Source organism: Plectrocnemia conspersa, unplaced genomic scaffold, assembly GCF_051122295.1.
Source record: "Plectrocnemia conspersa isolate PC_06_02 unplaced genomic scaffold, ASM5112229v1 ptg000002l, whole genome shotgun sequence".
NCBI lineage: Eukaryota > Metazoa > Arthropoda > Insecta > Trichoptera > Polycentropodidae > Plectrocnemia > Plectrocnemia conspersa.
In genome coordinates this window covers 13,577,469-13,644,934 of record NW_028277166.1, presented here as the reverse complement: position 1 = coordinate 13,644,934, position 67,466 = coordinate 13,577,469, and the positions used below count along the sequence as shown (strand labels likewise).

The 67,466-nt window shown below is 32.1% G+C and overlaps 17 protein-coding genes across 18 annotated transcripts in view; 6 read left to right on the top strand and 11 right to left on the bottom strand.

The window, feature by feature from the left end:
• Positions 1-535, bottom strand: part of Pfdn4 (prefoldin subunit 4) — a 1,953-nt gene extending 1,418 nt beyond the window's left edge. The window contains exons 1-2 of the mRNA XM_088205410.1: positions 404-535; positions 10-237 (exon numbers count right to left, since the gene is read on the bottom strand). Of these exons, the coding sequence (XP_088061536.1) occupies positions 10-237; positions 404-430 (255 nt within the window). The 5' untranslated portion in view covers positions 431-535. The remainder of the gene's footprint in view (positions 1-9; positions 238-403) is intronic.
• A 1,718-nt stretch (positions 536-2,253) lies between these two features.
• On the top strand, positions 2,254-5,553 carry LOC148237752 (regulator of telomere elongation helicase 1 homolog). Its single transcript, XM_088181316.1, has 2 exons — positions 2,254-2,579; positions 5,442-5,553. The coding sequence occupies exons 1-2, from the start codon at positions 2,348-2,350 to the stop codon at positions 5,459-5,461; spliced, it is 252 nt and encodes an 83-aa protein (XP_088037442.1). The 5' UTR covers positions 2,254-2,347; the 3' UTR covers positions 5,462-5,553.
• A 3,201-nt stretch (positions 5,554-8,754) lies between these two features.
• Aps (diphosphoinositol polyphosphate phosphohydrolase 1 Aps) lies at positions 8,755-10,825 on the top strand. Its single transcript, XM_088205568.1, has 3 exons — positions 8,755-9,087; positions 9,163-9,318; positions 10,363-10,825. Exons 1-3 carry the CDS (start codon positions 8,989-8,991, stop codon positions 10,570-10,572), a joined length of 465 nt encoding a protein of 154 aa, XP_088061694.1. The 5' UTR covers positions 8,755-8,988; the 3' UTR covers positions 10,573-10,825.
• A 1,954-nt stretch (positions 10,826-12,779) lies between these two features.
• On the bottom strand, positions 12,780-14,653 carry LOC148237750 (coiled-coil and C2 domain-containing protein 2A-like). Its single transcript, XM_088205567.1, has 5 exons — positions 14,118-14,653; positions 13,733-14,056; positions 13,407-13,669; positions 13,222-13,339; positions 12,780-13,134 (listed from the first exon to the last, which is right to left on the bottom strand). The coding sequence occupies exons 1-5, from the start codon at positions 14,424-14,426 to the stop codon at positions 12,949-12,951; spliced, it is 1,200 nt and encodes a 399-aa protein (XP_088061693.1). The 5' UTR covers positions 14,427-14,653; the 3' UTR covers positions 12,780-12,948.
• A 167-nt stretch (positions 14,654-14,820) lies between these two features.
• On the bottom strand, positions 14,821-18,022 carry LOC148237749 (coiled-coil and C2 domain-containing protein 2A-like). The gene is made up of 4 exons (XM_088181366.1): positions 17,465-18,022; positions 15,560-17,395; positions 15,311-15,495; positions 14,821-14,825 (listed from the first exon to the last, which is right to left on the bottom strand). Exons 1-4 carry the CDS (start codon positions 17,899-17,901, stop codon positions 14,821-14,823), a joined length of 2,463 nt encoding a protein of 820 aa, XP_088037492.1. The 5' UTR covers positions 17,902-18,022.
• Positions 18,023-21,549: 3,527 nt separating this feature from the next.
• On the top strand, positions 21,550-23,069 carry Fdh (alcohol dehydrogenase class-3 Fdh). Its single transcript, XM_088205041.1, has 2 exons — positions 21,550-21,674; positions 21,753-23,069. The coding sequence occupies exon 2, from the start codon at positions 21,841-21,843 to the stop codon at positions 22,960-22,962; it is 1,122 nt and encodes a 373-aa protein (XP_088061167.1). The 5' UTR covers positions 21,550-21,674; positions 21,753-21,840; the 3' UTR covers positions 22,963-23,069.
• Bulli (regulator of MON1-CCZ1 complex protein bulli) lies at positions 22,998-30,046 on the bottom strand. Its single transcript, XM_088205039.1, has 10 exons — positions 29,845-30,046; positions 29,426-29,784; positions 29,240-29,361; positions 28,952-29,169; positions 28,418-28,550; positions 27,549-27,795; positions 27,322-27,487; positions 24,199-24,441; positions 23,888-24,134; positions 22,998-23,819 (listed from the first exon to the last, which is right to left on the bottom strand). Exons 1-10 carry the CDS (start codon positions 29,941-29,943, stop codon positions 23,755-23,757), a joined length of 1,899 nt encoding a protein of 632 aa, XP_088061165.1. The 5' UTR covers positions 29,944-30,046; the 3' UTR covers positions 22,998-23,754.
• Positions 30,047-31,066: 1,020 nt separating this feature from the next.
• On the top strand, positions 31,067-33,682 carry Alg1 (ALG1, chitobiosyldiphosphodolichol beta-mannosyltransferase). Its single transcript, XM_088205040.1, has 4 exons — positions 31,067-31,637; positions 31,703-32,052; positions 32,117-32,402; positions 32,606-33,682. The coding sequence occupies exons 1-4, from the start codon at positions 31,108-31,110 to the stop codon at positions 32,814-32,816; spliced, it is 1,377 nt and encodes a 458-aa protein (XP_088061166.1). The 5' UTR covers positions 31,067-31,107; the 3' UTR covers positions 32,817-33,682.
• Positions 33,683-34,845: 1,163 nt separating this feature from the next.
• Positions 34,846-35,690, bottom strand: hoip (NHP2-like protein 1 hoip). The gene is made up of 2 exons (XM_088205459.1): positions 35,578-35,690; positions 34,846-35,499 (listed from the first exon to the last, which is right to left on the bottom strand). The coding sequence occupies exons 1-2, from the start codon at positions 35,578-35,580 to the stop codon at positions 35,119-35,121; spliced, it is 384 nt and encodes a 127-aa protein (XP_088061585.1). The 5' UTR covers positions 35,581-35,690; the 3' UTR covers positions 34,846-35,118.
• A 292-nt stretch (positions 35,691-35,982) lies between these two features.
• LOC148237744 (nucleolar protein 11) lies at positions 35,983-38,064 on the top strand. The gene is made up of 4 exons (XM_088205457.1): positions 35,983-36,174; positions 36,243-36,407; positions 36,477-36,852; positions 36,925-38,064. Exons 1-4 carry the CDS (start codon positions 36,043-36,045, stop codon positions 38,028-38,030), a joined length of 1,779 nt encoding a protein of 592 aa, XP_088061583.1. The 5' UTR covers positions 35,983-36,042; the 3' UTR covers positions 38,031-38,064.
• On the bottom strand, positions 38,051-39,480 carry LOC148237743 (RNA-binding region-containing protein 3-like). Its single transcript, XM_088205458.1, has one exon. It carries the CDS (start codon positions 39,373-39,375, stop codon positions 38,074-38,076), a length of 1,302 nt encoding a protein of 433 aa, XP_088061584.1. The 5' UTR covers positions 39,376-39,480; the 3' UTR covers positions 38,051-38,073.
• Positions 39,481-40,419: 939 nt separating this feature from the next.
• Positions 40,420-41,696, top strand: LOC148237742 (uncharacterized). The gene has a single exon (XM_088205539.1). It carries the CDS (start codon positions 40,678-40,680, stop codon positions 41,320-41,322), a length of 645 nt encoding a protein of 214 aa, XP_088061665.1. The 5' UTR covers positions 40,420-40,677; the 3' UTR covers positions 41,323-41,696.
• LOC148237741 (lipase 3-like) lies at positions 40,465-44,627 on the bottom strand. Its single transcript, XM_088205538.1, has 5 exons — positions 44,439-44,627; positions 44,169-44,364; positions 43,012-43,373; positions 42,785-42,943; positions 40,465-42,195 (listed from the first exon to the last, which is right to left on the bottom strand). The coding sequence occupies exons 1-5, from the start codon at positions 44,580-44,582 to the stop codon at positions 41,818-41,820; spliced, it is 1,239 nt and encodes a 412-aa protein (XP_088061664.1). The 5' UTR covers positions 44,583-44,627; the 3' UTR covers positions 40,465-41,817.
• A 406-nt stretch (positions 44,628-45,033) lies between these two features.
• On the bottom strand, positions 45,034-49,415 carry LOC148237740 (lipase 3-like). The gene is made up of 5 exons (XM_088205537.1): positions 49,227-49,415; positions 48,957-49,152; positions 47,589-47,950; positions 47,362-47,520; positions 45,034-46,726 (listed from the first exon to the last, which is right to left on the bottom strand). The coding sequence occupies exons 1-5, from the start codon at positions 49,368-49,370 to the stop codon at positions 46,349-46,351; spliced, it is 1,239 nt and encodes a 412-aa protein (XP_088061663.1). The 5' UTR covers positions 49,371-49,415; the 3' UTR covers positions 45,034-46,348.
• Positions 49,416-51,016: 1,601 nt separating this feature from the next.
• On the bottom strand, positions 51,017-54,085 carry LOC148237739 (lipase 3-like). The gene is made up of 4 exons (XM_088205600.1): positions 52,706-54,085; positions 52,437-52,635; positions 51,841-52,358; positions 51,017-51,775 (listed from the first exon to the last, which is right to left on the bottom strand). The coding sequence occupies exons 1-4, from the start codon at positions 52,898-52,900 to the stop codon at positions 51,389-51,391; spliced, it is 1,299 nt and encodes a 432-aa protein (XP_088061726.1). The 5' UTR covers positions 52,901-54,085; the 3' UTR covers positions 51,017-51,388.
• Positions 54,086-55,760: 1,675 nt separating this feature from the next.
• Positions 55,761-58,290, bottom strand: LOC148237738 (lipase 3-like). Its single transcript, XM_088205601.1, has 5 exons — positions 57,975-58,290; positions 57,362-57,560; positions 56,929-57,290; positions 56,583-56,741; positions 55,761-56,509 (listed from the first exon to the last, which is right to left on the bottom strand). The coding sequence occupies exons 1-5, from the start codon at positions 58,140-58,142 to the stop codon at positions 56,129-56,131; spliced, it is 1,269 nt and encodes a 422-aa protein (XP_088061727.1). The 5' UTR covers positions 58,143-58,290; the 3' UTR covers positions 55,761-56,128.
• Positions 58,291-58,316: 26 nt separating this feature from the next.
• Nhe1 (Na[+]/H[+] hydrogen exchanger 1) lies at positions 58,317-66,316 on the bottom strand. Of its 2 annotated transcripts, XM_088205598.1 has the most exons (7): positions 65,032-66,316; positions 64,819-64,975; positions 64,602-64,756; positions 59,630-59,781; positions 59,424-59,552; positions 59,262-59,354; positions 58,317-59,194 (listed from the first exon to the last, which is right to left on the bottom strand). In XM_088205598.1, the coding sequence occupies exons 1-7, from the start codon at positions 66,248-66,250 to the stop codon at positions 59,045-59,047; spliced, it is 2,055 nt and encodes a 684-aa protein (XP_088061724.1). In that variant the 5' UTR covers positions 66,251-66,316; the 3' UTR covers positions 58,317-59,044. The 2 variants fall into 2 exon arrangements, with proteins under 2 accessions (XP_088061724.1, XP_088061725.1); XM_088205599.1 differs by lacking the exons at positions 58,317-59,194; positions 59,262-59,354; positions 59,424-59,552; positions 59,630-59,781 and adding an exon at positions 62,869-64,540.
• Between the last annotated feature and the right edge of the window lie 1,150 nt (positions 66,317-67,466).

Below are 67,466 nucleotides of genomic sequence, written 5' to 3'. Positions count from 1 at the left end.
AATACGTACCATTGTTTCGGTAACCGATTGGTCGATGAATAAATCGCCAATAAGGTACGGTATCTTGCCATCATCGTCATCCATTAAGCTTAATTCGTCACAAGCTTCCTCCAAGCTTTTCATTTCGTTTTGTTTTACTTTTAATTCATCTTTAATATCCTCCAGCTTCGCATTGAGGTTAGCAAATTTGTTTATATTTTTCTGATCCTCGAATGTAATGGCTACATCGTCACCACCCTAAAACACGTTAAGTAACAATTTTTATTAATTATTTGTTTAAAAAATACTTTTAATACATCATAGACTTTTAAACACGAAACGTCAAAAACCGATAATATAGCTAATTTTAGATAACCCAGACAATATACAATTGTTACAAAATGTGCCAATATTCACTAAAAACCTTAATTATATCTTTTCCACTTGACATCTTTGCTATTTACTTTCGGCAACTCGAAGAATAAGGATGGGCAAAGCTTTAGGTTATAACGAGGCTAAATTGGCCATAAGACATAATATTTGAGGCAAAATCTGTAAATGGATAAATATTTAATTACTATTGAATACATTTTTATTAATGAATAAAGTGATCTTGTAATATTTCTAAAATTATTTATAAATGTTACGTTAGTTTAACCTTTCCTTCCCTGTGATGTGTAACTAGTACACATTGCTTTAAATAATTTAAATATCTATATAAATATAATAAATTCAACTTGCACGTGGTCAACAATTCTAATAAAACAAAAAATATGTTTTGGTTTGTGATGTTAAATGCGAGGCATCAATAATATAGTTATTTTTCGAATTGTATACTTAGCTATCGATACTAAGTATATTTTTATTTTTAAGAAAATTGCAATTTTCTTATCTTTACTTTAGGAACAATTAAATATTACTAGTTTAACTTTTTTACGTGGTACTGAGTGGAATCGCGCATTTTTCGTCTACACTTTTTAACCTGTTTATCGCCATGCCTTCGCCCGTGAGCTTTTAGTTTCTACGGTCTAAATAAAACAAAAGTAATTTCGGTTTCCATACAGTGACATCTTTGGATATTTTTTCAACTAAAGATGTCAACATTTCTCGATAATTTTGAATGAACTTGAAAGATGACATCTGGATTAGCACTCGTCAAAAATAGTCAAAATATCAAATTTATTTGAAAATAATCATAAATTTATTTATTTATAAATAATTATAAAAAAATAAATAGCCTGAAACTGTAAGTAGTTTTGCCTAGTTTCTTATCTTTCGAAAACAAAGTAAATATCACCTGATTCAGATTCTCATGGACCATCAGATTTGCCACTTATATAGAAGGAAACACACACATATGTGTTAGCATGGCCGCCAAGAGAAAAATCGAGCCCCGGGGCTTATTGTTGTTACGGGTCCCCCGAAACATTTAAGTTACATCTCAAATATAATATTTAAGGACTTACAGTTTGTACAATTTTGTGTTTTCTTGTATAAAGGAAAAATAAAAATCAAAAAATATAAATGAAGCCCGATTTATATTTTTTCACTATGACCCATTGAGAATTATAAAAATTCATAAACTAATAGATAAAAGAACGGTTATCTGGTACTGGAATACTCAGACTTATTTATTCTATTTATATAAAAATTAAAAACATATCGTTAGATCGCCCAAATTTCGAATGAAATTTTCGTATTTTTTTCATTTTATAAAAAATAATCTAGGCTCCAGTTATTTACATCTGGCTGGCTCCCCCCTCCCTCTCGTCGAAAATAAAATTCTTAGAAAATAAAACAGATCTATTGTGTGGCAACCCTGGTGAAAGTAAAGTGGTTTTTTTTTTCGTAAAAATTACGGTTTATTCGATTGTGCTTCACCAATATGTAAGTAAAAAATAATAAAATAATTTAATTATTAGTAATTATACTTATTTTTAAATTGAAAATACGCGGCGTGTCGAAGAATGTCTATAAAATGTGCGGCGTTTAACTGGCTAAACTCTAGTTTTGTCATCAATCAATAACTCCAGTTTTGTGAAAATATAATTTTAAATTCGAGCATTCCCACCGGTCATCGATTTTTAATTTATTGTATTTTTATGAATTTAATATTATTGCGATATGTGTATGTATTCTTATTTTTTTTCTGTATATATTTTTTAGTTTTAAGCTTATACAATTCTTAAAACATAATTTATTTTTGTGTAAATTATTAATCAATGGTCAAAAAATTGACACTTATGGTTACTAACTGATAAAAAGTATCTTTGACATTTGGCGGTCTTTCGATCTGTCATCCGTCATAGTAAAGAAAATTAAGTAATATTAAAATTTAATCCAAATTAACTACGCTGCGATCTTCAAAATGGCTGATATTTCAATAAGCGGAATTCCTATATCATTTCCGTTCGAACCGTACGAAGTTCAACGTGCTTATATGGAAAAAGTTATTGAGTGCCTCAAAAATGGACACAACGGAGTGCTAGAATCTCCAACGGGAACCGGTAAAACTTTAAGTTTGCTTTGCTCGTCGCTAGGATGGTTGCTGGTGAAGAAAGCGCAGATTCAAGCTGGAATACAAACCGCCGGCATATCCGGTAATTATGCTAACTTTCTTGAAAATTCTTTGAAAAGTGCTGCTGGTAAAAACTCCAAAGCTGAAGCGCAAGCCGCATGGGGCCTACCGAAAATAATCTACGCCTCTAGAACGCATTCTCAGTTGTCTCAAGCTATGCAAGAATTAAAAACAACTAGCTATAGACACGTGAAAGCGGCCGTGTTGGGTTCTCGCGATCAAATGTGTATACATCCCGAAGTCTCAAAGGAAACTAACAATGCCAACAAGATTCATATGTGTCAAGCAAAAGTTAAAACGAGAACATGCTATTTTCACAACAACATTGACTCTAAAAAAGAAGACGTTAGCATACGAGACAATACTATAATGGACATTGAAGATTTGGTGAAAGTAGGGAAGAAGATATCGTGTTGCCCGTATTATTTAGCTAAGGAACTCAAGCAAACGGCTGATATAATTTTCATGCCATACAATTATTTATTAGATCATAAAGCCCGTAAAGCTAACGGAGTTGAATTAGCCAATAATGTTGTTATATTGGATGAGGCTCATAATATAGAACGAATGTGCGAGGAATCAGCTTCTTTACAAATTAAATCGACAGATATCGCATTATGTATCGACGAAGTCACTCATGTTATGAAAAGTGTATCGGAAAATAGCGAAGAAGGAACAGATTTTGGAATCAATTCTGACTCTCAGCCTAAAGATTTTACACCGGACGATCTTTGCGTTTTAAAAACTATTCTATTAGCTTTAGAAAAGGCTATCGATGAAATAAACGTAACTCCCGGAGACGGCGTAACATTTGATGGAAGCTATATATTTAGCCTTCTATCAAAAGCTGAAATATCTGATAATAATTCTACTGTCGTATTGACGCTAGTAGAGAATCTCGTTCAATATTTATCACTAAATAGCGCTTCTCCATTTCAACGAAAAGGCGCGGGTCTTCAAAAATTTGCCGATCTACTCAATATAATATTTAACACGAGTCATCAGCTGCTTAAAAGAAGAATTGCCGAATGCTACAAAGTTCATGTGCATATTGAAGATAAGAAAAACAAGAAGAGCGATTCTTGGTCCGTCATTAAAGGACCTTCAGGAAAGTCATCAGAAAAAGTTATCAGTTATTGGTGTTTCAGTCCTGGGTTTGGTATGAGACAATTATTAGATCAGCAAGTAAGATGCGTTATTCTCACTAGCGGTACTTTAGCGCCTCTCAAACCGTTAATATCCGAACTGGGCATCAGTATTCAAGTCACGCTTGAAAATCCTCACATAGTGAAAAGTGATCAAATATGTGTAAAAATTATTGGACAAGGTCCGGATGGACAAATTCTAAATTCAAATTATGAAAACCGAGAAAATCCAAAGTATATAGCATCACTCGGTAGAACGATATTAAGCTTTTCGAGAGTCGTTCCTGATGGTTTACTCGTATTCTTTCCATCGTATCCGATATTATCTAAATGTCAACAAGTTTGGCAAGTAAGCGGCATATGGTCTAACATTTGTGATATAAAACCAATTTTCGTTGAGCCCCAACGCAAAGATACATTCAACGCTACTATGTCAGACTTCTATAGTAAAATCAACGATGTTACAACGCGTGGAGCTTGTTTTATGGCAGTGTGCAGAGGAAAAGTATCCGAAGGATTAGATTTCGCCGATATGAACGGCCGAGCCGTAATCATCACGGGGCTACCTTTTCCGCCGTTTAAAGACCCTAGAATTGTATTGAAAAAGAAATATTTAGATGAGCTGAAGAAGAAAGATAAAGACTATCTGTCCGGAGATGAATGGTATTCTTTGGAGGCATCTAGAGCAGTAAATCAAGCAATTGGTAGAGTTATTCGACACAAAAACGACTACGGAGCTATTCTTCTTTGCGATACTAGATTTAATAATCCTCGTTTGAAAGGCCAACTATCTACCTGGCTAAAATCTTACTGCACGACGAGTGTTAAATTCGGCGAGACCGTGAGCGATCTATGTAAATTTTTCAAGAACGCTGAAAAGCATTTACCATCACCGAAACTAAAATCGCATAAAGAATATAATTATGTCAGTAACGATTATCAAAATATGGATGTCACAAAACCGACAACAACTACACGCTCGATACCTAAAAAAGCACCGTTAACCATTGCAAAAAATGTTCCAAAATCAAATGAAATATTAAGTGAAATGTACTATTACAAAAATAGTTCCGAATATGCAGCAGGATCTGCTATGCCGAATAAAGCCTCAGATTTATTTAGCATTCTAGATATGAACATTGCAACTAATGCTGATATAAAACCATTGAATAACACTAAAAGGGATAGATCTGAAAATGTCGTGGAATTGAAATCTAGAAAGAAAAAATATAAAATTGTATCCCATAATTTCAAATTAACCGAAGAAGAACAAGTAAACATAACAAAACAAGCACCAGAAAACTTGGCCGACTTCGTGAAATGTGTTAAATCGTCTTTAGAAAAAGATGCATACAAAACATTTCAATTAGCTATATCATCTTACAAAAATAAAAATGAATATATGGAATTAATTTCTACCTTAGACAAAATATTCTTTCCTGATAAAAAATTACATTATCTAATTAAAGGTATGGAAAGATTTTTCAAAGATACTGATAAAAATGCTTTTAGAAAATATTGTGAAAAGCTAAATTTGTGATAACTTCCTTATTATTTTATTGAATTTTATTAAATAAATTATTTGCATGACTAATGTCGTTTTATTCTGGCTTTATTGTTTTTTAGTATCTTTACTCTCATCAATGTGTAGCTCTAAATGCATCACATTTCCGAGAAGCTCAATATTCGTACTTATATGTAGCCTTGAGCTTGGTTTGATTTATTGTTTCCTATTACAGACAACAATAGAAGTCAATAAGGCGGTCACACGCGCACGTATAGCCCATCCAAGATGTTAGCGCTCATCATCGTTGTGTTGTAAATAAGGGTGCATGTATGCATGCATACATAGTTTTCCGCGAATTTGTATACACCGATAGGAGAACTATACAAATACTAAATCAGGGCTGTTTTAAGGGTAGGGTGACCATACGTTGAAAATTGAATTAAAAATTATAATGTGTTATATTTTTATTATAAATTATTGTCATATTGTGGTATTTTGTAATCAATAAAACAAACTATTGGTATTTAAAAAAATATTATATTGAACAGATATTCAACCTGGAGAGTGATACCAAAACTGCTCTCATGTTTTTGAGTTAAATATGTATATAAATAAACAAAAAAAGTAAGAAAGTGATATTTTACACTTTCCTCAACAAATTAAATTAAAAAAGTAAAAATTAATTGCACTTATAATTTCACATGATCACCCTATTATATTCTCTCACCAATACTATGACAATGAACGTTCATATCTTGGACGGACTATACATACGTATTTCTAAGAAAGCACTGGTTTCTGCTTCATTCGGTGACGAAATATTTTTAGTTCGCAAAACGACGGTTGAAAATCGTTGATTTAAATCAGACATTCGTTGCTAGAGTTAGTGGAAATTTTTTCAAAGTTGTTTATTTTCTATTATAATAATTGTTGAAACCAACAAGTTGACTACTAAAAATTAATTCACATAGCAACAACGAATAAATTTTTAGACAGTTGTTACAAATTGATTAAATTTTTTGTAATTAATTATTTTCGCGTGTTTCTCATCAAAACACGTATCGTATTAATTATTTAGTATAAATATGGAGCAATTAAAATAAATAAAGGTCATTAACCAGTCGTCACAACGATACACTGCGTATTATATTGCTGTAGAATCCGCTTCAAGTATTCCTGCTTTCTACTACCATAGCGTGTCGTCCCCCCTGGAGGGTGGACACTAAAATAATATTTATGTAAATTTAAATATTAATCAAAAATCTATACATACGTATTTTTCTTAAATAAATATCGATAAACGTGTAGAAAATAAATGTTTGTAAGAGAAAGGGAAGATATTGAAGAACAACCGGCAGAATGCGAACAAATAGAAGAAATTTAAAAGTAACAAATAGAGGAGAAAATAGGCAATAGCAATGAAATAGGACTGAATCTTTTTTCAAGATATCGTTTTATGGCCAGAGGTTGTATTTGATAAAATGATTATTTGTAAGTTAATATACCGTGCAATATTAGAGATATAACGTCACTGAAAGTAAAATATAAAGACAGAAATAAGACGTACTTTAGAAATATTTCAATATATATTTTTTTATTGTTTTAAATTTTTTTTGCTAGTAGTTAATTTTTCAGAAACTAGTAAATCTATTTCTATTTATTGCTATGTGTGCAAAATTTTTTCGCGTAATAATACCAATTAGGTGCGATTTAAAGTACTGATTATAATAAATATAGACGCTCCTCTATTCGTGTAATGTTCGTAAGCCACTAATCAACATAATTGTAAATATTTTCAAAAATAAAATTCTAATAATAATACCTGCTTTAATGCTGATTTAAAAAAATTCGAGGGGATGGAGGAGATAATGGAGAGTTACAGTGGAGGAGGGTCAATGTTAACGTCATCAAATTCTTCTTCTCAACGCAAGTAGGTAATACCAGAATAAAATTTGATGTTGCGAACAGAGGAATGGAGCCAAACGAACAAAATATTTATTTACAGTTGTTTTCGTTCGTATCTCTGAAAGTTCATTAGTAGAGGAGCGTCTTTTTTGTAAAATGTAAATTATAAAATTCTCTTCAAAAATGATATTTTTGACCAAATTAGATGGAAATTAAATAAAACCGCCAACGATTCTTCCAAGCTGCTGGCCATCAAACATATTTAAAGACTTATCGCGAAAAGGCATAGTGCTTCGACTCAGCCGGTGCTTCGGGCTTTATCACTCCACTCGGCTATCTGCTTCTTACCTGAATTCGAAGCACTCACTTGGAAATTTGTTACCCATTCGATACCTATATTTTGTCGAGATGTTAGCATTTGAGACAGATTCATTATGCGTGTCATTGGATGAAAAGTCACGTCACCCGAAAAAATATTATTCTGGTTTAATATCAAATTTAGCGCCAAATGTAGAAAATTTAAAAACTAAGTCGTATTAATTTAAAATTAAAAAATCCTACTAAATTTGTAAGCTAATTTCACAATTATTTAAAATAAACATGGCTAATTTTATTAACGACCTTTTTTTAGCTCTTACATAAATTAATTCTCCTCAAATAAAAACTCCGAGGTAGTTTTTAAACAAATATTTTCACTGGGATATTTTTTTAGCTTTCGCGGCAAACTGTTTTCCGTTAACCTGTTCGGAGAAAAATTTAATAAATGGATTTTAAGCAAGTATTTCTGTTATTACTTTTTTTAGCTCTCTCGGGGAAAAAGTCCCAAATGACATTTATTATTTTAAAGCCCGGAGTGCTGAACATTCTCGGGCTGGCCATGTGTTCATTTTTGACTGTGTGTAATTGTCTCTGTGTTAAACTGTCATGTATTCAGATGTCATGTAGCCCTGCAGAGTATATATTAAAAATTTCTAAGAACTTTGAAAGTTTTGGAACGCTCTTATTACCATAATTATATATACTTACAGATAAAAATGTAATGGTTTAAGATTTTTCATATAAAATAGAATATTATTTATTATTAGATTGGTAAAAAAATCATTGTGTTTTTTGTTTTTGCGTTTCAATTTTGATTTTTATCAATTAAAAATAATCGTATTCAACCTTCCATTACAAATTTGCTTGCTCCGGTGATTTACACTAATTGTACATGTAAAAGTTTGTATAAAATAGCGATTAAAACAATAATAATATAACAAAAGATTTATATAATAATAGTAAACATCGAAATAACTCAATAAATAGTAACAATTATTGTAACACAAATGCTAAAAATGAGTAAATGCGTCGAACATCGCAATTATTTTGTATAAATGCAAAAGTTGAACGTATCGAATATGTATTTAGCAAAATAATAGTAAAAATAAAGTTAAAAGTATTGTGTGCAACACATACGTTTGACTGTTTGTGAATTGGTACTCGATTTTGTTGAAACTGCCATGCCTGATAATTAGTTAAAATATGAACATTTTACTCAACACATTTTTAGTGATGTACTTTAATAAGTTGTAATTTAGCTTGAAATTTGGGTAATGAATTATTGAATATGCAAATGAAGCAAATAAGGAAAAATAAAGCTTACACAAAAGTTAGATTGTCGGGCAATGGCCGCTAAACGAGGCGCTTCGACCTCGAAATTCGCCGGGACCGGGCTGCCAATCGCCGTAGGCCGCAGATAAAACGGATTCGCGAACGCGGCGCTTCGATTGCGGCGTCGCGGTCGGGGGTCGCCGTCGCGGCATGAGGACGCCGAAGTGGGCGCGGGGCTCCCGGCCGACCTGCTGACCCGGCCGGCTGCTGACCCGCCGAACGCCATGGTCAAGGAGAAGCCCAACTCGACGAGGATGTACGACGCCGAGGGCTTCCGGCGCCGCGCCGCTTGCATCTGCGTGCGCTCGGCGTCGGAATCGGAGGTGAGCCGCGTTCGTCTCTCGATTCCACCTTCGCATCCGACGCCCTCCGTTAACACCGTTCTTCTTCCGTCGCAGGTGCTGCTGGTGAGTTCCTCCCGGCGCCCCGACAACTGGATCGTGCCCGGCGGTGGAGTCGAACCCGACGAGGAACCCTCGGTCACGGCTATGCGCGAAGTGCTCGAGGAGGCCGGCGTCGTCGGCGAGCTGGGGCGCTGTCTCGGCGTTTTTGAGGTTAACTTTTAAATTAATAAATACTTTTTTACAATAAATTTCATCGTCAACATAAATTTACCATTTTCTTCCCCTTATGATGCAAAATGATTACAAATTGGAATAACGCAAATATTATTACAAAATATATCATCATAATAGTAGTCAAAAGTGAAAACATATCAGTTATTACGTAAACAAAATTTAAACGGACATTGCTATTATTATTCTGTATACATCCGTTTTCATCATCTCTAATATTCTTTATTTATCTTTATCAAATCTTCATTATTCATCAAAAACCGTTATATTTTATTATGGGACACCCTATATATGTATATGTATAACAATAAAGAAAAATATAAGTTATAAACCTCAACGTAAATGTCAAAAATCCGAAAAAATATTTGCAAAACTCACATGTCTAATTAGATTAGTGAATAAATACGCGGTTTCTATCACTTTCGATAATTATATAAGTGTATTATCAAGAAATACGTAAAGTATTTACCTAATAAGATGACATGTACACTCTGTGTACATCATAGGAAGAGCAATGGTAAAGGAAAATAACGGATTATGATTAATTCGGTACTTTCCTGTTATCAGTGGACAAATTTATTCTAAAAAATACTTATTCGTTTCATTTATTTATTTATATACAGTTATAAATGACATTTTTAAGTAGGTTCATTGCAGAAAGTTATTCATGGTGTGGGTGCTCACAATTTTATTGAGTTCAAGAATGGTGAATGAACAGGAATGCATATTTTTAGCTTTATGATAATCTAGCATATTTTTTGCGTTTACACAATTCACAGATTAATGTTGGTTCTGTTACGTTGAAAAACAAGAAAATTACATCCGTACAATTGTAATTTTATCTCCATTTGTCCAACACAAACGTTAGTTTAAATACATATTTAAGCAAATGTTTGACTTTGATTATATATCTCGACCGTATTGCAGATAACTTCTACATTTTTAAATTACACTAATTTGCTATTTTTTTTGAAAATATTTTAAACTATGTGATTGAAGTAAAAAGAAAATTTAATTTTACAGAACCGTGAACACAAACACCGTACAGAAGTCTACGTGATGATGGTGACACAAGAATTGGACGATTGGGAAGATTCCAGACAGATGGGCCGCAAGCGGCAGTGGTTTTCGATCGACGACGCTATGGTTCAACTAGCTCTTCACAAACCTATTCAACGCCACTATATTCAACAACTGAGACGCTCTCGGGATTGCTCGACCGCTTTGACTTAGTGTTAATTAAAGCCATAAAGAATAATTTCATATACAAACATATATATTCAGAAAATCGAAAAGTCACATTTCTTTTGGGTTCGAAGAACTGAAGCGTTTACGTTTGACTTTGATTTCTTTTCACAATTTTTTGCTTTTAAAACTGCGCGCTATATGTGAAACATACTTTGGTGTGATATGGAAAAAATAACCATTTGTACATGTATTAGATTACTTACGCACTTTTTAAAATTAAAAATTGTATTTCAATGAAGCCCTGTTTTTACGTTCCCGCTTTTATACTGAAGAAAAATACCCATTCCAATTCAGTACATTCCAATATAACCTTTTCCTACAGTATATATATCATACAATATTAAATAACAACTTGAATAACCTTGGCTCTGTGCTTTCTTAATTTGCAATTTTGTAAAATCTCCCTAATAAAACGTAAAAACGGGGTTTTAAATTATTCCTTATATTGTTTATTCTAACGATTTGTCTTATTTATTATTTTCAAGTATTCACCTTGAACATCGGTAGATTTATTTATGGAAAGTAAACTTTTTTTATTTCATTATTACGAGGAAGTATGTGAGCCCTTCCTTTGAAAAATGCTCAGTGAGTGTATGTATGCATCATCTTCGGTGAAATTGTTTTCATTGAAACACTTCTTTTTATGTAAAAATTGAAGCAGTCTCGATAAGATTAATAATGCAATTAAACAATATCTAAAAAAGAAATATTTTTTTATACATCTTAGTTTTCAAATGTGTAATTACTTAATATTAACTTATTGGTGCTGTATATCAATGTCGGTAATGTTAGGATATTGTGAAGTTTGTTTAAATATATCTTAGATATTTAATATCTATCAAATTTATACTAAATCTCCTTTTTGTATGAATGTCCTCGCTTTCTCGTTCCTCTGTGGTCGATGTGTAACTTTAATTTTATCGTATTGTATTCAGTGGACTAACAAAAATAAGAATGATTGTCCAAAGTCAGTTCTAAAATGATCTTTAATCGTTTTGTTGCCAATTTATTATAAACGTTATGTTTTGTATCAGTTCGGATATCCTAGTTTCTTTTTCGTTCAGTGCTAAGGGATCGATTAAACCATCACTCTGCCATACTTTTTATATAGATGAATCTCAGTAATATGTATGCAAATGTGCGCCTGAACGAAATAGTACTTAGTAGTTAAGAAGAAAATACATAGTACTTACATACGTTGTAGTAGTGTTGTTTACATTTCTATTTTGCTTGATAAATTGCGTTGATTCAACAAAACATATCACTATTATGTGTTTTTAGCAGTTTCTTAATTTTGTTTAGTTGAATTACTAATCACAACAATATGAAATCGACGGCTGGAACCGTTTCTTTATATATACACATATATTATTAAATATAATGCTTTTGTATTATTAACAATTGTAAACTTAAATTTATACTTATCTCTAAAATTAATGAAATTATTTGTAATTATTATTATTTTTTTAGTATTTAGACAATTGTTATATACAATAACATATATTGTAAGCGATCAACACTAATTGTTAAACACTTGAGCACCCGGTCAATCGTACGTTGCTATTAATTTCATCTATTCGATAACACACTAATAAATAATACAATAAAGTAATGAAAAATATTAAATTGACAGCCCTTGTATTGTATAAATAAAACGGGGGATGAGTTGTTAAGTGCTCTTATTTATGACATCATTTAATATAATATAATGGCTCTAATTTTATTCCTTATAACATTTATTTATATTTGTAATTGTATGATTTGGTTTAAGATTTGAGATTATTGAATTATTGTAAGCAGTAATTATTTTATAACTATGAGCAAGATACGGCATGTCATACGATTCCTTACTTGAATAAATTATTCTCGACATGTTTAAGAATGAATTTTATTTGTTTGCACACATCTAGCCTTTCAGATATGTTTAGACTTGTTATATTTTCAGCTATATCTAGGTGCTTAAGTGTTGATATTACATTTTACCTGTAAGCTGAGGACATAATATGTGATGGGAACTATTTTTTGAACCAATATTCATTTTTATGCTTCATATATAATAAAGTATTGTTTGCTTTTATTGGGGAAAATGCTGTAATGGACACATTAACGTATCGCACGCGCTGGGTACGGACTAGTTGCATCTGATGATGTTCACGTTTAGCATTTTTGCTTCAATTAAAAGCCTATTTGTATAATAAATGAATAATATATTTTTTAATCTGGCCTCCTCGAGTTGGAATGCCTCTGTATTATTTTGGTCTCTCTTTTATACGTCAGAAATTACAATAATCATTCAGGTTTGCAAAAATCTTATTATGTAATTAACATGTGAAACAATATTGTTAACTCGTCTCGGTGCGCTTATTTTTTTATGATGGATGTAAAAAATATCCAAACACTGTAAACAAGGTTGGGGTATGAAAACACTTCTACCCCAAGAGCAAACTCAACACTGGAATGCTCGTTCAAGTGTAATTGTGTTCCTTTGACTGCTGACACAACGTCACCAATTGTAGTGTAAGATAAATTTAAGGGAAATCCATAAATCTAAAAAAAAATATATTATAGCATTGATTTATTGTTTTTTACTTACTTTGAATAACATTCTATCCCAATAGCATCAAATTATAATACCTGATACGATAAAAGCAACTGTTGCATCTGACTGTTATACTTTGGTTTCGGTAATGACACGTTCAAACTCCACTTTTCCCACGATATGAGAGACTCTTGTAATATCTTACTGCAATGCCTAAAAAATGTGCGTTTCATAGTTCATATTTTTATTAATATGGATATATAATAGATGGAAATGTTACCTATTCCAAACAGTTTTCCTATGACCTCTCCATTTTTGAACTTTAGTCTTAATCCTATCCTCCAAAATGACACATACTTGTTTTGCACTTTCCGTATCATGATTATATATAAAAGATTCGTCATTCAAAGATAATACGCCAGATAAAGGACCAGGACATGAGATAAAACTTCCTTTTTGGAAGACTGGTCTCCAATCGGACGTACTCAAAAGATTGAAACTTGTAAGGTCGCATCTATCGTCATTTTGAACGTTAGCCCAGATCTGAATGATAATTTAAATTATATTTTTATATAACTCGGTATTTAAACTTTTTATCATACGTACATTTTCATCGTTGCATATGAAATGTACACGTTGCAGAGGACAGAACGGATTCTTCACATCATACTTTACACCCGTTGTTGCATCAATGATGTAATATCTCCAGTTTATTTTAAGGTTGAAAAGAGATTTGCGCTCTGCTTTTATTGAATTTTTTAAACTGATTTCATTCTTAGAAATGTCTTCTCTAATAAGAACATAAGTTGAGAATCCATACGGTAATCCGGATCCGGCCAAACACCAGCACTCGATACCGAGAGATATAAAGTATCCCATCAATAATACTGTATGATCAACCATAGATCCGTATGCTAATTTCAAAGTTTGCTATAAAAATATTATCAGTAAATGTGTGTACATATATATTTAATTTAAGGATTAGACTTACGTATGGTGATAGAACTATAAGTTGATTCTGTATCGGCAATCCTTTATAAGTCGGCATCATAGAGACATACCTCATGCAAATCTGCATTTTAATTACTAATGGAATGTCGTCGTTATCGATTGTATTTTCAGTCATACTCTTCATTTCAAATGTGTCCTTGATAGCTCTCGATTGCCGTCTTTTATCTAAATCTGTATTGATCGATAATACAGATTGTATAGTTTGACTGTCTTCTAAATCTTGACTCTTAACGCTTTTTTTCCTAAAAGGTGTCGAGCTCTTCGATGAGTTACTGTCTTTTTGTTCCATCGGGAAGATTCTTCTAAAACAATCTCCTATATCGAATAGAGCGACTGATTGAAAAAATCTCGTAAAGCACGCGTTTCTACCACTCGAATCCAACACCAATAAAAATAACTTTCTTGTTGTAAATTGACTCTTGTAATTTTCACTAAAGCACAACAAATGTTGCAGTGTAGCGTCAATCTCGTTAGAGTTCAATCTTTCGTCTATCGAAACCGGTATTATATCACTATAACTCGGAAACACTTCCATATACATACTGATGTATACATCTTCTTTTTGTTTCAGCATCGTGTCTCTCTTCAAATTGTCAAACGATATCCTAGAATTTGGATATTTTTCGTCATAGTTGTATTTGTATCCGAGCAAATCAGTTGGACAACACATTAAGAATGTACCTTCAATCTGTAATGAATGTAAGTTATAAATTATTTTACTTATAATTGGTTTATCAATTATACAAATACATGCCTTATTTTGATTGAAAACATTAGCTAAAGGTATCTTCAATGAAGCTAACCATTGAATACTACAATGATAGTGAACTGTAGAGTCTTCCAATCTGTCGTCGTCTAACCAATTTTCAACTATTTCATCAAATAGGTGAAACGTTATCGAAGACGAAGGATTGTATCTTGAAAAATTATTTTAAATTATTTTTTTGATACTTAAATTATACATGTTACAGAAACATACCTAACTGAAAAAATCATTTGTTCGTTCCATGTTGGACTGTTACCGATTGCTGTACCTGTTCTTATCGATTGCCCCTGGCAATCAATATGTACGAAAGGTCTTAAAGTCACCAATTTTAATAGATCTATTTAAGAATATGGTATACATTAGAATTTAAATGAATATTTATACATTCGAAATTGTGTTTTTTTTACCTTCATCTTTACCAATATCGTTAGAACTATTATTTTGTCTAATCGGGAGATGAAAAGCTTTAAAAATGCATATTTTTAAAACATAATCCTTCTTTTTACTATGAACAGTTCGAACCGCCGGACTTTGTTCTTTAGATTGATGGAATAGTGATTTCTTCGGATTGAAAATATCAAGTGTTATACTCCTAAAAATTGATTTATAATTTGCATGAAATAATCAATATTATAGCTTAAGTTATATGATCATACCTCAAACTGGGATATGTGATGTTCTTCAAAATATCAAAGACAGTCTTCTCGTTATCTTTTTGAAAGTGATTCACCAAATAACTATTGATTGATTGTAAGTAATTCACACTGTTTTGTCTATGTTTGTCTATTTGATTAGACACAGCATCACTTGTTGATAAATCTGATCTTTTCACATTCTCAGCCCCTCGTATTTTATCCCTGTTCTTTTTCCACTTTTCGTTCATGAGTTTGATAAAATTGCCCTTTTGTGATTCCAACAGTTTGCTCGAATCAAAATTTAAATACAAATCAGAATTTAGATAAAACTCACTATTCGTAAAATCGAAAGAAATGTCTCCAAAATATTTCAACATCAATGAGTTTTGAGGATCGTTAGGATCCATAGTGGTTTCAAATAATTTTTTGAGCATCTCGTAACTAAGATTTTTACGTTCAATCCTTTCTATCGCTTTTAAAGCGTCACTCTCTGATAAATCCATCTCCCATTTGATATTAACGTTAAGTTCTCCACTGTAGTTTAGAATAACATTGTTATCGGTTATACTTGATATTTGCATTTCTGGATACGCTTTCGATGCAAGATCACGGAAAGTAATTCCATTTCCACATCCAAATTGACTCAAATTATATTCTTTTCTATCACTTTTAAAATCATAAACGCTCGTAGCGATCACCGGATGATTGCCGTTTGGTTTTGGTAACGGTATTGTTATATCGCAAAAGTTAATATTGTTCAAAAAGTGTTTCTCAAATATCGATATTTTCAATATACACGCACTCTCTTTCATGTGAACTTTAAAGTCTTCATTTAAATTGATCTCAAAATCATTTCCTATCGAAGTTGAAACAGTTTTGCAAACCTCTTTGTTATTTATAAATATTTTAAAGTACAAATTGATTTTATTAATGGCTTTTCTTCTGTTTAATTCTTCAGGTATGCTAACGTCTTTTGTAACAATGTCAGATGTATTAGTTACTTTAAAAACAATCTTTGGCTCTTCCGGTTTTTTATACGCTTTAATAAACTCTTTCGACAGTTTATCGTGTAGTTCTTCTTCATCGTAATCTAAAATCGGTTTAGTTAATTTCTTTTTGTTTCCGTCTGCTGATTTTCTTAGCTTATTGTATTTTTCTTTCTTTTCATAATACTCTAATGTCAATTCATCTATAACATCCAGCAATTCACAATCAATTTTTTTGTTCCATAAAATCTCCGCATCATCTTCAGCATCATAACTCTTTTTTATATCAACAACCATTTTCGTGTTAATAAAATTATTCGTTTTCCTAATTGATTTAATCGCTTTCCAAGCGGAGATTATTGCTTTTTCGAGCTTTTTATATTCTGATGCTTCTTTAATTCTCATCTCCCTATTTTTCTTTATTTTTTTAACACATTTTTTAAAATCTTCGTTATTGAATATTTTTTTATCGTTATTTTCATTCGTAACTCTATATTCATCTTTAATTTTCTCTTTTCTAGCTCTCAGTACATCCAGTTCATTTTCTAATTTTTCAAGTATTTCTTTTTCTATTCGTTCGCAATACAATTGATAATTTTTGCTAATATTTCTTTGCAAAATATGTTCAATTGAAAATAACGGATGATGATTGAATTTAATATATTTAAACGAAAAACATAAAACTTCCACATCGTCTAATGAACGCATATTAAATTGTTCTGTGGTTTTATTTTTACATCGACTAGGATCAAACATAACTGGAGGTACATTTTGTGTCAACGCTATGGACTGTTCATATTTTTCACTTTCAATAATATCAAAATCATCTTTCTTATTATTCAATAATAAATCTTCACCTCTTAAACAATCCCTACGAAATAATAAAAATAATTACTATATTATATCTAGATTTAAATAAATGTTATTAATTTATATTCACCAAATACTTTCTACGCCTTCTCTTAAATGTTTCAAATCGACTCGTTCGTCCGATGATATCGTTCCAATAAAGTGACCCTCATCTTTGAAACACCTCCTAGGTATATCTCTACTCATGTCCTTTTCATTAAAAAATAGATGTTCGCTCTTGGAATAAGCGTCAGTTCTGTTGATAGTTAAATCTCCTATAATATTTGAATCAATATTGTCGTCATCAAAATAATTCAAAGCGATCAATCTAGATTTTAAATTGTGATCGGGCGAATCGATTTCTTTGTCTTCCACGATAAGATCCATGTTTGATTGATCTGCATTATTCTTAAGAATTATTTCGTTATTATTCGAAGCTGACTCCTCCGCCGCATCGTTGAAGTATGATAGAAAAAATTTGTTTTCATAGTTTAAATTTCGCTTTTTTTTATTTAACGGATTTGACATATTGTTATTATTTATAATATAATATAACGTTCAATAATTCACAACAATGATATAGTATGACTTGTTTTGATAACTGAACAGATATGTGTATCAGTTTAGTTGCTATGGTGATAATTGCGAATACAAACAATAAGACCTTTGCATTGATTTATGTAACATATTTTACCATACTGTATCAATAGATAGTGAAAATTAATATTAAATAATAATTAAGGAACTATATTTTCACGTAGTCGATATTAAACTTGGCATAATAATTTATTTTTAATATTTTAATATTATATTTAAATAATTTTTAGGAAATATTTTAAATGTAGAATATAATTTAATTAAACATAATTATACATATTATACTATACGGCAAACCCGGAATTGTCGATTCGTCGGCGTTCGCAGCTTTTAGGTTTTTCATATGGGTACCTTTGCCACATTTTGCATCTGGACTTGCACCTACACCCATATAAAATTCAGATAACACAAGAACTGAAGCTCAGAGACCATGGACTGCAAGAAAAATGTATGTAGATTGGGTGTTAGAGCAACAGGAAGTTGGTGCTGATTTTTCAAAGAAAGTCTTATTCTCTGATGTGGCACATTTCCGCCTCTGGGTATGTTAATAAACAAAATTGCCGCATATTGAACTGAAACTACTTTGCATCCTTTTCAAAAACATTGACTATGCTCGCGCAAACCCTAACACCAACAACCAGGTACCAGACTAACACTGGTATTTCAAGTTAAGTTCCAATACTATGTGAGTGCTAGAACGAGCAAAAACACTCACACAAGCCCATTAGTATTGGAGCCCTACGAGTTCATCCCATCGAATGAACAACTGGATTTTTTACGTCCAGAGAGAGGTCCACCCTCCCCCCTCCGTAGCTTATACAATTTATTTTTAAGAGTATTTAGTATATCCGAGAGTTTATTCGTTAGCTTGCATTATCATCATCGTTATAGATCCACCACCCTGGAACGCTCTCGAGAGTCCCTACTCGTCGAAAAGAGTTCATATTACTCTCCCACACTGATTTGACGGGCCTCCAGCGTGTGGTGGACTGGTGCCCAGCTGCAAATGGGTCGATGATAATCATAATGTGATTCACGAGAGACCATTAGATGTCCAGAAAGTGACTGAAGGGAATAAATTTGTCCTTGTTACTCTACAAGCAGTAACTAAAGTAATAAAATTTAATTGTTGGCTTGTTCGCGCGTTTTCTACGTGACTTATAAATAATATATTTTGGCAGACGGAATGTGAAGCCGCTGCAGTAGTATTTTACTGAAATATAATTTGTTTACATGTTATTAATACGAAAGTGAACAACGGACGAGTGGACGACCCGCCACCATAGTGGTCTATCCGTCGAAATCCACCAACAAAATGTGTGTGACATGTGTGTGACAATAAAGCAAACCTATACATATATAAATCAGCCCTCACAGTATTTGTAATTTAAAAAAAATGAGTCAATGCAATATTTGGAAAAAACAAGTTTAACCCTTAGACCGCCGACCGGTAAATTGTTAATTACTCGCTGTACGCCATGCGTTTTTAGCGATATAATTTTTTGGCTACTTATTCTGTTTAACACATCATTACAGCCAAAATACTCAATTTTTTTATTTTAAAATTATATATGTATGATTAACATGGTTTAAACATTCTAATTATATCAATAAACAAATATTTTTAGTCGTATTGTTGGAAATATGGAGTGAACAAAACTAAATCTATTCGTTGGGCCGCGAGTTGGCTCGCGTACACACACCTACACACACATGAACGCGCGCGGCACTATACAAGCGAACGACAAGCAGGGTCATGCTCACACTGAGACAATTTTAATATATAAATCTGCAACGCATTTTTTCTTCGTCTGACCTACATCCTGTTATAAAAATTTACAAATCGACAACATTTCTTTGATGCATACAAAATCACATATATCGTACACAAAATAACCCTAATAACCAAACCGTTTGTTTTTGATCAATGGTGTTTGCAATTGGTTGTTGTTGAAGGTTGTCATATTTCTTTATATATAAAAATAATAAATAATAAAACTTAATAGCAAGATACGATGTTACATTTAACTATATATAATAAGATGTATAATTTATAATATATACATATTCTTCTTCTTCTTCCACGGCACTACAACCGGTGATCGGTTTTGGCATTTCCACCTAATTTCTTGTAGGGCTTCTAGATAAAACTTGAGTTTTAGTATGTCTTCCGATATTGTTTGCATTTTTCCTGGTTGTAATATTGCACATTCCAGCTTCCAAAATTGAAGTCCAATCATTTATCTAGATTTCGATCGTCTAGGTCATTATGAATCGGGGCGGATTTATTATTTCTTTGTGATTTTTTCATAACTATTTGGATTTATCCACGTTGGTTGGTTTGCTCCATGATAGAAACCCTCCTCCTTTATCCGGGCTTGGGACCGGCAAGAGTGCAACATATCTACACTCCAGGCGGAATATGTAATATATATTACACACACACACACATATATATACAATAAATAATAAACTTTTCGACCATCGTGACGCATTGGGGTAACCTGTTAGGTCACGATGGTATTAATTTAATGTAAATAAATAAACACATTACAAATAAATTATAAAATAATAGAACAAGTAAAATAAAATGATTCTACGACAAGGAATCGTTTTTGTTATTATTATTATTATTTAATATTTACTAAGAGTTAATATTGATATTTTATTAATTATATCTTATTTACAGGGCTGTGGAGTCGTTTAAAAAAAACACGACTCCGACTCCGACTCCGATTCCGATATTTACCAATAACACGACTCCACTCCGACTCCGACTCCAACTCCGACTCCGACTCAAAAATGTTTAATTTTATCAGGTATTTTTGACGTTTTTCTACGCGTTTTATGTTCATACGCTATACACATTCATCATTACGCAATTAAAATTTCATAAATTTTATAATTTAAAAAAATGTATTTTATATAAAAAATGTTCGGGGTCGCTCATTTTTCACGACTCCGACTCCGACTCCAACTCCGGCCAAAACACCACGACTCCACGACTCCAACTCCGACTCCGACTCCACAGCCCTGCTTATTTATATTTATTAATAAATATTTAATAGTAATTATTATTATTATTATTTAATTATTACAAACAATAAAAACCAATCACAAAAACAGTTGACAATATTAAAACAGTCGAAATAACGTATAAATATATTCACAAGTATTTACAAATCACAATTATCATTGATATATTGATGACATAATTTAATTTCGATTCATAAATTAAAGTATAAAAAAATGAATTTCCGCGATGCGTTTGTGCTAACCCTAAAAGTGGTCTAAAGAAGCACGATCGAAACCGCGCGCGAAATACAAACGACTAAAATTAAGGCGTGACTTTATAATTATATATACCACTGTTTCATCGCAAATTCTATAAATAAAATCACTGAAATCGTTTACTAGGAACTCAAACTGATTTTTAAAACATATATTGCCAACTTTTACCTTTCCGTTTCTTTAAAAAACGAAGGTTTTAACGAGCGCATCATATCATGCGCTTGGCGTTAGACAGTAGATTTAGTTGCGCATGATATCATGCGCTTGGCGTTGAAAGGATTAATAATTAAACTGTCAGGAGATTTTCGAACACACAAAATTAGATATTTCCGTTCCGTTGGTAGCGCTGTTTGCACTTGACAGCTGACGTGTTTTGAAAGTTTATTCTGGTCTGAATTACACTACACTTGTTCGTAAGTTAATTTCGATTATTTAAAGGAAAAGAAGTTTAATTTCATATCATTATTAACAACTTGATTTTTTTTAACTAGGTGTCAATTATTGATAACCTCCTACTCGAGCGCCAAGATAACCACAATCGCGTTAGTTCTTTTTAAATATTGTACTCGGTAAGTCAGCATGTCGATCGAATGCAAAGCTTGGGTGGCGTGGGGCCCAGCTGCTCCGCTATCGTTGGAAACCGTTCAAGTAGCTCCGCCTAAAGCTGGAGAGGTGCGCATAAAAATCGTCGCAACTGCCGTTTGTCACACGGACGCCTACACCCTTTCCGGCGCAGATTCCGAAGGTCGATTCCCAGCTATTCTCGGCCATGAAGGAGCGGGCGTTGTCGAAAGTATCGGCGAAGGAGTCGTATCCGTTAAACCGGGCGATCATGTGATTCCCCTATACATCCCTCAATGTCGCACGTGCGAATACTGTCTCAATAAAAAGACTAATTTATGCCAAAAAATAAGGATCACTCAAGGTCAAGGCTTAATGCCGGACGGAACCACTAGATTCACGTGCAAGGATAAGACCATCTACCATTACATGGGCTGTTCTACGTTCAGCGAATACACCGTCGTTGCGGAAATATCCATCTGTAAAGTGACCGATGCTGCCCCTCTTGAAAAAGTTTGCCTTTTAGGATGCGGCGTGCCGACCGGTTACGGAGCGGCCCTCAATACGGCCAAAGTCGAGAAAGGGTCTACTTGCGCCATTTGGGGCTTAGGCGCTGTCGGTTTAGCCGTCGCGATGGGTTGCAGAGCTGCAGGCGCTTCTAAGGTGATCGGAGTAGATATAAACCCCGACAAATTTGAAATCGCAAAGAAGTTCGGCGTCACCGAATTCGTCAATCCCAAGGATCATCCCGATACACCGATCCAGCAAGTGTTGGTCGATTTGACCGGCGGCTTGGATTACACGTTCGAATGCGTCGGGAACGTTAATACGATGCGCGCCGCTCTGGAAGCTGCTCATAAAGGCTGGGGAGTATCCGTGATCGTCGGCGTTGCCGGTGCAGGACAAGAAATCAGCACTAGGCCGTTCCAACTCGTCACCGGTAGAGTTTGGAAAGGAACTGCTTTCGGAGGATGGAAGAGCAGGGACAGCGTTCCTGGATTGGTCGACGATTACATGAATAAGAAGTTAATGCTGGATGAGTTCATATCGCACAATCTACAATTTAAGGACCTCAACGAAGCTTTCGATTTGCTTCACGCCGGCACTTCCATAAGATCTGTTTTGCGTTACAATCATTAATTTAAATTAAATAAATTAGAATAAAACAAGCAAAATGATAACCGTATATATATATTATTATTTTCATAATATATACAATGTCGAATAAATATTTTTTTTCATCTTAGTAACATTTGTAGTTATTTATTATACTAATGATGGATTTCATGAGGCGAGATGATATTTATAATCCAACAATATTTAACATAATTAACTTTAACATTGATTCATAGATAATAGGAATAGATGTGATTTACGTTAACAATTATTCTAGTATTACCGGTTATGTAAAAGATTAATCGTTCCACTATTCATTTTACTAGTTGATAGATTACACAATTTTTAAACATGTTTTTAGTAAAATCGTTATATACTAACAATCTCTTTAATTTACATAGATACAGGTGTTCTAAAAGAAAATGTCTAACTTCGAATATAAGTATAACATAAAATATATTGTCAAAGATATTAGATAATCGAGATATCAGAAATATATTTAAATGCTCATTTTTGCAGCCTTCAAAAATTGGACTATGTACACTATTTTTTAATTTGCTGTAATTAATTTTTTGCACTCTGCTCTTTAGGTATCCCCAAAGTTAAGAGATCAAGTGTACGATAAAAACAAAGTACAACACGTTGATCATTAAGTTTTTCTTATTATTTCGTTAATATTTAAATGACATTTTTTGTTATACACATATTCAAATGTATGACCTTTTCGTTTTTCCACTGTGTATATAATATAACATTTTATTTATTAAATAAATTAATAATATAATTAATATTCATCTAATTTCCATTAAACCATCGTCATCGATCATTTACGTCAGGAAAGAGCATTGAATAAAGCTGCACGAATGAATCGCATTGTTCACCTACAAATATTAAAGAATCGTTATTTTCTAAATCACGATCAGAGACTCGAATAAATTTTATAAAATACCTTTAACAAACGTCGAAGAGTTTCTATTGACGCGATTTCTATTCTCTAATGCGTGATAGACCGAAATGAATGTATTGACATCTTTCTGAGCCGCAGACAACAATTTTCGAGCCCTTAACGTATTCCATACGTCTTGACTATTGAATTGCATTTGATTGCTCGATTGCTGTGAATGTAAATTATATTGCTTTGCAACACCGACTCCAGCTATGACTTCTCCCTCGCCCAGCAAAACTTCGACAGTTTCCTAAATATATGAAGATAGTTTATTGACAATTTTATTAATAATATGGATAATATAATTATAATACCTCATTAGCATTCAATCTATGCAACATATCCATAGCGAGTTGATGAGCGGCTGGGTGTAAATTCGCCAAGGACAACAACAGACATGCCAACGGCTTAGAATCACCTATAGCTCCGTATTGTAAGAGCTGATGTAAATCGGAGAATTTATTAGCACGAACTAATGCTCGGACTAACATCTCGGTGAGTGCGTGTTGAGGAGATACTTGATGACGTGCCAATGAGCACATGTAATTCAAAACCACCTATATTAATAATACAGTAATAATTATAAACTTGAAATGTATAATGATGCATTACCAGCTTGGAAAAGACAGTGACAACACAAAATTTGCATAATAAAACAACTGTAATATATTAGAGATTAACAAGCATTTTACTCTTTGGCTGCTGAAATCATGTATATCAAATTTTGTTATTTTGGTGAGAATTTCCAGATCCTACATCATCATTAAAGAAAGAATCTGACACATTTTTAATTGATTGTAGGCTATTTCCTTCAGGAGTAAATATTTTTTTTTTATTATGTAATATACATCGATATTTAGACAGTGATACTAAAAGGCTCAGAAACCTAACGTTTAACTACATTGGTGATTCATAGTTTTGAACTGCAAAATGGAATTATTATTGAGTATTTTATTTCTTGAATCTTATATAATTGTGGTGTATTAGATATTTTTTCCGTACTAGAATCCCTTCATATTCATTCCAAGAAAAGAGAATGCATCCATTTACAAATTTTATTTCAATTAGTGTATTTGCTAAATACAGTATGCAAGCACACCAAACATACAAAAAGTAAACAGCTACTCCAAAACTACATACAATCAGAATTTTTATGTTCATTGCTTTGTAGATAATGTAAATTAGTAATTCAAATAAACCATATTTTTTTACAAACTGTTGGTTTAAATGGATTATGCACAATACTAAAAACTAGCAATCATATGGCAATTCACCTTCAAAATATGAGTTCTCAAAGTGTGCGTTCAAAGGGAGGTCTGACAGACATGTAATAAATAAATTAAATAATGTTATTTATTTATTTACATACATGTGCAGGGCACAACTACAGCTTTATGCCGATGCAGCCAGCAGAGAAAAAATATTTGCAATAATAACATTAATGGCTAGACCACAATGTATCTATCAACTGCGAGTAGCTGGATGAGAACAAAGCAATACTATCCGACAGATGATTAAAAAATCAGAAAGCCGTACTTATTCGGTAATTGTCCAATACTGCTCTTCTTGCATATGATACTTCAAAAAATACTCGGGAATGCAAGCTCTGGAAATAAGACGATACTAAAAAACAAAGTTTTCCTACCAGCAGCTAGAAGTACTTTTCCAAGTACACTCATCGACGCCACTCAAAGGAATCATATCCCAGCATACCTTGTAGGAATTTTATAGAAAATAAATAGTCGTTAAAAGATTGTAAATTTTTTACTTTAAATGCTTCTCAAATGTGGAATGAATATTATTATCCTAATATCATGGATCTTCATAAAACGTTGGGACCAGTAGGTCTGGCAGTCGAGGGCCTTAGGATGGCGAGATGGTAATTTATTAAAGAGTGAAGGCATATTCGATTTTTTATCAAATGAACTGACAAGTTTTAAAAGTGAGATCAGTTCCAAATTATTAAATGCTATAAAAAAAACGAATTCAAGGGTGATTAGCTGGATTAGTAACTTTATTATTATACTTGAAAAATCCACGAAATATTACTACAAATAAATCTACTATATTTTCATTACATTACATATATATATTACATTATAAATTAAGTCAAGTTATCTGAAAATATATTATCTATCTAGAATATATATGTATATGATTCTCTGTATACAAACAGATTCTGACAATGAGTGTGTCGGAGTAGGGATGGTGAATAAGAGCATCTTAACTCTTGACCCTTTCACTGCGGCTGACATTTTTGTGTGCCATTTCAAAATATACTAATATGTCGGGGGGCACCTATTTATGCTATAAGTTATTTAAATAATATTTCAATAAATTAAAGTGTTTTTCAACCTTGAATTATACAAAAAAAAACATTACAAGGCACAAAGGTTCATAACACCTTTAGGTGTCCAAAGGCGATTTTCTTGATGACTTCTATAGGTGTCATCATCAGTCAAAGGGTTAAATGAGCCATGGATGAATCGATTAATATGTTGCTTGAGGAACTTCGAGAAAAAATTATAATTCGAAAACACTGAAGGCTGAATTTTCCATATACGAGTCTACAAATAAAAGGACAAAAAATTTGGATATTCTATTTAATGCTCTAAAAAATAATCAACCCACTTCGTTACACATAAAAAAAGAGTATTTTGTGTTTTTTAAAGTAATATTCCCTGAAGAGGAGCACCAAATAAATTAAAAACATACAAATTTTAGTCAATTTAGTTTATTTTTGGTTTTCAATAAATTTCATATAAAGTTAAAGCAATAACTTAATTAAGTTTGGTTTTATTATATGTTTTGTAGTATAATTTTTATATTAAATAAACGAAATTAAAAAAAAACTTATATTATTCTTTACTTTATTTGAAATTTTTTTGTAAAACTTCGAAAACCGGGTTTTATAAAATAATGAAATTCAAAAACTGTTTTACTCAAAAGTCGGTTTTTGTATAAGCCTTAATGTACAGATATCTGAAAAACCTTTTTTGTAGCTTATATTCTTCTGGAGTTTCGCCCTTACTCTTTAGCATATTTTATTACAAATAAATAATATTTTAATCACTATATTTTCAATGTATTTTATTTAACTTTTGTGCAACTGATTTCTTTCATCCTCAAAAACCAATGAAAAAAATTATAATGTAGAAGTGACACTCCTACAACAACAGTCGAATTATTTCTGTGACAACACAAACTTCTGTAAGGCGAACGCGAAAATAACAAACAGTTGCTGCTTGAAGTGTCCTACGGGACTCACACAGTGACTTTGTTATTTTCGCTTTGCTTCACGTTCGCTTACATAGGACGCTACGTTAGAGTTATAACTTTAAACGTTAAGATATTAACAATTTCCAGTTTCTTATAAAAATGACTATTTTTTGTAACTGCGGCTGATTTCTTTCAAACCGACGACATGTTATACATACTTGAATAATATGCGGCGAATCTGTGTAATGTTGTAAGACGTTTGTATAAACATCTTGTTGTGATATCACGATTTTATGATGGGCATGTTGTTCTTTAATGTTATTATTATCATTTTGATTAGAACATTGGCCTGTTTGTTTCATCAATTCAATCTCTGCTTGCTTTCTATAAATAAATATATTTATAATATACTCATTTAAATATCGATTGATGTAATAATACATACCTGTAAACGGCGTTGATTTGATCGAAAACTTTCAAGAGCTCCACCAAATATTTTGTACCACCGGCTATCATCTGTTTTAAAATTGTGTATATTGGCTTTTCCCCCTCCGATCTTCTAAGCAGCACGCCGACTATTTTATCTAATGCTGTGTTAGAGAGTCCTCTAGGGTTTAATTTAACATGCCACAAATAACCTAAGCGGGCATCTATAACGATATCAGGCTGAAATAGAACCCATGTCGTAGAATCTGATTTTCATAAAAATTAAGGAAAAATATTTTATGGTAATTAAAATCGGAATGACTCATGTAATCTGTTTTAAAATAAACGATAACAATGTGTGTCATGATGATTAAGGCCCACTGTCCACAGAGGCGTCGCTGCATAGACGCGTAATCGTTATTGTACGCTTGCTTGCTGAGTACATATAAACTAACGAAACATTATTTGACTTCCCACCTCACTCCAAGCTTTCTCAGTAATATCCTTTCTTGCATAATTTGCAAGATTACTATTATAAAAACACCGGTACTTTTCGACGATCTGAAAAAATTTTGCAGCTGAAATTGCCATTGTTTTCTACACGTTCGCGCAGTTCCATACGCTTGACGACTGTCGTCAAGCATGTCAGACGCCCGAGAGTGACGTGAGCGTGACGTTGCAGCTTCATCGACAGTGTTTCGTTAGTTTATATGTATATAGCAAGCAGGCGTACAAGCGTACAATGATGAATAAGCGTCTGCAGCGACGCCTCCGTGGACAGTGAACTTAAGTGTGTGATACATTTAAATACAAATAACAAACATATTAATTTCAGTCATCGAAAATAATACCTCCCATTTCTGTTCCACACATAAATAAAAAGGATACACAATTGACACGGTAGATCCGGTATGACGACAGGTTTCAACGATTTAGGTGATGCAATGGGTGCATGAATCTTGATTTCACCTTCCATGAATCCTTCGTCCATTATATCAAATAACATTGAAGTTTTACTGGCCTAAATAAAAATTAATATTATTATCAAGTTAAAGTTCAATATGCATGTGAGTCAAGTGAAAAGTGCTCTAAATTGGCACTAGCAGTTTAAATAGCTGCATCATTTGTAGCATGCGGCAAATAAAAGCAGCACTTATTCAATTTTTTAAATAAAAAGTGTACAAGTGGACTAAAATATTCTGAAACAACGCAAATTATTTAACCGACTGAGTGATAGTGAACGAAATAGTCTCACTTCTAGAAATGGGTCATGGATGAGTACATCACAACTTAAAAACCGAAAGAAATCTGCAAAATCCCTTTTTATGGAAAACTAGAACTTGTATGATAAACAAAGAGATTAGGTCGAAAAATATTCATGTGCTTATTTGACTCATTTTTGTATATGATTATAAATGTTACCTGATGGTGTACAACGACTAAGTTATCAACGACGTTAATTGCAAATTTTCCGATCAGGCCTGTACGAAGAGCATGAATTTGATGCATTGATGCCGGGACATCCAAAGGCATTACCATCACTTCAGTGGGACATTTCCCACTGTGTCGTAATATTAAACACCACGAAGAATCGTAAAGTTTAGTGCAATTTACGTCACTATCGTTGACAGGGCCGTCCACTATAAATATACATATTAATATATATCTTATTAAATAATTGTAATTCTTAAAAATAATATTTATACTTACTATCCACTCTAGGCAATTTATTAATACACGAATTACTAAACGTAAAGGGATGTAAATACATTCCATTCGGACTAGCGATGAGTATGAGTTTACTTTGAACACACCACGAAGACCACGAAACGCTAAAAAAAATAACAATATAATAATATTATAGAACAAATAACATAAATTTTAAGTAACACTAACCGTATTTTAACAGTCTTCAACGTCTTAAGTAGTTTTTTTTCGGGTATCACTTGCAACAGCTCAATGCCGTGATCCGTTATATACGCAATTTCATTGGATTTGATCCAATAGAAACTTAGGATAGAGCCGGTTTTCCATTTACACGGTTGATTGTATTCGACGGACGTCGGCGCTAAATTGGCAAAGTTGATAAAATCTACAGACGTGTGAGATCTTTGCACGGCTAGTACTGATAGATCTGGAGAAAATTTGATGGATATAACGCGACCTTTATCCTCCATTCTAAAGGTGGTGCATGATTTTAAATCAGATCCTTTCACTATAACGCCAGTAACGCCACCGGATCGTACGGCAAACACCTATTAAAAACATATGTATTTTATTGTATTCATAATTAAATAGAAATGTATTTAACTCACTTGTCCATTTGTGTCGTCAAAAAAAACGTTAGTCAACTGACTGACAGCGTCGAAGCGTATCGGATTTTCGGAAAGTTCCAAGTAGTAATCTTCGTTCATTTTGAATGGCTGATGGAATTTGATTTTTTAGCTTATTTTTCATAAATATAAGATAAAGCGTCGTACACAACGGTACAACTGTCAAAATGACATTAAAGAGTGTGACAGCTTCTGGTTTAATTAAACTTAGCAACTTGTTTTCTGACCATTATACTCCACGTATTTTTATTTTTTAAATAATTTCTGTTTGAAAAACTTCTGTCAAAAAAATATTTTAACTATATTGCAAATTTAGATATATCGTATTCGTAATATAGTAACTGATCATCAGCTGTTACAAAATGTGATTTGTGCTCAATTACATTATTCAGATTCTTCAAATTTTACTACTTTTTTACAAGATATAGGATAACTTGGCTATTTCTATAAGATGAAATGTAAATTTAACTAGTTGTAATGAATTGAAACTGGAAAAGTACAGCGTAAATCTCTTCGATATGTATACTTGAAGGAATACGGGTATTAATATCGGTTCTTGTTTCTTAGTGCTTTTAGCTTGGGAGCGTTGGGATGCGTTTCGTTGTCAGCTCGCAGAAGTGCTTATATAATTAAACACTTCTGGAAATTAGTCAAAGGCATCGTAGACAACCCATCGGTGCTCGAGTAGCTCCAACTGTGGGCTCCGGAAGGTGATTCTTGCATGTGAAGTATATGACTGAAGCACTCTCCAACTCGTCTCTGGCAAAGGCCGTCCGATTGCTTATTACTGTGCATCGAGATATTGCACATATGGGGATTTGTTTCAGTTCGTATGGGACAATGTACACCTATTGAAGTGATTTGTGACTGTCCTTTTATCATGAGTGTGTGCGTATAAGTATTTGTATGTGTTTTTTAAATTTTAATATATTTTATGCTTTTGGCTATCATGACGTATTAAGTTAATCTGTCAGGTCACGATGGTCTTAAATAAATAAATAATAATAATAAAAAGCTTAAGTTATCATTTATTTTATGTAAACAATTTGAATTTTTTGCAGTTTGTGTTGAATCGTCATGTATTTTTACTTTTCCGGCTATTTATAAAGCGCCTAATGCAGTCTAAGATTTATTATTTACTATATTATTTTACTCGATATTAAAATATATGGTTAATAAATAATGTGTCATGGCCAAATTAAAAGAAGATGAGGTGTCCCGGCGTTTTTGAAGAGTTGTCAAACGATGGGTCGCAGCTCGTGCGTGGTTTGTCTCGGCGAGGCTTCGCGTAGCCCGCGCTCGCTTCTTCACGCTCGTTCGTTGTCTCGTTTGGGGCCCGTCAAGCTCCTAGCGTATCCGCCCGCGCCCCCGAACCTGCCGCCCCAATTGACGTTTGTGCCACTTTCGGTTTACCCCGACGAGTTGCCGAGACGACTGCCTAATTTTTTGCACTACGCCATCAAAGCGACGTGGCAAGCTATCAATCTTTTGCTGCTCCTCTTCGCCGGAGGCCGGGTAGATGTAGTGCTTTGCCAAAATCCACCCGCCATTCCCACCCTCTTCGTCTGCTGGCTCTATTGCCTCATAGTCAGAGCAAAACTCGTCGTGGACTGGCACAACTACGCGCACACCATCATGGCCCTTGCGCACGAAGAGACCGGCCTGTTTGTCAGAACTGCCACTTGGCTCGAATACTACTTCGGAAGCAAAGCGGACGCTGGCTTCTGCGTGTCGCAAGCTATGAAGAATGATCTTTTGCAAAATCACAACATACAGTGAGGCTACATTTTTATTTATTATCTTATTTATAGTTACTATTTTTACTTCAAATTGTTTTTAGATGCAAATTATTATACGACTGTCCGCCAGAAAACTTTCATCCCATCACAATCGACGAAAAGCATTTGCTTTTAAGTAAACTCAGCAAAGATTACCCTATTTTCAATTTTCAAACATCAAAAAAGACTACAATAAATAAAATGGTCGAAAACATCACAGATGAAGAAAAATATTTGTATTTCAATCAATTCGAGTCTCCGATGCCAGATAATATAATTGAGAGAACATGTATCACCGAAAAGAGCATAAAAAACATAACTACAATGCGCTCAAAAAGACCTGGAATTTTATTCAGCAGCACTAGTTGGACGGTAGACGAAGATTTTATGATCTTGCTTAGTGCCTTAGAAGGTAATTCTAAAATATACCTACTCTAATTTTGAATAATGCGTTATGAATTAATACATCATTTTAGTATATGACAAAACTGCAATGGGCGATGCATCTCTGCCAAATCTGATTTGCGTCATAACCGGTAAAGGTCCAATGAAAGAGTTTTATATCAAACTGATCAATAGTAAGAGACTGCAAAAGGTAAAAGTGGTAACGCCTTGGTTGGAAGCCGCCGATTATCCTATGATGGTAGCTAGCGCAGATTTAGGAGTGTGTCTGCATACCAGCTCTTCTGGATTGGATCTTCCGATGAAAATTGTTGACATGTTCGGTTCCGGACTACCGGTTTGTGCATATAAATATCCATGGTAATTTATTTTCAATTTTTTTTACACGTATTATATAAAAATTTACAAGGGATGTTTACAAAATTATAGGAATATACAAAGTTGTGATATACATTGGAAAATGTAGTATTTATTTAAAGATATATGAATAAAATCCTAGAAATCTGTCAACCTCCCATATATTATATTAACCGTGTAGTTATAAAATGCTAATTTATTTATAGCTTGAGCGAATTGGTCAAGGAAGGAGAAAACGGATTCATGTTCGAAGATAGTGATCAATTGGCAGAACAAATCACGACATGGTTTAAATCGTTTCCCAACAATTCTAAACAGAACGAAGTCATCAACAAATTTAAGAACAATCTGAAGACATTCCAAAACCTGCGATGGGATAGCAACTGGGAAAATAGAGCTAAGCCTCTAATTATGTAGCTTCTGTTAATCGCATGTGATTATTTATTTTTGATATTTGTATTAATTGTTAAGATAAAATATATTCCTATTTCCATATTGTTTAGAAAAAATTTAATTGTTTACTTTATAGCAGTAGCGTAGTACCTCATAGCAAAGCATGAGGACCCAGCTTGACGGGGCCTTAATTTCAAAACACTCAACAAAAAACTAAAACTTTCATCGACAATTATATATGAAAATATATAAAAAAATTACGATCAATATCCGGCTGGCTATTAGATGTCGCCCTAAACATTACTTAATTTGGAGATAAAGCAACTAAAACTTTTTTTACATTCATTTCAAGAAGCCAGTGCCCATATTTTCTATACTCTTTGTTAGTTTGTTTCGGAACTTGTCGCGATATAGAACTATTTTCGATAAACATCCCTGCGATTTTTACTTTTTTACACATGAAGTGAATTCACAGTTCTTTTATATTTTCACCAATAATAGATACATGATCATTGATAAATATTATAAATTGAACATCTGATTAATGGATAATATGTAGTTACAAGTGATCAAAACGTTTCTTGACTCATGCGAAATATTTTTATGAGAATTGATCGGACATATTTAATTTAAATAATTAGTTGTTTTAAAATTGCTTCACGAGAAATAGAGTGGAGCGTTCAATGAAAGTGATGAGTGATGCACAAAAAAGAAGCAGAAAAAAAGTACAAAAACTTGATCAATTTATGATTGAAACAAAAAACACAAACTGAATTTATGCGTAAGAGCAATGAAATGCTAGGCAAAATACTAATGGGTCTGGCGAAGCAATTAATGTAATTGAAAGCTTCAAAGGAAGTGTCATCGAATTTATTGCAAATGATGAAAAATGAAAATGTTGACAAAGAAATCGAGGTTGAAAACATCAAATAAATATCTGATGCTATTTAATTTACAATGACTGTGAAAAATAATCTCGGTAATTATCTACATCAAAATATTTGAATTTTCACGATGTAACTAACTCACTTCGGAAAGTTCACACACTAGTTAAAACGTACTTTGGCGACGGATAGTGACAGGTGGCAATTAGACACAGATTGAGCCGCTGCAGTAGTATTTTATTGAGGTATAGTTACATGTTTGAATATAAAAATTAGTGGAAAATGAGCAAAAGTTCGCCAAGAGAATGTGTTGGTCACGTCAGTGTTACCAGAGTTTTGTCCATAATAAAACCTATATATAAATACATAAATGGGCCCCCACAATACATTATCTACTAAAAGTGTACACCAAATGTAGCATTTTAAACTTTTACTAAAGCTCGTATTAGTGCATACTTTGCTTAGGCATTGTGTATATTATCGAGATTTAAAACTTACATATATACATACACCTATGCAGTTCTAGTTTTAGACCAAATTGCTCATGGACAACAAACAAAAAACATAGTACACAGGTATTTGAATAAAATAAACGGATTTGATAAATTTGTGATTATGTGAATGTTGTGATAAAATAAAAATAACAATGAGTTGGAAAGCAGCACATTAATAAAAACTACATAGTATGCGAAAACATTATATAGATAAAAGCAGATCATATAAAACTACTGCTAGTTTAATTCGAGTGACTTTAATTTTTTTTAAACATTAAGCCAATCGTACCGTCCTTTTAATCTATAATTCTGCAACTTGGTTTTTTATCTTTCGGACAAATTTTATAGTTCAATAAGGTTTATTCCTTTATTAAATATTTTTCTAATTTTATGTAAATTATCGATTCATTATGACATAACAATTTAAACTGGTGTTCATGGATATTTTTAAATAGTAAAATATAATTTCGAATGCTCATTCAAGTAAAAAGTATTGACAACCAATATTATTAAAAAATAATGTAACTTTTTAACGTCTTCTTGTTGAATTATTCAATATTTTATTAGACATTGTATATTCCCAGCTTTCTTTCATTGCCAAAGGGCTGTCGTAGGCACCCCATGGCTAATTATAGAAGTATGTATTATTATACTTGAATAAATAAAACAATCATAATATTAAAATATTAATTTTACTTAGAAATTAAATATAGTATACAATACATTTTATAGTTGGAGTGACAATGAAAATGCTTGAATTTGGAGGTTATAACAAATGGAATCATATTAATAACACAGAATTTTATTATTAATCATCAGAAAGTGAATCAACCCAGAATATAACTATGGAACAACGATGGACGTAATTTACGTCGATTCATTTTAAACGCGCAAGTTCTACAGAATCAAATCTTATTGACAGTTCTCACTCTTAATCTATCGTATAACCTATACTAATAACTTTTCAATTTCTTGTTGAATGCCTTGTATTTGGGGTTTTAACTGTGACCCCTCGTTAGTGGTAATGGAACACGCGATGACGGACCTGGTGACTCCGCAAGCGCGCCCCAGCGCCTGCTTTGATCTGACAAAAACGTAAGGCACATTCTTGTCTTCGCACAAAAGCGGCAAGTGGAGCAAGATTTCGAGCGGCTCGGCGTCTGCGGCCATCACTATGAACTCCGAGAGGCCGCGGTTCAAGGTCTTCGTCGCCTCGTTGGCGCCTTTCCGCAGTTGTTTGTAGTTGGTCGCTTGTTGTGTGAGGTTAAGTATCTTCGACGTAAGCGTGGCGTCCGCGAGCGGATACGCTTTGGCGTTCACTTCTTCGGTCTGAAATGTCGGACAGTAGCATAATAAGTATTTGATAACGCATTTATGAGCTACGATTACAATTAACAGAGTTATTACCATTTTGGCGGAGTCAAAACGTCAAGTGAACACAAACGCACGTGCGAAGATAGCTTGTGTTTGGTCTTAACTCTTTTTGGCTCGTTACTTTGAGTCATCTTCTTTTTCATTTTACTTATGGTAACATTTTTAAACAATATTTCATTCAACGAATGAGATATTTTACAAGATATTTCTAAAATAAATAATTTGTTACAATATGTTTTTTTAATTACTCGGTCCTCTTGTATTCTACGTTGTTGTTGTATGTTGTTTTTATTTGAACCATTTGCCAACTATTCTGACCCTGAATAATATAATTATGACCAGGCTGTTAATAAAATTGTGACCCAGATATTATTTTTATTCTGACCATTTAATTTTAATTTGAACTATTATATTAATAGTTCGATGTTACGAGTGAGTGTTTTAAGGTTATGTTAAACGGTGGCATGCGATGGCGTTTTAGTTGTCAAAATTGTCAACATGGTCCAATTACGTTCATATTTTTCTTTATGCGCTCTGACGGCTCCTAGAGGTGCTCTAGGAGTCTCTGTAGATGCTCGACCTGGAGTGTGTCTACTTACATTGTCTAAAAATGTAGTTATGAGATATCAGGTATTGTTAATACATATATGAAAAGTCGAAACTTGATAAAAAAATATAATAAACACATTTATTTGTAGTTTTCAGATCAGAAACAGATTAGCGGTTGGACATCGAGAGATTCTTTAACAGCTCCGGTTGTTTTCGATACCAATGAAGATTCATACGTTGGAGTTTTCAACGAGAACATTCTGAAACTATGGGAAGAAAACACTAAAGCTTTAGATAAATTGAAAAAAATCAAAGTAATATTAAATATTATCAATTTAAGATATCAATGAAAGATTATATATTACGATTTATTATTGTTTCAGCTCGGTCGTTCTATTTTTAAACTGGTCAAAGACGACCAAGGCAAAACGGTTTTAGTTTTCAAAGATGGAAGCTGCGCTTCGTTGACATACAGCATATACGCTAAAAAGAATTTAGAAGCAGCTACATTCTTGAACGAAAACGAGACTATTATCGACGCCGCCGTATTTGAATACGACGAGTACAAGTATCTATGTTTGATAACGAAATTGAAAGACGTTTATAGTGTAATCATCGGTGACTTGAACCTTGACATCGATACTCTAATGATCGAAACCGTGAAAAGAGTTGAAATTAAACGCCAAGAATTCCCAAAAGGCAAAGTGATCGGTTTATGTTTATCTTCTAACGTAGAAGCTCCTCAAGTTTTTGTTTTGTGTAAGCGTTTAATTTTTGCTATTTTTGTTATTTTTAATGATCGATTATTTATGTATTTTTTATTTGTTATAGGGTCGGATGGTAGATTATTTTCGTTGAAACTGAGACAATTCGTTCAAGATTCGGGCGATATTGAAGATCAAGCTTTTAAATTGACCGGTCAAGTCCCGTGGTTAAGTTTCGACGTTGAAGTCAATATGGTGTGGATGGGAGAGAATCACTTGGCGCTCTACGGAGCCGACGTCGCTCAAGAGGGAGCGGTGCTCGTCGTGTTCAACATAGTCTTGGGAGAAGGAGCTTGTAGATATCCTTTGAAATTTTTCTCTCTCGGTGCTCGCGTGTGGTGCTTACCTGAAACGTTAGTATTGGAAGCTAATCAACATATAGCGGTTCTACCGTTTTCGCTGTCTTCGCATCGGAACATGCTATCGTTGTTGGGCTCGAATAAAAAAAATGTGATGCTAGAAGGGATCACGATTGCAGATTGGGGAGAAGGAGGGATTCCATTAAAATCCGACGATATTTGGAGCGATTTGATTAAAAACGGAGTTGCCGAGAGAGATATTATTTCACAATACTTACCGACGCTTTTAGAGAACGACGATATAGCTGGAGTTAAAAAATCTTTTAAGAAATTCAAAGATATACCTGAAAACTTGATAGTGTCGATGTTATCGTATGTGGTTAAAAAAGTAAGATTAGAAATGACGACCGATTCTACAGATTGTTTGACTGTATTTAGAAAAAATTCAAAATTAAAGAGTCTATTATACATGATTTTAGATTTATCGTACATAGATAATATTATCGTTCCATATTTGAAAAACAAACTCGATATAGACGACATGATTATTTTGTTGAAATATATTAACTACTTTTTAATCGACACTTGTTCGGAAACCAACGGATCGATAAAAACTGAAGCGAAGATTATTAAATGGGGATCAGTATTAATAGATTCACACTTTCAAGAATTGTTATTGTTAAAAGATAAAGAAAAGTTCGAAGCTGTAGCTGCTCTAAAATGTACTTTAGATGAATTAATAGAGAACGTAAACTACGTCGGATCCGTTTTACCCATTATAGAATCGATGTGTTACGAAAAAGTCGATAATAAAGACGAAAATGTATTATATCGAAGCGCTTTGTATTATATCGAAGATGTAAAATTATTTTGAATCAAAAAATAAAAAATACATTTATTATTAAAAATATTGAATTTTATTTATTAGCTGTTCTGGCGAATTGTACTACCATGGGTTTATCTTTAATTATAAAACCGTTGGTCTCGTTAAGAGCTCTTTGTGAAATTTCAACACTCGGTAGTGTAACGAAAGCTTGTCCTTTCATTCGTCCTTCCTGCATCACACGAATGTCAAATATCTTCGCCTCTTCTTGATTATCGGTTGTAACGTATCGCTGATATATACCTTCGATATCCTTAACGGTTATAGACTTTGCCAAATTCTTGATGTACAATCTCAACGACGGTGTTCCGGGAGTATAATTTTTAAACACCGGAAGAATCTTCATATCCTGGATAGATACTTTATTCGTTAGAAGTTCTTTCGTTGATATTGCATTATCTGATTCGGAAATCTCAGTTTCAACTTGGGTTAGCTCTTCTTTTACTTCTGGAATAACCATTTTTCCAATAAATCCTACTACTTCAGCTTCCTTTTTATTTAAATTAGGTTCCGAGATAGCAACGTTTATTTCAATCTTTTTAGCTTTCACAACGGTAGCATTTTCGAACATTTCTTCAGTACTCAATATTTTCGATTTGGATTGTTGCATTCCGATCGATTTCAACTGCGACTTGATTTTTTTATTTATTTTTGACAATTTTGATTTTCGCTTTATAGGTTTCGCTATTGGGACAGGAGCGTCAATCTGCGAATCTTCTTCAGTGGAAATTTCAGATTCTTGCGACGACAAGTCATTTTTTGATTTTGTACTATTCGTTGCGTTGTATCCGACATCTTCCAAACATTTTTCTATAAATCTCTTCGTATCTTCGCACAAATCTGTAAAAGGCGGATCCAAACCCATCTTATTCATTAAATGCAGTGTTTGTACATAAAACTGTACATCCTTCGCTAGTGAATATATAATATTGAATAAAATGCCGGATGTCGCTTTAGGATATTCGTAACGCATATTAGGCGGTGGCGGTTGATGAAAATTTACAGATGGATTTATCCCGTTTAACTGATTGATAAAATCCTTTACAAACTGGCCTTTAGTTCGATCTGTATTCGTCGTTACGTCTTCAATTACTCTACAATTAGTACTATTTTCACGAGCGTATTCCACAGTTAAACGTTTTCCTAACACTTCCATTTGGTGCAGACGATACAACGCACTCTCTGCAGCTTCTTCCGATACGAACGATGCGAACGCCGTGTGACTTTTGGGATTAATAAACCAAACTTTTTGCGCTCCAAAATATTTCAGGAAATGTACTCTTTCAGAAGCGTCTAATTCGCCACAAAGGTGGCGAATTATTAGATTGCGCGACATATTGATTAGTCGATATTATAAGCTTCTGAGCATATTAATATAGCTTGTGTTATTATATTAACGAAGGTTATGTAGTTACGTTTGAAACATCTGTCAAAAATGTTTGCCAGTGGTCAATTAAAATGGTGCAAAAAATAAATTTGATTAATTGTTACTGACGTTATTTAAGTCAAATGCTGGTGTGTTTATTAAATCGATTAAATTTGATCAAACTAAGTATCTTCTTGATATCAATTATTTTTATGTAAGTAGTCTAAGCTAAAAGTCTAAACAATTGGTATGGTCGTTAATTCACCGATAGTGCGATTCCAAGTAATGTAATCGAGCAGGTCTCTAAAAAGGTTATGTAACGAATTCAAAATACATTTATTAATATATGAAATACACAATAAATAAAATTTCAATTAAATAGTTCAACATCTTGATACTTCAATATTAAAAATAAAATTAATTGCACATCATGTCATTTAACTAGACTATGCAAACGAGAAAAAATCATCGGTACTTGTTTAGAATGACAAGACTCCATGAATAAATTTCTGCAACGAATCTACTTAAAATAAAGCTTATAAAAATTGGCAACAATTTTTTTCTTACATAAATGTGTAGGGGTTTTCTTACATAAATGTGTATCGAATCGTTTTCAATTTCCAATATAAAAATAATACATTTTAGAACTATATATTATATAGCGACTAAGAAATGTTTACATGATTGAATCTTAATAAATTTATTCCTTGGTAAAAACATTGCTAACAAAAGTTATATACGTTAAATTAATTTTAACAAAATGTGAGTTCCGGCACCTCTTCTCTTATAAAAAAGCACCGAGTAATAATAACTACAAACAGTGATATGTTAGCTAAACATTCAAATTAAATAGATGGTTGTGAATATGAACTAGGATGGCAAAAATAAAAATATTTTTATTTTTGCCATCCTAGTTTTGTATTAAAAGCGCAGAATATTTCTGCTAGTATTTAAAGTATAATTGAATAATTGATTAATTTAAAATAAAACGAATGACAATATTTTAATGCGTCATTCATAGCGGGCCATAAAATAAGGCGTTAAGGCCTCCGCCTAATAATAGAAAATCATGATTAATGGCGTGTTATGGCTGACTGTGTTTGTTTATTTTTCGTATACGATTATTGTCATTACCGGCCTTCGCGAATAAGTTTATAAAGTTGCGAGGGCTCCTCTGCGACGTTTCGCGCTCGGTCCGATCGCGTCTAGAACGTTCGAGCGCCAGATCTGTCAAAGGGCACGTGCTGTCAGATTGAATGTTTACTTCCGTCTATGACATCTTTCGCAAGCAGTGAGCGCGTACCCAACTCCGCCATGTCCACGGAAGACGACGGCCTGTCCAAGAAGCTGGAGCGGCTCGAGATCGCTGCCGTCAGACCCGCGGCCTCGGGATGCCGCGAAGAGAACCCCTTCAGGACGGGGCGCCAAAACCGTCGACAAAACCGTCGCCCCCAGCGTCCCGTCAAGACGACTGTTGCCTTCAAGGGGAAGACCGCCCTGGATAAGTCGACCATCTCGCACGCAATCTACTGCAACTCCCCCGTCAGCGCAGAGTTCAAAGAACACGAGACTTCCTCTCCTTCGTCGAAAGTGAAAATGTGCAAGCTTAAGGAAGCGAAAGCGGACACTCTGCACCGCAACGTCCACTCGCTCATATACGACTGTAGCCGATTGAGAATATCGGGCGAGGCGAATCAAACAAATAGTAGTCACAATAGTCGAAGCCGTTCGAAAAACTCTCCGAGAGAGTGCGACGAGAACAGCAACGACAAAGCCAAAAGCGACACCCCCTCTTGTTCTCAGCAAGCTCTAAATCCGCCGTGTGATATTACCATAGACGAATTAGCCAGCTATTTCGAAACATTTGTACATATTCCTAGAAAAATGACTTCCATGGCCGAGATGATGTATACGTAATAACATTTTCCTTTTTTTGTGTGTTTCGTATTTATTTTTAAATTATTCATATATTCGTGCTTTTTTTATTTGTATACTACTTATACTTTCTAGAATAATTAAATGGAAAAATTTTCATTCAGTGAGATATTTTTAAATTATCCAAAATTTACTCTTATAACTGTAATTATATTTTAAATGTTTGTTTTATAATCGAGTTTCTAGAAAAATTCTGCATTATTATACATTAATATCATCTACTAAGTGATCCATGTTTACTAACGTAGGTTTATGTTCCAAACACGTTGTCTTATCTATGTAAATTAAACTATATTATCATATAATACGCATCGTTTAATTTGTTTTTATCTCAATAAAGGTATAAAACATTATAATTCGATTGTTTTTATTTATAAATCATTCGCAAACAACGTATTAATATAATACATTAAACTATAATATTTTAATTTATCTTATATTGTTGATGGTTGATCAAATTCAAATGCCATAATACATTTAATCAAACGCCTTGATTAATTTCATGACCCTGTTGTAAACGAGGGTTTTCGCATCGATTCCCCACATGAAATCAAAGTGATTGAATTTCTTCATCGGCACTTTGTACAAGCCGACCAAAAAGCTGATCTCTTTACTCAGCTGTTCGACGTCGGTTGGTGACGACATCCAGTCGTTTTCGCTATAATGAAGGACGACGGGCGCCGTTACTGATTTCAAATTATACTTAGGCGGTGTAAAAGATCCGTATTCTGCCAAATTGCCCAGCAAGTGGTCGTATTTTCTGAATTTTTTAGACATGTGCTCCTGACCATAATGCACCATTTGTCTGCTGGACGAGCCGGCGGGCGTGTGACTCATATATAACGGCAACATAGTCTGAAATATAAGTTTCATTTAATAAATATTTCTGTGGTTATGCCATAAAAGTTAATAGCTTGATTTTGATGATAGTTATCTTTACCGATATTACTACGAATTATTACTACTAGGAGGGCGCAAAAACAATTATCAATTTTTAGAAGTCAAAAATCCACGTTAAAAGTAATAAAATCGTGATGGCGTCGGAACGATTTTATTGCTTTTGACGTGGATTTTTGACTTCTGAGAAGGAATAATTGTTTTTTGCGCTCTCTTATTGGGAAAAGTTCACTTTAGATAAGTCATTCGATTATTACGTATTGTAAGTTATAATATTGTTATAAAATCTTATTATGAACGCTAGATAACCGAGCTTTTGCACTGCGACGGCACGATTTTATTGCTTTTGTTGTGGACTAAACAAGGTCTCCCTTAAATTTGCCCAGAATAATGCATGTCATTTATTAAAATACTATGAATCTTAATGAAATGGAAATATTTAAAAAACGACCACTGACTGACTAACTCTTGCCCCCTGGAAAAAGATGAAATGACGCCCCTGCTGCTCGAAAAAAATGAATTATGTATCATATTTCAAAGTGCTTACACTATTTAATTGATCTGGATCGAATCCACACAGTAAAAATAGTACGTTGCTGCAAACCGGAGCCATAATTGAACCTTCGCTGCAGAGTAAGTGAGCAGCCAGTGTCATAAATGCATTGTTCGGCAAAAATTCATCGGCACCTATCAACGAAGCTGCTCCCTGCGGTTATTATAATATTTCATTATATTCGTATATAAATAATATTTCTTTATTATAGATGATCATACCGCAATAGTATTCGACATTGGCGCCAGCATTCTGACGAGCGGACTCGTCAAATGTCCCATGTATGCCACAGGAGCCAAAGCGTGCATGGATTTGATTTTTTTATTGTAATCTTTGCGATTTGTCGTCATAACGAAGAAAGTCGTCGTTCCTTGAGAGTGACCAACATAGTGCAGTGCGGGCTTGTCGATCTTTTTAAGAATATAGTCAATCATTGCTGGTAAGTCGTATTGACCAATTTCGTTCCAGCTGAACTTCCAATATTTAGACTTGTTCGGATTCAGTGAGACATGTCTGCGTGAGTAAGTGTTTCCGCGAGCGTTTCCCATCCATACGTCGAAGCCTTGATCGGCCATGATATACCCTGAAACGGAAACGCATTTCAAACATTTTTTGTCAAATTAGTAAATATTATAATTTCATAAATGCTCCGAAATAATGCAATCGTGCTAATGATTTGTGCAGTAAGCATGGTTATATATGTGTAATTTTCTCCAGTTTGGACCGCACAAAGAGGTTCAGTTCCTGCCAAAAAGTACAACAGGTGATACACAAGAAGTTGCACACTAAATCAAAAGATTTTTTTGGATATCTATCACTTTTCATTTTAAACTATCGCACATAGAAAATAATAAAATTTATATTATACTTTCTTATTCTATAAATACAATAATACAATAGTAATATACATTATATTTTCCATTATTACTCTTTGTTGATATTTCTATGGCTACAATACTAGTTTTATTTTAATTGCCTTGAGGGCAAAGCCACAATGTTAATGTTGATCGTGAGATAACAACCAGTAACATCATAGAAACAAACAAATTCTATCAAGTAAGACCAGGACCAAATGCTGACCATTTATTAGTTGTTTTTATATTTGTCAGTTTGATGTAATTTTTCATGGACTATATACTTTCGGAAATATACTCTAAAATGATTTTTTTATCTAATTTGTGGAAATAATCGTATGGATGCACATTTCTTTATATTAGCGTTTATTTCATTTTCAGACACGAGAAAAAATAATCTAATTAAAGATATTTAATATAAAAATATTAATGTTGAGCATTAATTTCAATTATAAAGAAAAAATATCAAGTTATTTGAAATTACGAAAATTTTAATACAAGATATATAAAATTCTATAACTTACCTAATGCGCTTTCAGGTCCATTTATAATCCAATCTGTAGATGAACTGAGTATGCCGTGCATCAAAAAGACTGGTATACGATTTGTGTTATTGTTGTGTTTTCCGTATGGAATGCGATGAACGGTGAGTAGATAATTGTCTTCTGTTCTAACTTCGTGCGTTTCCACAGGATAGCCATATTTTTTAATTAATCCTGGCTAAAAATCACGTACACATTTAATTAAATTATTATAATTATTATACCACTAAATAATATTACAAATTAACATACCGCGTCCAACAAAGAGTCTTCGATGATATTACTGCTGAATCTACTAAGAATTTCAGGCGACAACGATGAGAGGTACGCTTCGCCATTTGGAGATTTACCTCCATATACCGTGGCAAAAAAAGCCAAAAAAATGAGAATTCTCATTTTTTGTTTTCTTTTTCACTGCTCAGAGTTAACTTAAGACTTATCTTTGAAGATTGATTCTTTATATATATGTCGAAATGCGAAATTATATGATAATGATAGATTATTCGTGCAAAACATGTATCTGTATATCTGTATGATTTTTTTAATTAAATTTTATACTTATGAGTCATCTTCAATTTGGGATTACTTGGATCATATATAAGAATAGTGTATGTCAAATGTTGTGCGAATAAAATCAGAATGATACACAAAAATAGTTTGCATGATAAATATTGCTATATTTCTATTATATAAATGTACTGTACACAATATCAATGCTGAGATTATACGTGCTTTAAAATTCATATCATATTTACTAAAATGTACTACCAACTTGGCTTAGATTAATAGATATGAATGAGTTCAACTATTTTATTAGCTAAAAATTATAACTCTTTTGAAGAAAATTGATAATTGTTTTATTTATGATTACATTTATAAGCATTTAATAATTATAATTATTGATAATTACTGGATTTTAATTTTGAGTATGTGTTATTTTTATTATATTCTTCTTCTAGCTTACCCAGCTTCGCCATGTCCACGAAAGACAACGGTCTGTCCAATGAGAAATGTCAAATGCCAAGTGAGAGTACAAAATGACCTATCAAAACCTTTGCGAACACTCAACAGCCTACGATAAGGCGATGCTCTAGCGTGAAATTTGTTCAACATTGCCCTAAAAAAAATAATCCGAGATACTAAGCTGGATAGAACTGGCAGTGTGTATAGTAAATCGATACAAATCTTCGCCTGCGCTGATGACATAGATATAGTGGCGAGATCAAAACAGGCATGAATAGAAGCCTTTAACGCCATTGAATTATCAGCCAGGAAAATAGGGTTGAAGTTCAATGAAATAAAAACAAAATACATTTTGGATATGCCTAGTTTGAGGAGCCAGTATCTTGAAAATCTCGAAATTAACGAGTTCACTTTTGAGTATGTCAGTGATTTTATATACCTCGGAACCCTGTTAACAGCTACAAATGATGTCAGCAAGGAGATCAAGAGACAAGTAGTGTCAGAAAATAAATGCTATTTCTGCCTAATTAAACAAATCAAATCGCGGACATAACGCTTTACAAAACGCTAATCAGATCAGTTCTGACATACGGGTCAGAGAGCTGGACACTTACGAGGGCTGACGAAAGGCTGATTGACATACTCGAGAGGAAAGATCTACAACCTCTTCCAAGAAGAGAGTGTCTCTACCTACATTAGAGTTAGAAGACTCCAGGAAGGAAGTTGGAAGAAAAATATGATTGTAACCGGTGAATGTTTGGTTTATATGAAGATTAAAAAATGGGATAACGAATCTAACCTAATCGATGAACGGTTGATGATGCTCTTTGTTCAACCTTGATCATCTAAGATAAGTGATCCACGTTAACTAACGTAGGTTTATGTTCGAAACACATTGTCTTATGTATGTAAATTAAACTATATTATCGTAACTAAATTCTTTGTATTCGCACATTGTATTATACACATCGTTTAATTTGTTTTTATCTCAATAAAGGTATAAAACATTATATTTCAATTGTTTTAATTTGTAAATCACAAATGTTACAAACTCGCAATCAACGTATTAATATAATACATTAAACTATTTTAATTTATCTTATATTGTTAATTGTTGATCAAATCCAAATGCCATTAATTATGAATACATATCAAACCTATAATTATTCCAACAAAATAAATGACAAAATATAATACAATCAATCAAACGCCTCGATTAAATTCATGACCCTGTTGTAAATGAGGGTTTTCGCATCAATTCCCCACATGAAATCTAAGTGATTGAATTCCTTCATTGGCACTTTGAACTTGCCGATTAAATAGCTGATCTCTTTACTCAGCTGATCCACGTCGGTTGGTGACGACATCCAGTCGTTTTCGCTATAATGAAGTGCGACAGGCGCCGTGACTGATTTCAAATTATACTTAGGCGGTGTAAAAGATCCGTATTCTGCCAAATTGCCCAGCAAGTGGTCGTACTTTCTGAATTTTTTAGACATGTGCTCCTGGCCATAATGCACCATTTGTCTGCTGGACGAGCCGGCGGGCGTGTGACTCATATATAACGGCAACATAGTCTGAAATATAAGTTTCATTTAATAAATATTTCTGTGGTTATGCTATAAAAGTTAATAGCTTGATTTTGATGATAGTTATCTTTACCGATATTACTACAAACTTCTAATATAAGAGTGCTAATTAAAGTGTATTCAAACCGAATTTTGGTCAATAGGAGGGCGCAAAAACAATTATCAATTTTTAGAAGTCAAAAATCCACGTTAAAAGTAATAAAATCGTGATGGCGTCGGAACGATTTTATTGCTTTTGACGTGGATTTTTGACTTCTGAGAAGGAATAATTGTTTTTTGCGCTCTCTTATTGGGAAAAGTTCAGTTTAGATGAGTTTCATTCGATTATTACGTATTGTAAGTTGTAATACTGTTATAAAATCTTAATATGAACGCTAGATAACCGAGCTTTTGCACTGCGACAGCACGATTTTACTACTTTTGTTGTGGACTAAACAGGGGCTCCCTTGAATTGGCCCAGAATAATGCATGTCATTTAATAAAATACTATGAATCTTAATGAAATGGAAATATTAAAAAAAACGACCACCAACTGGCTAACTTTTGTCCCCTGGAAAAAGATGAAATGACGCCCCTGCTGCTCGAAAAAAAATGTATTATGTATCATATTTTAAAGTACTTACAGTGTTTAATTGATCTGGATTGAATCCACACAGTAAAAATAGCACGTTGCTGCAAACCGGAGTCATAATTGAACCTTCGCCGCAGAGTAAGTGAGCAGCCAGTGTCATAAATGCACTGTTCGGTAAAAACTCATTGGCACCTATCAACGAAGCTGCTCCCTACGGTTATTATAAAATTTCATTATATTTATATATAAATAATATTTCTTTATTATAAAAGATCATACCGCAATAGTATTCGACATTGGCGCCAGCATTCTGACGAGCGGACTTTTCAAATGTCCCATGTAAGCCACAGGAGCCAAAGCGTGCATTGATTTGATTTTTTTATTGTAATCTTTGCGATTTGTCGTCATAACGAAGAAAGTCGTCGTTCCTTGAGAGTGACCAACGTAGTGCAGTGCGGGCTTGTCAATCTTTTTAAGAACATAGTCAATCATTGCTGGTAAGTCGTATTGACCAATTTCGTTCCAGCTGAACTTCCAAAATTTAGACTTGTTTGGATTCAGTGAGACATGTCTGCGTGAGTAAGTGTTTCCGCGAGCGTTTCCCATCCATACGTCGAAGCCTTGATCGGCCATGACATACCCTGAAAGGGAAACGCAATTCAAACATTTTTTATCAAATTAGTAAATATTATTTTTTCATAAATGCTCTGAAATAATGCAGTCGTGCTAATGATTTGTGCAGTAAGCATGGTTATATATGTGTAATTTTCTCCGGTTTGGACCGCACAAAGAGGTTCAGTTCCTGCCAAAAGGTACAACAGGTGGCACACAAGAAGTTGCACACTAAATCAAAAGATTTTTTTTCTGGATATCTGTCACTTTTTAAGCACTGAAACTTGTATTGAATGTCATTCTAACTATTGTACATAGAAAATAATATAATTTATATTACACTTTTTTATTATTTTTATTTTTTCTTATTTTTACAAAAGTTTAATTAACTTTACTTTTAGAACATATGTGACGTTTAGAATCAATATCAGAGATATAAAAAATAATTTTGAGTAGAATGCAAAATAAATTTCACATGGTCTTCAAATATTTATCTTTATCATTAGTTTTTATGGATATTATGTCATATGTATTAAATTTAGTGAGATCTCATGAAATAGGATAATTTTAAGTGAAGGCCAAAACTAATAATCTGAATGATTTTAAGTTTAGGTCTACATTTTAATCTTTGTACAAAACTAACTTTATTGGACTCGTTTTGATAAAAACAGAATGAAAAGCAGTTGAGATAACAACCAGTAACATCATAGAAATTCTATCAAGTATGACCAGGACCAAATGCTGACTATTTATTAGTTATTTTTATATTTGTCACTTTGATATAATTTTGGACTACATGGACTACCTCTATACCTTAGGAAATGATTTTTTATATGATTTCTGGAACTAATCGTATGGATGCACTCTATATTAATGTTTATATAATTTTCAGACATGAGAAAAAATAATCTTATTAAAGATATTTAATATAAAAATAATAATGTTGAGCATCAATTTCAATTACAAAGAAAAAGTATCAAGTTATTTGAAATTACGAAAATTTTAATACAAGAAATATAAAATTCTATAACTTACCTAATGCGCTTTCAGGTCCATTTACAATCCAATCTGCAGATGAACTGAGTAAGCCGTGCATCAAAAAGACTGGTATACGATTTGTGTTATTATTGTGTTTTCCGTATGGAATGCGATGAACGGTGAGTAGATAATTGTCTTCTGTTCTAACTTCGTGCGTTTCCACAGGATAGCCATATTTTTTAATTAATCCCGGCTAAAAATCACATACACATTTAATTAAATTATTATAATTATTATACTACTAAATAATATTACAAATTAACATACCGCGTCCAACAAAGAGTCTTCGATGATATTACTGCTGAATCTACTAAGAATTTCAGGCGGCAACGATGAGAGGTACGCTTCACCATTTGGAGATTTACCTCCATATACAGTGGCAAAAAGAGCCAAAAAAATGAGAATTCTCATTTTTTGTTTTCTTTTTTACTGCTCAGAATCAACTTAAGACTTATCTCTGAAGGTTGATTCTTTATATATATATGTCTAAATGCGAAATTTTATGATAATGGTAGATTATTCGTGCAAAACATGTATCTGTATATCTGTATGATTTTTCAATTAAATTTTATACCTATGAGTCATCTTCAATTTGGGATTACTTGGATCATGTATAAGAATAGTTTATGTCAAATGTGCGAATAAAATCAGAATGATACACAACAATAGTTTGCATGATAAATATTGCTATATTTTTATTATATAAATGTTCTGTACACGATATCAATGCTGAGATTATACGTGCTTTAAAATTCATATCATATTTACTAAAATGTACTACTAACTTGGCTTAGATTAATAGATATGAATCGGATCAACTATTTTATTATCGAAAAATTATAACTCTTTTGAAGAAAATTGATAATTGTTTTATTTATGATTACATTTATAAGCATTTAATAATTATAATTATTAATACTTACTGGATTTTAATTTTGAGTATGTGATCTTTTTATTATTATCTTCTTCTAACTTAATCGAATTTTATGACGACAATGATAATCGCGAAAAGAATCTCAAAAAAATACATCGCAATATTTCTGCACCGATATAGTTATCAGCTTTATTAATTTTCAATCTCTGATAAAATCTATTGTTATTAACAAGATTAATTAACTTGTTAATCTCAAGCTTAAGTCAAATGTTATAAAGGAGATGCAAAAATTAAGTTTTTCTTATTGTTTATTAAACTTAAGCATACGTGACACATTGCTTGCAAAAGTAAATATTAACAGTAAATAGCTGTATATGTGTATATGTATTTATTAAAAAAGTATACTTCTTTACGATTCGATATTAGTACCAACATTCTGATTGGTAGATGTTCATGTTTTATTAAAAAAAGTAAAATATAATATGCTTTATTGGTCATTAAATATTTATTTTGTCATTATTTTATTTTATAAGCATTACGTTATAATGTTGTATGTATTAGATTCAATATAAAATCATAAAATATTGTTTTAGGCATGTTTTTACTGGACTTGTCTAATTTTGATAAAACAATCGAGATAACAATCAGTGGGGCCATAGGATCAAACTCCATAAAGTAATCATGTGCTCTAACGCTGATCTAAAATTAGTTATTTTTATTGTATTTTCAATATTTAAATAAAAAAAATTTGAAGTTATGTACAATACATTTTCTGCATATACTATATGATAAATCATAAAAATGTCTTTTATTGAGTCTATATTTCACAAATTTTTGTTAATAATATTGCATTGATGTAAATAAAGTAACATTTAATACATTGAATAAATTGGTATATTATTGTTAAATATTTATTTTTTTAATTTAATTATAAATCTTTTTTAGAAAATGGAAACATTGTTGTATTTTTATTATTATTAATTTATTTTCTATAAACATAAATTTACTTTATTTTATTGTATTATAGAAACCTAGAAATTAAACCTTTTATACCCAAATATATTTATACAACTTTATAACTATTTACATATTTACATTAATATTCAAGTAAAAAAATTGTGGACATTATTTTTTAAAATATCAATAATTCTAAAATTAATTAGCATAAAAATAAATCATTAAATATTAGTTTATATTATTTATTTAATAAAAATATTTACAGATGTATAAAGCATATGCATCTTATCTGATATTACATATGGGATAATTACACAGGATGTTTTTAAACGTCAAGCTAATTATCAGATCAGCTTAATTTTGATTGATTTAAGATTTAAACAGTATGTTTTTCAAAGATTTAATCGGTAAATCTGTCATTTTAAGCGGTGATTTTTATCACCAAATAAAAATATAATTAAACCCATTTAACCCCAAACAAATTACGCCTTGAGAAATTGAATGACATAGCAAGTTAATAATGAATAACATTTTTATTTCATACTTAAATTAAATAACATAAAGTTGATACAACTTAATACTTATTGTACAGTTAGATCTATTTTTGATCATATTGTTTTAGTATTTTAATGACAAGATCGTATACTAGAGTTTTTGCGTCGATAGCCCAGACGAAATCTAAATGTCCGAATTCTTTTTGAGGCACTTCAAAAAGACCAATGGAATTCTTTAATTCTCTATGTAGTTTCTTGACATCTTTCGGATCTACGGTCATGTCATTATTCCCATAATGAAGAGCTACAGGTGCCGAAATGTCTCCCAGTTTATAAATCGGTGGGTTGAAAGATCCGTACACTCCTAGATTACCGAAAGAGCCGTAGTCGTAAAATTGGAATTTGGTCGTTAGAATTAGTTGAGCATAATGAACTAACTGCCTGCTGGATGCACCAGATGGAGCGTGGCTCAAATATAGAGGGATCATAGTCTGTTAAAAATAATATTATAATATTATATTTTCTATATTAAAATTAATTATAAAAAAATATTCACCCTATTGACTTGTTCTACATTTCCATTGCCAAATAGTAGATAAATACAGAAATCTTGCAGTTTTGCATCTTCGTTGCAGTATTTATGCGCTAAGTCAGTTAAAAATTTAGTTCTTGGTAGAAATTCGTTAAATCCTATCAAAGTGAAGATTACTTGACCGGCGCTAGCGTATGGCGAGAAGAATCTCTTTAATGGACTTTTAGAGTTAGTCATGAATGTAGCCGGAGCTAGGGCTTGCATTGATAAAATCTTTTTGTTGTACTCTGGTCTTGTAGAAGCCATTACAAAGAAAGCTGTCGTCCCTTGAGAATGGCCAATATAGTGAATCTTTTTCTTTCCCGTCTTTTCTAAAACATGGTCAATCATAGCTGGCACATCGTAAATACCAACTTGATGCCAACTGAACAACCAGTATTTCCTGGATTTATCAGGATTCAATGTGGTATGTTTTCTGGAGTAGTAATTGCCTCGTGCATTTCCCATCCAAATATCATAACCTAGATCTGCCAGTATATAGCCTGAAATTTGTATAAATAAAAATAAGTCTCACTTTACAATAAAAATACAATGTAATAAATAGTTTAAGATTGAAATACCTAATCCTTTTCCAGGTCCATTAATTATAAAATCAGAAGAAGAACCCATGACACCGTGCATCAAGAAAACCACAGGACGATCTTCATTTTTTAACACATTATTTTTTGAATAAAACCGATGCATCGTTACAATGTATTCGTCTGAAGTCTCTACCTCGTGGCTTTCAGCCAAATAGCCATATTTGTTAAGCAATCCCATCTAAAAATAAATATATTATATAATATATACATACGCAATATACATTATTTATTTACAAAATGGTAATTACCACATCCAGTTTCGAATCTTCCAGAATATCTTCTGGAATATCACTTAATTCATCATAGGAAAGCTTGGATAGATATTGGCGTGCATTTGGAGATTCTCCACCTCTCGCCAGAGAGAATAGAAGAGCAAACGCGAAGAACTTCAACATTTTGCTGGTGAATCGTGAATCTAAGCTTATCGCGAAGTTATTGAACATTTATATATTACAATTCTAAGATAATCAATTGCCTAGATATAGAAAATATAGTGCGTGTTTTCCAAAGATTTGTTTAAACATAAACGTTTAGAATGATTAAAACCCACTTTTTAAAATAAACTATGATTTCTTTGTAAAATGTATTATTTGTTTTTATGGTGACTTTAACATAATTTGCTAATATTTACTGATGAAAACTATGTTGAACATGTAATTATAGTTATTTTTTTACATTAAGAACTTTGAAAATTAAACATACTTTTGTAGATTGTTTCTATGCTTTAAATATAACGTCTCGAATCAATATCAAGTAGTTTTGCATTTCATCAGACACAATATATAATTATAAGTAATTTTTGAATTTTTATATGCAATAACTCTAACATTTAATGATGCAGAAGGACATTTTTATATTTTTATAATTATACAGCAAGTCTCAAGGTCGTTCCTCACTGTTATGCAGTATAAATGGTGAGTCTCTCTGGCTCCTCGTGGTCAGCTAAGTCGAATGTGTAAGTCAGAGTTGTGCTTATTGGTGGCGAGTCTTGATGTCTCCGAGTGAGTAAGTGAGTTGTGGTGCTCTTCCAGCTAATTTATATCAACGGGTCCAACCGCCGTACTCCGCCTCTGTACTGTCCCTCCAATGAAAGTGTAAAACTTACAGGTGGAATTTGTAGGCGATCATCCTATAAGGATGATCTACAAATATTGTCACGGGTTCTTTATACTGCTTCCATAAATGTTATCATGGGTTTTTTTATGAATTTTTGACTAAATAACAAGTTGCCACATTGTCACAATTCTGCCGATCCCGTTTAAAAAAGTATTGGATATATGTAATAGTTTTGGCAATAATAGTATTTGAAAGTTTGCATAGCTATTATGCTTAGTCGCTCTCTTGGGTGTTCCAAAATGGCGATTTCACTTGTGTTTTGTTTGACAATGCATCTTTGTTAGAGTTTAATAATATTGAAACCCCCCCCCCCCCCCATACTTAAAAACTATTTGAAATGCTTCTGAAAATCTATTAATCTTGTGCTATACTACTCTTTTCCGAGCCATATAATGTGATATGTATAAGCTAAAATGTACAACATATAAGAATATACATTTAGTACTTGCCAAATGAAAAATGCATGTCATTTAATGAAACACTATGAAACTTAATAAAATCGAAATATTAAAAAAACGACCACTGACTGGCCAACTTTTGCCCCCCCCCCCCCCCACCTCGAAAAAGCTGAAATGATGACACTGATTCAAAACCAGAAATTCTCGGGTTATCCCTCAAAAAATCTAGCCTGAAAATATTTTTTTAAATATATCATTTCAGTGAAATCATATCGAAATACATTTTCATGGATATATATTTTTACCAGTGAAAATATAATTTATTTGGCAGGTGCTAGTAAAATGATATGATTTAACATACTTATAATTAATTATTTACATGCAATGTATGAATGTTACAGTGAATGTATTTTTCACCAAAGTTATATTTTAACTTAATATAACTATTGAAGTCCAAATAGCTAAGCACACACGAACAGATATGCCCGACGGACACCAGGAAAAATCTGTCCGAGCTTCGCCACACACGCAAACTGTCTGAACTTGGACACCAGTCTTATTACTTATTAAAAAATAAAATGTACTTGCTATAACATGTGGTGGATTTATCTATTTGGAAGAAATTTCTTAAGAATGGACAAACAAAAAGCGCACACACCTTCAAACATGGTCCTCGGTTCTGCCTGTCTGTGCCCAATCCGTTCGTTTTGTGCACGGACAGCGGATAGATGACAGACAGACAAATCTGTCTTTTCTCCCAAACATGATCGAATTTATCCGCCAGGCAGCCACAACGGGCAGATCCGTCGGATGTGCCCGCGCGTATAAGGTCAGTTAATATGATTTCACTAATAGATATATTTCTACTATCGAAAATATAATTTAACTGATAGGCGCTAGTGAAATTATATATTGCTCTAAAATGTCTATAAAACCCAATTTGACAGTTGCGATACGTTCATTTGCTGTTCAAATCCAAACCTAACCTAATGAAAGTTCTATAACTAATTATAGTTATAGAACTTTCATTAGTCTAAAATATTTTTCTCAAGGGAAAATAAGCAGTAGAAGAAATACAGATAGACGTCGCATCTTGTATATTGCTCCATAATTCCTTTGCACTTGGATATTACATTGTTTTAAAAATATGATAGCTATCCTTACCGATATTACTACGAACTTAAGATATAAGAGTGCTTGTCAAAGTGTATTCAAACCGAATTTTGATCAATAGGAAGGCTGCAACTCAACGAGACGGCGACGGTACGGTTTTATTGCTTTCGACATAGATTTTTGACTTCTGAGAATAGATAATTGTTTTTTTGCGCTCTCCTATTGGTCAAAATTCGGCTTAGATATGCTTCATTAAATTCTCACGTAATTTAAGTTGTAATATTGTTATAAAAATCTTAATATGAACGCTGGATAACCGAGTGCAACTAAATATTAAAATATAAATTAAGTTTTATACATAAACGTAATAATTATAATAATAAATATTTTATGACCAATAATGTAAAATAAGTATTTAATTTTGAATCTTAGCTCAGATTTAAAACGTTATAAGTCAATATATTTTTATTCAATCATGAGCTTTATTATTTTTAATTTGTACTAATTTTTATTGTGTTTATATGCAATATCAACTAAATAACTAAGCTGTCGTAAATTTAGATTGATTTTGTTTCCAAATTATGGTTGTGGTTGTTTTAGTTTAAATAATATTTAATAAATTAAGGTTATATGAGTTACATATTGAGAATAACTTATTAAATAGAGTACAGATTTATTAGAAGTTGTATTGCGTTAAATTTATAAATACCTTTGTTATCTTGAAAAGTGGATTTATATGAGATTGATATCTAACAAAATTAACAAAAAAAATCTTCCATCTACAAACCCACTTCACTTGAGGTAAAAATATATTATTTTTTTTTAAATAAAATCCCAAATAGATTTATCATACAAATCACGCCAGATGATATAGATTAATTTTTCATTGTTAGAAATTATAGATTGATCAGTTATTTTACATATAATAAAATCTCGGTCTATTATTGTTAAAAAGATGATCTTTTAAGTAATCAATAATTCGGGAAACACATTTAGATTATATAATAATTTAATAGTATAAAAACATTTAATAAATAAATACAATTATTCAAACTTTCTCATAAGACTTATCACGGTATCATAAAGTAAACTTTTAACGTCAATAGCCCATAAGAAATCCAAGTGATTGAATTTTTTATGAGGTACCCTAAACAAGCCGATCGGATTTGGTAATTGGTAGTTCACTTTAAAAACATCTATAGGCTCCAATAACAAATCATTTTCGCCATAATGAAGCGCCACTGGAGCTTTCACACGTTTCAAATTATATTTTGGTGGTGCTATTGAATTATATTTTATCATGTTTCCAATAAATCCATAGTCGTAGTTTCGGAAAATGCCTGAATTATAAATTTGAGCATAATGTATGATTTGCCGACTCGACGCTCCGGCTGGAGTATGACTCATATATATTGGTAACATGGTCTGAAATTGTGTATGTTTATATGTTGATAAATATAACAAATTAGAGTAATAATATTCGATATTTAACACTTACGAGATTTAATTGATCTGGATTATGTCCGGCAATGTTATATAATATAGCTGTACAAATTGGTTGATATTTTGATGCTTCATTACAATAATTATTTGCTAAATATATTGTTATATTAGTATGTGGAAGCACTTCATTCTTTCCAATTATAGTCAGAAGAATCTGGAAAAATAAATAAATTTGTGAGAAATATACTCTTTACATAAAATATATTTTATATAAAATCAATGGCTTTGTATTTCACGCTCATTAAAAGTTCCTTTTTATAATCCTTCATACGTCACACTTCAAGGCTTAATCGTCATATATTTATTATTAATTACATTTCATTATTAATAACTCAATGTACCTGTAAAGCATCCTCAAAAGAATTCAGAAGTTTGAACAGTGGACTCCGTGAATGTGTAAAATAAGCAGCTGGAGCTAAAGCTTGCATCGATAGTATTTTTGAATTATATTCCGGTTTTTCAGATCCCATCACAAAGAAAGACGTCGTTCCTTGAGAATGACCAATATAATGTAGCTTTTTATGTTCAGTATGCTTCAATACATAATCAATGGAAGCCGGTAAGTCATAAATGCCAATTTCGTGCCAAGAGAACCTCCAGAATTTTCTGCTTTTCGTACTCAACGATACGTGCTTTTTAGAATAAAAATTTCCACGTGCATTCCCGAGCCAAACATCATAACCTTCATCAGCTAAAATGTAAGCTAAAAAAATATGTGGGTTAATTAATTTATAAATATAATATAAAGCAAATAATATATAAAATAACATATACCTAGTCCACTTCCAGGTCCGTTTACAACCCAATCTGCAGAAGAACATAATAATCCATGCATCACAAATACAGGAATGCGTTTATCAGCTTTATTTTCAGTCTTTCCACTTGTAATACGATGCATGGTTAGTATATAACCATCTTCAGTTTGAACTTCATGTATTTCTGAAGGATAGCCATATTTAGTCGCTAAGCCAATCTACGAATGCATTGTATAATACATGAAAGAAAATATTATTAACATAACTATATTGGCCCTATTATTCTCATATTACATGGAGAATTATATTTTTAAAATATATACTATTTAAAAATGCAAAAATTGGATTATGTACTTTATATTTACTTTTATAAATATTTTCAGCTTTAAATTTAGGTAAAATATGTTCTACTCACATATATGCAATGAAATGATGTTATCTTTATTTTATCTCTACATTATTATAAGTACTATAAGTTATAAATGTTCATCGATTATATCATTAATACAAATATTTCAGTCAAGTGTTAGATAATGTTAAACTAAGATATTTAAAAATTAAGATGCATTTACAATATTAATGCCATGATGTAAAAATTATATTTATATATGGTAATTAATTAATAATTTTACCGTGTCCAAAAGAGCGTCTTCTGTTATATTATCACTAGAGAAGGGAAGTTGTTGAGATAATAATGATAATAAACTTTCATTCTCACTAATCTCATCAAACTTTGCAAATCCTAACGTAAGAGTAAAAATACTCGAGATACACAAAAATAATAACTTATTACACTTCATGTTTACTTTTAATGGCAAAAATTTTGTGTTATTCAAAGAGTATATCTATCTTTATATACCTATAAAACTGCGTATCAAATTTTAGATTGAAACATAATCGCCAGTGCTTCTCTAACGTTAATAAAATAAAAAATATCTTATGATATGTAATAAATTATGCAAAATAAAAGATAATTTATATGGTACAATGTAAAGATATATTTGGACTAGTATGATACTTTATATTATAATGGAACATACAAGGTAACTCAGTTTAAATGGTATAAATCACATAAAATAAAATTCACAACTATTTAAATATACTATATAAACATCAACAAATTTTTAAATACAACAACCACAATAGTAAAGACTTTTATAATGTTAAATTGTTGTATTGTAAATATAATTTTTTTAATGTTGCAACGAACATTTGACAACATCTATCAAATCTATCCACACAAACTATTTTATCATTAATAAATTATCAAAGGAACGCAGGTGCTAATAAAAATTAAGAGATTTTAATCTTAAAAATATAATACTGATGAGCATGAATTAGCAACGTGCAATCTTTGATCTTCAATATAATTTTCAATAAATAATTTGATTACAATGAAGATTCGTATTTTATATAAGTATAAACTTTATTTTCGTGGTCCCCCAAAAAGCATGTAGTTTTCAAGTTTGTCGAAAAAACTGTAAAATTTCCACCACTCTATAAAAATAGTGTTACAATAATTTATTAAATATCACAATTTCACTTATATTCTAATATAAGTTATTTTTGGTAAATAAAATATATTGGCAAAATAAATAATATAACTATTAATAAATTTTGTAGATTTAAAAAATAGATATTAAAAATTAAGCTTTAAGTACAACAAAATACAAAGTGGCAATATATTGAATAATAAAGCATTTTAAATAGCCCTTTGTAAGTTTGTTTGAGAATTCGAATTGGATGGAATAACACTTTCTTCATCGTCAGTTTCTCGTTCAGGAGAAATTCTAATAGCTTGATACCATTGATTTGTAAGATCGGTCATTTGACTTTTGCAATCTTTTAATTCCTAAAATTAGAAATGTTTAAATTAAACATTAATCATAAAATATCATTTATTAAACTCAATAACAAACCTGATGAGTAAATCTTCTTGTAAAGAACGGTATTAAATATTTTAAATCTAATCTTGCAAATCCTCTTATTCTAGAAGATTGTGAGAAATTAACCTAAAATACAAGATTTTATATTATATTTAATACAAAATATTTTTATAAATATAATTATATTTAACAGACTTCCATCTCTTCTTCAGTAATTTCTGATAAGTGTTCCGAATCGATGGCTTGTCCCCATTCCTTCGTCTTCGATAGAGATATTTCTTTACGCCTTCTCTGCGACCTAGTTCGTTTATTTTTCTTGTTTGCCTTTAAAATGATATATATATTTTTATTAATTATTACGAACTATAGTAAATTAAATATAATTTCTTATTAAAAATTACTCTTAAAAACTTCAGAAGCGGCATTGTAGATCCGCCGAAGATTAATGTTGTAAAAAGCACAATTATCAATGTAGTAGTTATAATAACATGGCGAGTCTCATCCGAGAAACCCAAATGAAGGGAAAGTGCATAAGATATAGCTCCACGAAGACCTGAAAATAATTTAAATAAATTTTAAAAATGTTATAATATGAGAATTGAGAAACACTTAATAACCAGTATACAAAGATGTTTAATAAATGTATAAGGAAACATTTTCCTAAATTTCAAGGTCTATAAGTCGATAAATACAAATATAAGAATTAGATTTAGGAAACGCAGAAGTTATGTACGAAATAGTGTATTGATGGCCTTAAAATATTAATTTTCTAACTATACAGGAAGAACAAAAAATGTATAATTTATTAAAATTAGGAAATAGTAAGGTCTCGAGTAAAATTTCATTTCTACAAAAGCGCAGTAACTCCCATATTATTCACATAGGCGCTAATTAGGTTTAAGTTTAAAATTCATAGTTTAGATGTTTTGACAAAATTGAAAAACAGCGAATATTGAAATCCAATTAATATAAAATAATTTCCCTTAGCACTTAGCACAAACGAAGAAATAAACATAGTATATAAATTGTATTTTATTATTCATAAATTAACATAACAGTAATCAAAAAGTCTATAATATATCATCTATGTATATCTTTCATAAAAAGCTCATATATTTACCAGCAACGCAGTTTTCGTTATTAAAAATAATAATAATGAACTGATGAACATTAAGAGGCATTATATTGCAGTATTCTCTGATTGTTTTGAAATATATGTATATTGTATATCATGGGCTACAAAAACGTCCACTGCGAAAGAATTTTAGGTATGCTGCGAGTTATTCCTATGTCAAATGTCATTCATATGAACAAAAATTTAGAGGATTTATTAAATCACTTACCTTGCCATTGTTTTAAAGAAAATAATATTTTAATTGTAATGTTGCATATTAAATTTACTTTGGTAATTATAAAAGAGAAATTTGATATTATCGGTAAGTTTTTCAGGAAAATCACAGTTTATGAGTAAATAATTGATGGCTTTAAATATAAATTGGTTAACTTTACTTTTGGGTGAAATACTTATTAATGTTACATTTTCTCTATCATTCTGATACATATATTTCAAATATCTTGCATCTCCAAAATATACCAAGCCGTTGGACGGTCAGGCCCACACAGAAGGCAACTTCGGAGAGGGCATTTTTCCGCGCCCTCTAATATTTTTCTTAAATAATTTCTCCTCCACACAACGATTTCTTCTTTTTCTATTAATATGCTGTTTTTAATATTCCATGTTCAACGATTTTAAATGCTTATAGAATGTCGACCTTTTAAAATTTGGCAAATCATCGTCTTCATTTACAAAACTAAGAATTTTGTCAATTTTCAGTAATTAATTTTTTTTAAATCTATGTATTTTATGACAAATCACTTTTTATCAAAATCATCAATATAATCTAAAACGTGGGATTTCCGATTCTTATTGGTTTTTGGCGAGTTTAATTTAATATTATGTTTATATACTTGAATAACTCAATAAATTGATTTTTTACACACTCCTGCCCTTGTTGATACTTTGTCAATAATTTGGTTGGGATTTTCCAAAATTTCCCTTTAATATATATTTAAAATAGTGTTATTTTAAAAAATATTTATGTGATTTCTTTTAGTGCGTGTTTTTGGAGATCTACAGGGTTAATTTTAGTATTGGTGTTTGTAGAAAACATTTTTACTTTAAAAATTTCGACAACCGTACGCACGCGCAAATAAAATCTCGCGAACAGCAAACCAATACTACCCTGTTGAAATAGTATTCCGGGGAGGATCCGTTCAAGTGAACAACCAATTAGAAGCTAACCTTGAAGAACACGTGTTTGTCACGCGTTGAGCACTGTTTACATGCGCTGACTGTTGGAAAAAAAATAGTATGTAGTCATTATTACTTGGGCGGGACTTCACATTGTAAGTGAAAAACTATGTGTTATCAAGGTAGGATATCATTGTAAAAAAATATTATGCAATATTTACATACTAACGTATTTTATAATATTTACATAAATATTTATAGCTAAAATTTAATTTATGTTACTTATACAGGAGATATATCTATCAAAATGAAAAATTATTGAGTTATTCTAAAATAAATAATAAATGTGCAATAATTAAAATAAAATTATAGAAATAAATCGCAATTCAATCACATAAACCTGTTTTTAGAAAAAAATATATTGCATTTTAAACATACAGGTTTTCTACGCATTCTTTTTTCTATAGATTGTTTCGGAAAATCGTAACTGATAAAAAATAATGAGTATTATAAGAATATATTTCATTGGAATAAATTGGAAATTATTATTGAGATATTCTAAAATAAATAAATAAATATTCTAATTATTAAATATTAAAAATAAATATAAATTAAATATTAAAAAATAAATAAATATTCTAAAATAAATAATTTATTGTGATATTTTAAAATAAATAATAAATGTGCAATAATTAAAATAATATTATAGAAATTAAGCACATCTCAATCACATAAATCTGTTTTTAGAAAAAAATATATCACACTTTAACCCTTTCTACACCATAAGCCCGTATACGCGCTCTATGTGACTGGTCGCATGAGGCCGGCCATACAAAACGAGCGTGTATACGCGCTCTACTTTGTTCTCATTTTACTAGCTAGGCTTGAAAGTTTTGTATGACATAAAAAATTAAACACATAGTGACATCTTTCGAGATGACGAAAAAATATTAAGATCGGATAAATTGCGAATATTATTGATATTACAGAGATCCAAATGAAAGCTTTGTTTGGCGTTCAACGAGAGTCGCTGTTCAGGGTTGTGCCGAACAGGACTTTTTGATTACTAACGGGAATAATTATCATCAATTGCAACTCTGGCTTGGCGTGTGCTTGACGTTATTTTATATTTTACCTTTTTCGTTGATATAGAATTTTTGATTTTGTTTTCTTGTATTTTTTTATGAATGTATTTTTTTATGAATTTTCATAATTTTTATAAAAGCTATGTGACAACCCTAACGTCTTGTTTTTAAACGTCTGTATTTAATTAACCAATAAAACTAATTTTCAAATATATATTATCCAATATATTATAATTATTTTATTTTTAAACTTTTTTATCAGCAATGTGACAACCCTGACTTGAATCGAGAAAAAATAATTCTGTTTTTCTGGGTAAATAACAGTGAAAATGTCATATTGTACATTTATTTGATAAGTCGTCATAATATACCATTGACACATTTCCGAAAAATCTAATTTAAATAGATTTTATTTTTGCTAGAAAATTCTCGGCCTGTAGTGCACGTCCGTACCAATAATTTGCAGCGTTTAAATGTTAAACAAACGGATTTACAATTTTCTACGCACTCTTTTCTCATCAGGTTGTTTCGGAAAATCGTAACTGATAAAAATGATGAGTAATATAAGAATATATATTTCATTGGAATTAATTGGCAAGTAGTGTTCTGACCCTTGGTATAAAAATTTAGGAGGTATCCAGAAGCGGCCGATCAAAGACAATGATATTTTAGATTTATTGTTCCGAAAGAAGAAAGTTCTGGCGCCTGTATTTTCAAAAATATTTTTTCCGACAATATAGCAAATGATTAAAAATGAGGAAATAAATGGAACAGAAAGGTTTTTGTACAAAGTTGTCTTATTGGTTTTTATTAGTACTTGTATACAACACAAGAAAGGATCAGCGTATAAAGTATTTTTAGAAGTACCCGAATGTAAAGAAGATTGTTTAAAAGCTTTTTATTCTTTGAAACACAAAACATGCATCAAGAAACAGACGGATAATTGGGCATACATGTTGGCAACTTAAGTCGGAATTTGACCGGCAGATACGAGTACCATGTTTGCACGTGTGTGCGCATTTTGTTTGTCCATTATTAGGAAATTTCTTCCAAAAAAATAAAACCACCGCATATTATAGTAAGTTTTTGCTCACTTGAAAGAGACATCAGACAACCGGTTTTATTTTTAATGAGTATTAAAGACTGATGTCCGAGTTTAGACAGTTTGCGCGTGTGGCGAAGCTCGGACAGATTCGTCCTGGTGTCCATCGGGCATATCTGTGCGTGTGTGCTTAGCTACTATAGACTTTTTTCAAAAGATAAAAAAAATTGTAATATAAACAAGCGAATCATCTCGATCCGATATAAATATGGACAACGATCACGCAATTGCCTCAACTCAGAAATAAGATTCCTTTATTATTGAAATGAATAAAAGTATATAATCCATTATGACTGTTCCGGAAGTAAAAGACGTTTCCGAGGAATCGTTTCAACTAAAAAAAGTTTTAAATTATTTAAATATACTAAACGGCATACTGTATCTCGAAAATGTATACAATTCCTAATTAACAATTAAACAATGTAGAAAAACGAAAACTGTTTTTTTTCTTTTGGACGGCTTTTGGAACCCCTAATTCTAAAGTACAATAATGCGATTAAGACAATTACACTTTGACAGCCAACGAACTTCTGTGTTTAATAGAAGGCGCTCAAAATCTTCCTGATTTTTCTCGCATAGTTGTCGGAAAAGACAATCTCGAAATGGACTTTATTTATTGAAATTTATTACAATATTAAGAGAGGCATGTAAACACTTTCCCAACATATTTGCAACCAAATTTTGACAATGGATCACTTACTATTTAGCTTTACTTTTGTATATTATTTACATATAATATTTTTATTATTTTATTCTGACCGTGGCTCCCCTAGAGTTTGTTATATCACATGTAAAAGATGATTTTTGGCTTGTGCCTCCCTTGAAATATTCTGTGGAAATGTTAGTTGAGAAACGCTGCTTTAGCAGATATAAGCTAGAAAGGTGTATATGTGGAGTACATATAGTATTATATATTTTAATAAAAGTTTATTTACCACTGAACCACATTATAAATGCCATTTTATTTGTGATTTTGTGCTCTCGAAACTTGTTCACCAAGAATGCCAATGGAAATATGTTACAGGCTCTTCCTAACAAACATAAGATCAAACTCCAAACAACCAATGCAGGTTCAACGCGATGTCTGAAGCTGTAAATAGAGATATTTTAGAGAATTAAAAAAAATATCAATATTATATAAGTGAAAATTACCTGAAAATTGCTAATCCTAAATATGCGAAGACGCACGTTTCTGCAATGAAAGCTAAAGTTCTCATCGTTTGCTGCATAGTAATTTGCGTTACAGTCGAAAGATTAAAATGCGTATAATGAGACATAACAATCCCGCAAAATAATATCGCCATTATTCCTACAAAAATATAAATTTATTATTAGAATAAGACGATAAGTAATTTATATTCTCACCTGAAAGTTGCATTCCTTCGGCGAGGACGTAAGGAGCGTACGTAAAGACCAGCATCATTCCGAATTCCAAAGATGGATTTTTTCTCAGATCCACGTGCTTTAAGAGCAACGCACTTATTAATGCGAATAAGAGTCCGATTCCAGCCGAAGCGAAGAACATCAAGCAAAATCGGTTGAGCGCTGAGAGTATCGCATCTCCAGTAGACATTATCGGATCGTTCGAATCCAACACGGCCGTTGTTAAAACGATGGAGATGGCATCGTTCAATATGCTTTCGCCGAAAACCAACATGTTCAAAACTGGATCGACGTCCAAAGCGTGAAATATTGCAACAGTAGCTACTGGATCCACAGCCGATATCAAAGATCCGAACGCAAAGGACTCCACAAAATTTAATTTGTAAGCAACTTGCGCCAGCCCGAGTAAGTAAACGCCAGCTCCGATCACGAACGCGGATATTGCTGTTCCAAAAATAGCAAAAACCAGGATCGATCCAATATTTTGAAAGAAGTTGCCTTTGTGTAAGTTATAGCCGGATTCGAAAATAATCGGAGGAAGTAACACGAGAAAAAAGGCCGTCGGAGAGAATGCCTCTTCTTTCTTCCAATTGGCAATGTTCTTGGTGGACATTAAATTTATGATCATGCCGATGAGCGCTCCCAAAAACACGATCACAACACTTTCTGGCAAATATGTAAATCCAGTTTGTAACATACTATGAATGAGTAAAATACCGAGTGCCAAAATGCATAATACGAAAAATATAGACATGGAGCTGTTGTGTTCTTCTTCGACTGAACTCTTTTCCGGAAGGACCGGGTACGTCGGAGTGGTAGACGAGACGTTGATAGCAATAGAAGAACTCGACACATTCTTCGTTGAATTAGTATCGATTCGAGAAATCGATACACGTTCAGTGCTAATCGACGCGTTAATAGCGAGGCTGATATTTTCAACTTTATCGACTGTCGAGTTGGTCGATGTTATATTGGAAATTACGTCTCTTCGAAATCTGTGTTTTTCATAGTGTAAAAGATCGTTTTGTTTATCTTCGTTTTCAAAATTCAACAATAGATTTGCATAATCGTCGGATTCGTCGGATTCGTCGTCTGCATTAAATTCGATTTCGTCGTCGCATAAATAGCTGTTCAATAGCGACAGTGTAAACAAACACAGCAAAAAGCAATCGAATCGTGTATTTTTAAGTAACGCGCCCATTTTAGACAATTTTTTGGTTCCAGCTGCCGATTGTCATTTGACATCTGTCAAGTGAGGAAGGATATTGGCCGTAACCGAAAACTACCGATAGCGACCATATATTGAATAGTAAAATAAATAATATGAAAGTGCCTTACGATTTAAATTAACAATATAAAATATTTAAATACGCGTTTCAAATTATATTCCAATTATTTTTTTGTAACAGCAATATTTTTTTCTACACGACGTTATCATTTTTTAGCTTCGATTTAAATACAATTGCAGAAAAAATTGTGATTATTTTTTTCTACTATTTATACGACTGGCAACATTCGCAAATTTGAGTTGTGCCGCAGTACATATAATAGTACAGCGTTTCGCCGACCGACTTTTAAAACTTTCGCTAGAACTTCATTTGAAGAATGAGCGACTTCAATCGATACGATATAAGCTGGCAAGAAGAATTTCTAGTGTTTAAAGCCAATAGAAAATGCGTTTGCGTTGCTTGCGGAGTGAATTTTCCCGGTTGTACTTCAAAGGACGACGTCGAACGACACTATGACGACATGCATGAACGTGAGTTTCGCCAATTTCCGAAAGGTTCTGTATCAAGAACGAATATAGTCAGCGACTTGAAGAAACTACGGAAAGATTCTTTAATCGGCGTCCATTTCTGCAAGCGAAACTTGAAGACTATTCTCACGTCGATCATCTATCTCATTTTCGAAGATTTTGAAAACCCTCAACTTATGAAACAATTGAATTCCATCGATATATCGAAAAATTTAATTTTATCCGGAGTTGGAAACTTTTTAGCCAATTGGGATAGAATGAATACAGGCGATAACTTCGCAGCTGAACGTCAAATGTATCTCGATTCGTTTATTCGTATGTTATGGAGTATTATACATTGAATTTTATTCACGTTTTCTAATTTTTATTATTATTATTATTATTTTGCGTTTTATAGTTTCTATTTTTTTAAATAAATTGTTTTATTTTCTGTTCTTATATTTGCTATTTTCATTATAATGCATATTATTGTATTGTTCAAGCAAAATAAAATAAATATTGTAATTAAACTAATTTTAAATTTACTTATATTACTTATTTACGCTTATTTTATAATGATTACTGTTAAATGTACAATCCTTACATTTATTTAAATAAATAATTTAATTTTATAAACATTTTTTTATTTACGATTTACACAATAATACAATTTTTTTAATAT

Coding starts and splice junctions, on each gene's coding strand:
- LOC148237739 (XM_088205600.1), bottom strand. CDS start 52,900: ATGTTCAATAACTTCGCGATAAGCTTAGATTCACGATTCACCAGCAAA. Junction 52,636..52,705: donor AAGATTCGAAACTGGATGTG/GTAATTACCATT, acceptor ATTTATTTTTAG/ATGGGATTGCTTAACAAATA. Junction 52,359..52,436: donor TGGACCTGGAAAAGGATTAG/GTATTTCAATCT, acceptor TACAAATTTCAG/GCTATATACTGGCAGATCTA.
- LOC148237750 (XM_088205567.1), bottom strand. CDS start 14,426: ATGGAACAAAAAGACAGTAACTCATCGAAGAGCTCGACACCTTTTAGG. Junction 13,670..13,732: donor TCATATGCAACGATGAAAAT/GTACGTATGATA, acceptor ATTATCATTCAG/ATCTGGGCTAACGTTCAAAA. Junction 13,340..13,406: donor AGGAAAACTGTTTGGAATAG/GTAACATTTCCA, acceptor CACATTTTTTAG/GCATTGCAGTAAGATATTAC.
- LOC148237752 (XM_088181316.1), top strand. CDS start 2,348: ATGGCTGATATTTCAATAAGCGGAATTCCTATATCATTTCCGTTCGAA. Junction 2,580..5,441: donor ACAAACCGCCGGCATATCCG/GTAATTATGCTA, acceptor TTCCTATTACAG/ACAACAATAGAAGTCAATAA.
- LOC148237743 (XM_088205458.1), bottom strand. CDS start 39,375: ATGTCGCGCAATCTAATAATTCGCCACCTTTGTGGCGAATTAGACGCT.
- Nhe1 (XM_088205598.1), bottom strand. CDS start 66,250: ATGGGCGCGTTACTTAAAAATACACGATTCGATTGCTTTTTGCTGTGT. Junction 59,782..64,601: donor ATTTATAATGTGGTTCAGTG/GTAAATAAACTT, acceptor AATTATTTTCAG/GTCTTCGTGGAGCTATATCT. Junction 59,553..59,629: donor CGCTTCTGAAGTTTTTAAGA/GTAATTTTTAAT, acceptor ATCATTTTAAAG/GCAAACAAGAAAAATAAACG.
- Aps (XM_088205568.1), top strand. CDS start 8,989: ATGGTCAAGGAGAAGCCCAACTCGACGAGGATGTACGACGCCGAGGGC. Junction 9,088..9,162: donor GCTCGGCGTCGGAATCGGAG/GTGAGCCGCGTT, acceptor CTTCCGTCGCAG/GTGCTGCTGGTGAGTTCCTC. Junction 9,319..10,362: donor GCTGTCTCGGCGTTTTTGAG/GTTAACTTTTAA, acceptor TTAATTTTACAG/AACCGTGAACACAAACACCG.
- Bulli (XM_088205039.1), bottom strand. CDS start 29,943: ATGAACGAAGATTACTACTTGGAACTTTCCGAAAATCCGATACGCTTC. Junction 27,488..27,548: donor CAAATCAACGCCGTTTACAG/GTATGTATTATT, acceptor ATTTATTTATAG/AAAGCAAGCAGAGATTGAAT. Junction 24,135..24,198: donor ATAGATTGAATGCTAATGAG/GTATTATAATTA, acceptor TCATATATTTAG/GAAACTGTCGAAGTTTTGCT.
- LOC148237738 (XM_088205601.1), bottom strand. CDS start 58,142: ATGAAGTGTAATAAGTTATTATTTTTGTGTATCTCGAGTATTTTTACT. Junction 57,561..57,974: donor AAGACGCTCTTTTGGACACG/GTAAAATTATTA, acceptor ATGCATTCGTAG/ATTGGCTTAGCGACTAAATA. Junction 56,510..56,582: donor ATCCAGATCAATTAAATCTC/GTAAGTGTTAAA, acceptor ACACAATTTCAG/ACCATGTTACCAATATATAT.
- LOC148237749 (XM_088181366.1), bottom strand. CDS start 17,901: ATGTCAAATCCGTTAAATAAAAAAAAGCGAAATTTAAACTATGAAAAC. Junction 17,396..17,464: donor GAAGGCGTAGAAAGTATTTG/GTGAATATAAAT, acceptor ATTATTTCGTAG/GGATTGTTTAAGAGGTGAAG. Junction 15,496..15,559: donor ATCACATATCCCAGTTTGAG/GTATGATCATAT, acceptor ATCAATTTTTAG/GAGTATAACACTTGATATTT.
- LOC148237740 (XM_088205537.1), bottom strand. CDS start 49,370: ATGAGAATTCTCATTTTTTTGGCTCTTTTTGCCACTGTATATGGAGGT. Junction 49,153..49,226: donor AAGACTCTTTGTTGGACGCG/GTATGTTAATTT, acceptor TGTGATTTTTAG/CCGGGATTAATTAAAAAATA. Junction 47,521..47,588: donor CAATGTCGAATACTATTGCG/GTATGATCTTTT, acceptor TAATAACCGTAG/GGAGCAGCTTCGTTGATAGG.
- Fdh (XM_088205041.1), top strand. CDS start 21,841: ATGTCGATCGAATGCAAAGCTTGGGTGGCGTGGGGCCCAGCTGCTCCG.
- LOC148237741 (XM_088205538.1), bottom strand. CDS start 44,582: ATGAGAATTCTCATTTTTTTGGCTTTTTTTGCCACGGTATATGGAGGT. Junction 42,944..43,011: donor CAATGTCGAATACTATTGCG/GTATGATCATCT, acceptor TAATAACCGCAG/GGAGCAGCTTCGTTGATAGG. Junction 42,196..42,784: donor ATCCAGATCAATTAAATAGT/GTAAGCACTTTG, acceptor CTTATATTTCAG/ACTATGTTGCCGTTATATAT.
- Alg1 (XM_088205040.1), top strand. CDS start 31,108: ATGGGTCGCAGCTCGTGCGTGGTTTGTCTCGGCGAGGCTTCGCGTAGC. Junction 31,638..31,702: donor TTGCAAAATCACAACATACA/GTGAGGCTACAT, acceptor AATTGTTTTTAG/ATGCAAATTATTATACGACT. Junction 32,053..32,116: donor CTTGCTTAGTGCCTTAGAAG/GTAATTCTAAAA, acceptor ACATCATTTTAG/TATATGACAAAACTGCAATG.
- LOC148237742 (XM_088205539.1), top strand. CDS start 40,678: ATGACATCTTTCGCAAGCAGTGAGCGCGTACCCAACTCCGCCATGTCC.
- LOC148237744 (XM_088205457.1), top strand. CDS start 36,043: ATGGTCCAATTACGTTCATATTTTTCTTTATGCGCTCTGACGGCTCCT. Junction 36,175..36,242: donor ATGTAGTTATGAGATATCAG/GTATTGTTAATA, acceptor ATTTATTTGTAG/TTTTCAGATCAGAAACAGAT. Junction 36,853..36,924: donor TCCTCAAGTTTTTGTTTTGT/GTAAGCGTTTAA, acceptor TATTTGTTATAG/GGTCGGATGGTAGATTATTT.